General features: G+C 41.1%; 1 protein-coding gene across 1 annotated transcript; it reads right to left on the bottom strand.

Annotated features, from left to right (window-relative positions):
• Positions 1 to 4,102: 4,102 nt before the first annotated feature.
• On the bottom strand, positions 4,103 to 52,928 carry map2k5 (mitogen-activated protein kinase kinase 5). Its single transcript, XM_084476276.1, has 22 exons — positions 52,533 to 52,928; positions 52,265 to 52,313; positions 51,560 to 51,627; positions 46,030 to 46,099; positions 45,098 to 45,138; positions 43,772 to 43,839; positions 43,626 to 43,674; positions 41,528 to 41,592; positions 34,391 to 34,430; positions 33,975 to 34,043; positions 32,211 to 32,292; positions 31,349 to 31,410; positions 30,344 to 30,392; positions 30,134 to 30,207; positions 28,954 to 29,004; positions 28,722 to 28,793; positions 27,052 to 27,081; positions 21,695 to 21,721; positions 21,297 to 21,329; positions 14,962 to 15,023; positions 13,929 to 13,974; positions 4,103 to 6,224 (listed from the first exon to the last, which is right to left on the bottom strand). The coding sequence occupies exons 1-22, from the start codon at positions 52,662 to 52,664 to the stop codon at positions 6,114 to 6,116; spliced, it is 1,350 nt and encodes a 449-aa protein (XP_084332402.1). The 5' UTR covers positions 52,665 to 52,928; the 3' UTR covers positions 4,103 to 6,113.
• Positions 52,929 to 72,089: the final 19,161 nt, after the last annotated feature.

Here is a 72,089-nt window from a genome sequence, read left to right on the forward strand (position 1 = left end):
TTTTATACTGTAATTATTCTTTTCCTTTTAATTATTTAGACCACCGACTGAAAGCGCCATTGTCACCGCTTATTCCAGAGAAACGCGAGCTCACGTGGCTGGCGACGTGCTCATTAAAGCGGGAGTTCGGCGCGCATCTTGTGCACGAGAGCAGCGCAGTACGAGTTTTTAATTAGACATTTCAGCGGTAATTTTAGGCGAGCCCTTTATTAGGCTACTGTTGGATACACATCAATGAGGTCTTTTTTCAAGGGGCAAATTACCTTAGCCTCATTTATATGCATTCAACGGTTTACACAAACGCGTCCTAAAATATTAATGTCTTTGGGTTTAAGTCATTAGAATTCCAAACTCACAAGTTGAACTCAGACTAATGAAATATTTAAGATGTGAGTATACTGACGTCCCATCCCATTGGCTATTATTAGGTTAAATAAACGTTTAATTGCAATTTGGAGGGGGAGGGTACTTCAGCCATATCTATTAGGCCTACGCGCCATTGTAGCTCTACCTTGAATATATAGCCTAGTAAGACGCGCTGACGTATCTTGGTAAGTTGACCTACAGGGCCAATCGTGGCAATGATTATTTTTCATAGTCGGTATAAATAAACAATGAACCCGTACGTCTTTACAGGGGTCTTATACTCCATGTTGAGTCAAGCATTTCGGTGGCTTGTAGCCCTGCAGCTGCTGTTTCTATTAGGCCAACTGCACATGTTTCTCGCAACAACCAGAATAACCATGCAGAATAACTCAGCTCAACTACGAATTTCACCACAAATGTCGCTATTCATTTTTAGCGATCTGGTTTATCAATCAGTGCGCCTGACCAAAGACACCCGAAACACAATTGTCATATGGCCTACTCGACAAAAAAAGGCAAGAACCATTAAAGGCCGTTTTAACTATAGCTCTCGGCTAGTTGCATTCTGTCATGGAAGATAAATCAAACCTGTCCGAATCAGAACAGCTTTAATAACAGCGGCAATTGAGCCACGAAATGTTTTATAATTAACAGTTGTATCAGCAGCACCCATAAACCATGACCCCGATAAATTCCCTTTTAGAGACCGATCAATCGTCTTCTTAGGCCACGGGCCTATTGATCACCAGTTGTTCGGCGTACTTAAACGCTTAGCCTACCCCGTGTCCATTTTTCTTTGGTCTCCGGTGAAAAGAGCATTTCGATTGCAACTTTTTTTTATTGGCATACGATTGGGAACGACCGAAAGGACGGGAGGGCCCTACTGGCTGGAAAATTAAACGGTGACATTTTAATTACAGGACATTGATAAAGAGATGTGGATAATGGCTGTGTACAGACGGGCCACTCATTGTCCCGGCTGATGTGCTAATCAACTTGGACCGCTCCGTGAAAAGGTCATCCGCGCGCACAATGTAAGAGCCCCCGTGGCGAGGGGGCGGGGTATGATTGTCCTGGACGGACTGAAATGAAGACGCATTTCAAAACAATGAGTGGTGGTCAATATCCCCGCGGAAAGATCCGAAAGATGAGATTGTGAATTGAAATCCCACTCAAGACTTAATGTCTCTATAGGTCACAGGTATAGGCATATAGCAGCAATATAGCATCCAGTATGATTTCATGTCTGCAGGAAACAACATATATAATATAGGCGACTTTACAAGTCCATCGCTTGATCTTCTTGGATTAGCAGTTGACAACCATACCTGAGTGTGGACATAGGCCTACAGAACATTGGCCATCATTAGCCACATCCATCGGCAGGACTTCAACGATGTGCTTCACCTTGTGTTTCTTACTAAACAGTGGGGCGACAATTAAAGCTGGTTCCCTGTAGGCTATACACGGCAAGGACTAGCGGACCTAACGTCACATTTCAGTCAAACTAGGCCATCATTAACCACAAGTCACCCCCTTTGTGTTTAGAACGGAACTATTGCATCCTAATACAAGTAGTCTATATTTAGACCATTTCCTACGTGACGAAATAAAAAGTGCAGCAATGTGTTGTATTACCTCCTGTCCCAAAAGACTAATCGGTGCGCCGACGGGACAAATATTCCATATCCGGGACGGGACGCCCAGACATGGGAAGGGCACCTCTCACACAAGGGCAAACAGGCATACTTACTACGCACGTTTGCTTGAAACGTTAAATAAAGCAATGAGACAAATTCAGCAGAATCACATTTTGTATCAGATGACATTGGAGCTTTGAAATTAAAGTATTTCAGCAATACAGTTATTCCCCCTATTTGATAGATGGCATTACATGTAATCAAATACACAGCACTAGATCCATTGATATTTGGCAAAGTTCCTGAGCGTCTATTAAAGACTGCGTAATATGAACCCATTAATGACATTTGTGCTGAAGCTTTAGTGTTGGGGAGGATATAACATTATGAATGCTCAACCTTCCTCCTATCTCATGCACTCAAAAATAAGCGCATGGATAGAGGAAATAAGGAAAGGAAATAATAAGGAAATAAGGAAAAAGTATCCCTCATCATAGACTACAAATTATGCAAAACTAAAGGGGAGAATAATTACTATATTATTAACCAGACTTTCTGATGACACTTTTCTCATCCTAAAAACAAAACAAGACTAATAAAACAGGAGGCAAGTTTATGAGCCTTTTGCCTTATGAATTAAGAGCTTTCCTGCTGATTGCCACTGATAAAATAAATGTTCTTGACAGAAATAATACTTAAATGATTCGAGTATAAGCAGGGTTTACCATTCCTAATGTTTAATATGTGTGTGTCAAAGTATAATGTACAAGTTGCTATGAATGAACATCATATTAGAAGCCAGAAAAATCACACCAGCCAGATATTGACCAAATATTGAGAAATTGTACTTTTTGCCCAGAAGACAACAGGCTGTATAGAAGCATTGGAACAAAAATATATATTATTTACATCAAACACATTTTCAAGTTTGGACACCCTGGACCCACAGCTGCTTTGTTGTTTTGTTTGAGAGAGGTGTGTCTTTAGAAGTCTCTCACTGCTTGTAAAGGGAGTAAAATCACCCTTCTGTGAGATTGGATTCATGTTGCACGACTTGCATTTAAACCGATGGGGATAGCATCATACAAGCCTCAGATATCTTAACACTATTGTGTCTCTTCATGACAACTACATCTCACCTGAGATCCTCTCTCTCACTACATGTAAGTGACTAAGTCCTGTTTATTTTAATTGTACATTTAGCACCATGTAGGTGTACGTGTAGGTGCTTTACAGAGCTTTATAAATAAGGACCATAATGTGTTCTTATCTTTTGTGTTGAATTTCCAAACCAGCTTCTAGTTATAATGCAAGTCACAGTAATCTGTGACAAAAGATTGCTGTGGTATCCTTTTAGAAACAAATTGATGCTGTTTCCTGTATGACTTATATGATCACTTAAAATAAATACAAAGTAACTATTGACTTCGGAGGTGAGAAAAGGTTTTCTTTGGGAAACCCTGGTCTCAATGCCAGGCAGTCAAGGCAATTACAACTGCAAATATGTATTCCGCATCACCCTTAAAGAGCTAAATGTTACTCAGAACCCATTGTCATAAATCTGCTCAGTGTAAGACTTGTTGTCTCACAACAGTTCAATGCAAAACAAAAATCAAAAGTTAAGACAGAAATAAAGATAAATTGGCAAATGTATATGTTGAACCATTTCTTCCATCGAAAAACACATTTGATATGAAACCAAACAGAGGAACCCCAGAACTTAATCCAGTGATGTGCCTCAAGCACTTACAAGTTGAACAGAAATGCTATCACATATAAAGTCGTGAGAGAAATTAACACTTTAATTTACTTTGAGAGCATATGCAACAGGTCAATAAACATGTAAAACCAGACTGGTAAGTTACATTTTTTTTGATATTGCACTTAATTATAATTTGGCCATGGCATATGGAAGAAAAAAATCTTGTTCTACAACCATTAACATATTCCTGTCATTTCACTGTAGAACATGCATGTGCATCTTTAGAAGGGGGCAATATTACTTACTAAAATGATTTTATTTGAACTATATAACAAAAAGTAAAACAATAAGGTCACTCAGAAACATAAAACGTTTTTTAATAATGAAAAAGCATTGTACATTAATACAAGTCAAACTTAAAGTTGACAAGAGTTTCACAGGAATAAAACAACACAGCTTCAGACATCAATCAATCTCACATTTAATCCAATGAAAGAGACGAAAACAAGTTAAACTTTTACCCCTTGCTGCTAATCAATGAACTTCCTGTCTGCTTGGTGCTGACCAAGTTCTGCTGTACTTTGAGTACAACACAAGTAATACTTTGTTCTGTTTAAGGCTAAAATAACTGTATAACTGTAAGAAGACTCAACCTACTGTTCCACAGAGCAAGTGACCAATGATCAACAAAGTCCAGATTGAATAATTTCAACCCGGTAATCTACATTTGAATGAGAATGATGTTTCTCATTCAAATGTAGAAAGTCAGTTCCAATTCAACCAGATGGCAATGGACATGGAGTACTTATAGCTTATAAGTGTTTCTCATAGAGATGTCCATGTAGCCCCGGGGACCAGCACGATCACATCCCTTTACGAGGAAAATTGCAGTTTTAAGCACAACAAACTCTTTATTTCTCTGATTCAGAACATTATTTCAGGTGTCTAGTGCAGTGGCCTAGCAAATACTGGCTTCTACCATTCAGAATGAGAACCAATCCCCACCACTTGTAACAGTACAAAAAATAAAATAAATACATACTGTACATGTATTTCCACTTGATGTCACTATGTCAAACCAGTTGCCTTTTAGGAAAACATGGGAGGATGGCGCTAGAAAACGCTACCAATAGTTCTTCATGCAAAATGTTTACAAGCCTTAGGTGTTGCGCTAGTGCTATGCAATTTCGTCTGAAATATTAAATTGGCAAAATATCAAATAATTTTACTAAATATGTTGATGAAAGGCTATCTTTACTTACCTATCTGGGTATATTGGTATCATGGCATTATGTATTTAAACATTTATTCAACATTTGTTGTCTTTGGCTTGCAAATGCACACTTTGGTATCCATAGAACTACATGGGCAAGTGTATATAATATACTCTCTACAACTGAAATATACTTAGAGATAGTTTACAGAACCAAAATATACTCATTACAATTAAGTATTTGTTAAAGGTGTAGCAGTCATATTTAAACCTATTTACTATGACTGGTATTAGAGATAGTTGACAGAACCAAAATATACTTATTACAATTAAGTATCTGTTCAAGTTGTAGTAGTCATATTAAAACCTATTTACTAAGACCAGTATAAGAGATAGTTGGCAATAATGTTGGAGGAACAGGGAAGTTATGGACCAAAACAAACTTGGGAGCTAAAACCAACAAGGTTTAAACAATTGGAATATCTTGTCACTTTAAAGATGTCCCGGGGATAAGTAATCTTATCTGAGTTTGTACTTCCTTTTATTTGACCTTTCCAATGATGTCTAAGGCCAGGAACATGAATAGTCTTCAGATCACATAAAACCCTTCGATAGAGGGTTGATGAATCAGATACAAACAGACGGGTTTACTCTGAACACCAGGCAGCTGCTGAAGATGGATGAGGATGATCTAATAAGAGGATCAATGCCAGGCAATTTTTTCTTCCACTGGCTGTTTAGGAATGTTCTGATGCCACTACATTAAACATAGATGCTTGTGGTTAGGGCTGGAGCCACCTTCTGCACATACAGACGCATTGGTGAAGGTTTCTAGAGCTGATTGGACTACAGAATATAGAGAGTGATAAGACAAAAGCTTAAAGGCTACATGTAGGGAGCTAATGCTAATTAAATGGGGTAAAAATGGCATACAGTTTAGTTTGGCGAGGTAATGAAATGTGGCACAAAAAACACACACACGCTAATAGATGGCAGTTTTTTGTTGGAACATTTGTTTGGAAAGCAACAGCATCATTTTGGATACATCTCTGAAATTACAAAATTATAAATATACAGTGGTTGCATACCTTTTTAAGTTATACAAGACAAAAATCCTTCCCCCCAAACAGGCCCAGGCACAGGTTAATATTTGGGGCTTGATTGAAAGTTACACCCTCACCACTGGCCCTGGTCACATGTGTCCCTGGCCCTGCTGGGTGTTCCTCTGCTCCAGACAGCCACACACCCACATGGACACCACCTCCGTGCTGCCGTCGTTGTACTGCACCATGAAGGAGTGATCCTGCATAAGATCATTACACAAGCGTCAAGTGATATTTATCGTTATCACAAAGCTCTCGTGGGTTTTGTCGTATTTTTAAATATATTGAATTGACACTGAAAATAATGATATACTGAACAAACAATAAAATGCTTCATAAAAAATTTGATTTGAAATAAAATCCTTTTTACTATTTAGTAAAATAGTTTATTTTCTAATCTCTAGTAGTGCTGTTAGTTATTGTAAGTTTGTGCTACTATCGTTAAAGTCCTCTTAAAGGCTTTGCACTCAAATTAAGTGGAATTGCCAGCCTTAGGCGAGTGCTTTTGGTAGCATGCAACATGAGAACGGGAACATCATTTGAGAAGACAAGATTTCCCTGCCATAAACTACACAGACGTTCCATTAATCACCATTCAGTCAAAGTGTCATGTTAATACACTGCCTGACATTACTGAAGTTGTCTCTCTCGGAAAACAACACGTTTTTTTTGTTGATGATGCAAGAAAGTAGCTCAAATTGGAGTAAGACCAAGTTTTTCTGTAATAAGGCTAGAAATGTATGAAAACAGATTAAAATATGTAATAAAACAATATCTTAATAATACAAGTCATTGTCAAGACAGACAATTGGTTGACCACAATCTCAATCCCCTGCAAGGAAAACCTGAATTAGGTCAACTTTACAACTATGCATGAGTCCATGCACCAAATCACCAACATATGTTCAGCTCTTGTTTCCATTCCACACAAGAGCAAGAACAAGGCAGTTGGACTTTAAACCAAGATGTCCAATGTTACCCAAAGCGGCTCAATAGCCGACCCGGGCAGTTTCCCCAGACCTAAATCTGTTCTCATCTGGTCAAAGATCAGGAGGTCAACGGGTGAAAGAGGCTATAAATGAGACACGTCAAACTGAGTCCGACCCATGAATTCCATTTGTCCCTCTTCTCCGGGAACAATTAGATAAACAGCGTTGCACCGGGGCCTCTGTGAATGGACTTGTCTGTACTGATTTTGATGACGAGTGCACATCATAATGAAGAGACAGCATCCTGGCACACAGCTCACAGGAGCTCACGCCAGACTAAAAGATTAAGTAGGAGAAGAAGACACCGCGGGCAGAGACACTTGGTCTCAGAGGCCTGTTCGGTCTGGGGCACATGGTCAGGTTGGCCAGTAACTCGTACTGAACATTACTGCATCAGTACATCCTCCTCATTTTCAAGACATTCATCTTAATTGCAGTGTTGTAGTTGTTGTCAGGATGACACATCTTATCCCAAGCCACAAGATGTTTGGATACTTTTGAATGGTACATTTTTCAGGAGGGTAGGGAAAATTGATTCTAGTCACAATGTACGTACAGGGTCATGATGGAAGGTGAGAACATATTTAACCAGAGGCAATAGGCAATAATTACGTACAACAAACAAAGCAGCAGACCGTCATAACATCTCAAAATTATCTGGTTAACACTGCATACGCCTATGGTGCTAATGCAGTATTTTGACAATGGATTTGCTTCTACAGTGTATAAGCTGCTCACAGTTAGCCGGCAGATGAGTTTTACATAGTTTAGTAGAGGATGCTAACACACTCCCCTGAGTTCTACTGCTGTCCAGACTGTGGACATGGTGAAGGACTGAGGGGAACCCCATCAATCCTAGTGTCCTTCTAATGTGCAGCTGGGGTTAACACAGTCTGAGGTTAATTACTCTCATATTAGTACGTGTGTGTGTGTGTGTGTGTGTGTGTGTGTGTGTGTGTGTGTGTGTGTGTGTGTGTGTGTCAGTCTAAGCGGGGTGGAGTGGACGCTCCTGGGTGCTGCAATGTGCTGGATACCCATCTCATCAATCATTCCCCCTTGCCTCCAACTGTGTGTGTGTGTGTGTGTGTGTGGTGGGGGGTAAAGAGGTGAGTCCAGAGTGATGTCTTCAATAACCAGCTCTACGGTGCGGCTCCAGAAACTAACCCTGACAGACTGAATGTGTCTGATGGCATTTGACCTGGTTAAGAGTGCGTGGCTTTGCTTTGTCCTCTTACCGGACACACACACACACACACACACACACACACACACACACACACACACACACACACACACACACACACACACACACACACACACACACACACACACACACACACACACACACAAACCTGTCCCCCGCGTACACACACACTTGTTATTTTTTTCCATGGTGCACGATACAGGAACACAGGCCTGCTGTGGTCACAAACAGTCAGTGGAGAGGGTGCGGATGAGACAGGAGGGGTCTCAGGTGGAGGGGGAACGGCTTCACCTCACACCGTTCTGATGAAAGTCGCTGTCGTCGCCACGGTGATGAGGGCGATGCCACGGTGGGGGGAGGATTTGTTTAAAGGTACGACTGCATTAATCACCAGTCCGGCCATATCAAAATGACATAATCACCTGAATGTAGAGCTTGAATAATAATCTATATATGAGAGAAAAAAAAAAAGGAGGCTCAAAACCCAGGGGAAATTCCACCCAACTCTTTAATTGTTTGGCGCTCTTGATGGGCCTTTTTAATCGAAGATTAATTCATGCAATTTTAAATAACTCTCCATATGATTAATAACCTGGGAAGAAATTAAGAGGACTTTGAGGCAATTACAACGGGAGAGTGGTCATCACCTCATTAGAGCAGCGTCGGACACAACACGCTTACCGGGCCAGCGTGTGAGAGGAGAGGATGAGGGAGGGAGAAAGAGACAGAGAGGGAGGTCAGTAGCCAAACTAGGCCCTTGACGTTGTGCGTGTTAATCAGTAGCGGCCATTAGAAACTAGGTAAGCATGCCTTAAGTCTTAAAGTAATAATACATGTTACAGACTTTACTACTTTATCTCGGCAAGGCAAACAGATGTTTTTCCTATTTTTCTATGCATATAGTGAGTTCTAAACACCAAATCCAAAGTCATACTGCATTATTAATATTGAGATTTGCATGGAAATATAGCGATGTTAGTTTTTTTGACAATCTTTCTATTGACTAAAGTCAACCTAAATATGTGTTGTCGTAATGTACAACTGTGAAATATTCTAGGCCATTACCAAATGATAAACGCTGTGCTGTTTAACGAGCAGGCTTTGTTGATGAAAATAACATTACTGACCTTTCCCTTTTTATTCTGTGGGGAACAGGTGAACTGCAAAAGCTCCATGCAAGAGTTTGTGGAAGAGAGGTCTCACACTCACCCCTTGATGGCAAACCACCTCCCAGGCAAAAGAAGACCATTAAACAGAAATAGTTAAGCAGGTCAGGGGTGCAATGCGGTTCTCTGTATTTTAAGCACAAAGTAACTTTTTACACATCCTCTCAGAATATCGCAGAATATGTGCTTGTGTCCAAAATGTGTATATTTCTGCTTACCCAGTTGTGTTGAGCCAGTGTATAGAACCAAAAATTACAACTTGTATGTATGATTTGGACAGTGTGATACAGACGACAAAAGATTTTGTGGTGCAACCGTTCAGGATTCCTCTCGGCAGTCACAATGCTCCCATCTGTGTATTGTGTGTAATGTGCACATGCATGTGTGTATATTGTGTGAATTGTGTGTGCCTGTGTGTATCATGTACAGAGTATGTGTGCATCATGAAATATGTGCACGTGTGTGTGTATCATGCGTTATGGGTGTGTGTATTATGTATTGTGGGCGTGCGTGTGCGTGTGTGTGTGTGTGTGTGCGTGTGTGCGCGTGCGTGCGTGCGTGCACGTGTGTATGTGTGTGGTGGCGTGAAGAGGTCGCAGCTAGACGCAGGATGAGCAGGGGGTTCTTTGTAAGAGGCAGAGGGACTCATCTGGTTCCTCTGGGGCTGGGGAGTGTGTGAATGTGTGTACGTGTGCATATGAATAGGAGTGGGGGGGGGAGGCGCTGCGTTAACAAAGGTGCTAAAAGGATGTGTTGAAGGCCGCTGGACGGGGGAATAGGGGACAGGCAGGGGGAGGGGGGGAGGAAACAGGACTGACATGTCCATCAAATCCCAATCACAAAATGGAAAATTTAGCACACACGCACACACACAGACACACACACACACGACACACCTATTCAATTAGGTAATGCACATAGTGCCATAACCCCGCTCGTTGGAAGCCATTTTGTCTCACGCTTCCACGAGGAGATGAAACATGACAGCCTGTCCCGAGTCAAACTCCAAGGCTCGGGTGGTGTGGATCAGCACACAGCGGCCAGCAGCCTGTGCGGCCCTGGGAGCAGGCCAATGGAAAGTCTCCCTCACAGACCAACGTCATGTTAGCCTCTGATGACAGGATAGGGTGTCCCCATGATGAAAGATGCATCAGAGTCACCGGCGGAAACAAACACACCGTCACTTTCATATGACACGGATCATCGCGCCGCTCTTTGAGAACAAGGAAAGACGGGAGAACGGGGGCGAGCAAGAAGGACGCCAGTGCTTTGTCCTGAGTGACACTGAGGGACGGACCCAGCCCACTGGGGTCTTTGTGCCTGTGGACTAGAGGCTGACGTCGTGCTCGGCATGTATCAGGAGTCACATCCAGTCATCCGCCATGCGGTCAAGGCTATGTAATGCCAGCTAGTGTGACGAAAGCCTCGTAGCCTCTACATCAGGACGACGTCAGTGTAATTCTGGCATGAAAACAGATAAAATAAGCCCTCCAGATACTTTTTTTCGTTGATCAACCAGTATAGAGCTTGCCCGGAGCAACGCCAACAGCCCAAATGGCTTACATTCTGTTGGCTAGGGGCAGTGTGTGGAACGCTTCCAAATCAAACTTTTTTAACCACTAATATACTCAAAATAGCACCAAACCTCTGCAGTAGCATGACTAGGGTCCCTACATATAAAACAAAGCATCAACAACTTAGTTAGCGTATGTAGTGTTGATTCTTAGTGTTGATTCTTCGTTTTATGTGTAGGGACCCTAGTCATGCTACTGCAGAGGTTTGTTAGCCTAGAAATCTAGACGCCCCTAGCGGCAGCCAATTTAATTTGCAGCCAGGGGAGTCTAGCAACTCGCCGTTAGCTCACAAGCTGGAAAAACCAAACTCTGGTCAGGCCAATCACATCGTGTATAGAGTCGGTGGGCGGGCTTAACATAACGACGACTGAGTTGCGACGGTTCCGTGTGAAGTCTGTGCGGTCCCTGCTACATGATTGATTGTAGCGCTATCCTATTGCGTGTAGAGGGAATTTGAAAGACAACCGTTTATCCTTTATCCCTGGGATTGAGCCGTGCCAATGGAGTGTTCCCAGGCTAGAGGTTTGGTGCTATTTTGAGCATTATTAGTGGTTAAAAAATGCCGTTTTGGAAGCGTTCCATGCACTGCCCCTAGCCAATGCAATGTAAGCCATGGGGTTGTTAACATTGCTCTGGGCAAGCTCTATACTGGTTGATCAACGAAAAAAAGGGTCTGGAGGGCTTATTTGATCTGTTTTCATGCCGAAAAAGACCCTGGGTTCTATTTTTGCTGGAATTACACTTTAATGTCTCAAAATGATCGCCTTTCTTCAAATGGTTGTTTTCAGTTCACAGAATATATATCTGCCACTTTTCAAATGCAGGAAAACTGACAAAGTTGTCACAGTCCACAACTTAGTTTTATATTAAAGATTTTGAATTTATTTGATTTGATACAGATCAGATGGAAGTTCCAGCAGACAAAGCACCCTATGCTCATACTTTCATGAATTAATCTGCTTTTCAGCACAAACCAAGAACCCCCCCCCCCCAAAAAAAATAGGCCCAAAGTTTTCCTTTATGTTGGTGTCATTGCATTTAGCTTAACCTGAGCCTGGTAAGCCATTTAAAACCAGATCTGAAAAGCCTTTAGCATCAGCTTGTAACCCTTATTGTGTCTCATGTCCGTGACGAAGCCCATCAACAGCAGACGAACAATACGATTGTCGTCGGGGTTCTCAGCGGACGCGGGAAGCGCGACTAATAGGATCAGAACCCAGATGACGATAACAACGGCAATAAAAAGGCGCACCAATGATTAGAGAAACCGCATGTTAAGAGCTGATGCGCAAACAAGGGCTTAGATATCGTGTGTTGAAGGTGAGGGGGGGGGGGGGTAGGCTCATAAAATAACATAATTTGCCCAATACCGAACATAAGCATGCGGTTTTTTTTTAAAGCATTGCTATTCAGGAGTAGGCAGATGAAAGAGAAAAAAAAAACTCACCATCAAATGGAGGCAATTCAGAAGCAGAGGGAGGAATGGGTGGGGGGGGGAGAGGTAGAGGGAGACTGAGACAGAGAGAGAGGTGTATATACACACTGTCTCCAGCTGTGTCTAGCTGCATTACCATACAGATAGAATAGGTACAGACTTTTAATATGTATACAAGATGCTGAAGAGGGAAGGAGGGAAGAGGGGGTGAAATGAAGAGAGGTGAGGAGGAGGAGAAGAAGAGGGAAAGACAATTGAGAGTCTGGAGTTGCAGAGACAGATACCCATGACCTTATCTCATCAACCCATCATGGAAAGAGAGGAAGAGGAGGACAAAGAGGAAAATAAGAGATTGTGGGCAGAAAGAGGAACAGAGCGGAGGAAGCTAATAGGGAAATACATTATTAAGAAGAAGGGTTATGAGGAAGGTAACAAAAGGAGAGAAAGACAAAACAATACCAATGGCATGAGCAGAGGAAAGGTCCTCAGGTGGAGAAGAGGTGGAGAGTGAAATGAGGAGGGAGAGAGAGAACGAAAACAATGGTTGAGGAGGAGGGGAGTGTGAAAAGCAGGAGGCTTTGAGCAGAGAGAGTGGAGAAGCAGAAGTGGATGAGAGGGACAATAACAGGGAGCAGCTGGTAAACCGGGAGACGCCCTTGCAGGTTACCTGGTCACACTTTGATCAGTTAATCGGTCCTATTGCTCTACCCATCCGTCCAACCCTTATTATGGCTTTCTAATCATTACAAAAAGGTCCAGTTCTCTTTACACAGGGTTTTGTACGCATCTGCATCTTTCTCTCACACACACACACACAGCCCTTGTCTCAGTCTCTCTGTGGAGTTAGCTGATGCTATCCGTGGTCCTGAAACACAAGCCAGAATGCGTCACAGCTCTTAAAAAGGTGGCCGGTGCAAATGACCATGACCTTGTGTGCCGAAGAGCCCCGTACACCAAAGCGAAGACGCAGCACAATGGGAAAGCCTGTGGGGCCACTCTGGTGGAAGCCTCGCTCATCTTACACAGGATATACCTTTGTAGTGCGATCGCACACATGCACACATGCGCACGGATCTGCCGTGTACGCACAAACAAACACTATCAACAACTATTTACCTATTGTTCTTACAATAGATTAAATTTGGAAAACTTTTGTTTGAGCAGAATAAATTTTTGGTGCTGGCCAGGCCTTGTTTAATTCAGATGGCCTTCTTTTGAATTTAATTCAATGAACCAGAGAGTTGAAGCAGGTCTCTTACCACAAGGTCTCTGTCAACACTCTACCAACGCTACCATTCATACTCACAGTGTTCTTTACTGTTGTCCCCATTAAAAATAAAAAAATAAAAACCTGCTACATCTTTCTTTCTGTACATATACAATTGCACGTACCGATATGGCACTGATATAATATAAATGAATGAAATCCTTAATGGAATGCATGATTATGATCACCCTGCTTTTACAGGGATTCAGAACCCTTCATTCTTCTGGGTTCCATTTGACGGTTTGAAAGGGAGACTGGATGGAACTTACCATGAGCTTATTGGGGGCGGGACGCTCTTTGGGGTTTCGCCTCATGCTGCGAGAGGAAAAAGAAAAAGACAGATACAAGCGCCATTGAAAAAAGGATCTGAAAAGGACAACAGGTCAGTTTCTTTTTACCAATGTTCATGTTAGTGAAACATGTTTTTTTTTTCAATAACACCGGAGGTATTTATTCGAGGAGTGGGGCTTGAGACAACCGTGCCCTTGAAAGCAGTGCAACTGAAGCAACAAGGCCTTGACCTCCAGTAACCTAAACACACCGTCTAGCAGGTTTTAAGTGTGTGTGTGTGTGTGTGTGTGTGTGTGTGTGTGTGTGTGTGTGTGTGTGTGTGTGTGTCAGTCTGTCCACGACGGTGTGTAAGTATATGTGGTCTCTCTGTCATAACGACCTACATATGGGGGACTATGAGGGATTAGCTGAAAGCCCTTCAGGAGCTAGTCATGTTACTGGGTGATGTATCACGGCATACTGGGGGGGCAGGTGGGCGGGGGGGGACTGTGGCCCACTAAGAATAGCTGGGGAGCCAGTTCCGACCGGGCCCCTGTGTGGAGCTGGGGCCAGGCCGCGGTGCGCTGGCGTACCTGCTCGGGCTGTCCTGAGAGAGAGGTGCCCTTCATGAGTAAATAAGGCGGCCATGTGAAATAAACAACAGCTGGCGCAGCCCGTGCCAAGCCATGCCCCCACCCACACCGTATACACATTCAATTCTGCGCACACACACACACACACAAACGATATGCTTGTGTATTTATTATTGTTTGTTTTACGGTGTAGGTCACTTGGGACTAACCATTCAAAGCAAAAAGGTGGATAAAACATTGCCTTTGTTCTGTCGAACTAAAGAAAACAGTTCACACTGAATAGCTTTTATATCCATTTTGACCAGCACTGAATATTACAGCCATCATAAAAGCATACGATCGCAAACCACAGGGCCATTAACACACAATAGTCAAACACACACACACACGCACACACACACACACACACGGGCACACGCACACAGTACAGCATACGCACCACTGAGTGATATAGTGTACAAACTCCTCGCTGAACTGGTCCACAGGCAGCACCGGAGGATCCTGAAGTTCAGAACAGGAGAGCAGAAGAACAACACAAGAAGGTCAGAAAGTGTCTTCAGAAAGACTTAAACAACCCATGGTAGCACTGTCGACCCCAGTTAACCCCAGTATTGAAAAAAATCACTATATGTTGACATAAAAAAAAATCGAACAAATAATTTCACTCATGCCTTCATTATTTTAGACTGAGCTTCATAAGTGGATTAAAAACATGCAAAATAGCATTGTAGCACCTCCTTGGTTAAGGAAATGCACCTGAACCTATTGTTGAGGACACAACGGGACAGGACTAAATAATTACTATTTCAACGTGGACATACAAGGAGGGTGGTAGGGGGGGTATGGAAGGGACTGAAAGTGAGTTGTTTGGCCATCGCAGTTCCCAGAAGGATAGATACAAAATGTAACGATTGAGTGTATTTGTCAATGGAAAAAAATAAATAGCCTTGGGTTTTATTTGCAGCATTAACCGTTTTTGTCAGGTCATTTAAAAAAAGACCAGAATAAACCAGAGCTTTCACCAGAGCTCCTTCTTTCATTCTCATTTCAGAGGTTGGGGATGAAGGTTTATTGTTATTTATGGCCATCAAGTTTAAAAAAAATCACAAAAGGATACAGAAAACCATTTAAGATACACATGATATTATCCAACGATAGTTATTAGGCCATGCACACAATGCAATGCAAAAATAAACTCAGTTTTGGCCTTCCATCCACACTAAGGAGGCCTTTTCTTCAACCAAAAACAGAGGTTTTCAGTGATGCTGACATGACTGCATGGCATAGAGAAAAAAAACACTGAATTTTGATTGTGACGTTGTTCAGAAATCGCCAGTCAGCTCAAGTGGTCAGGGCTTGCGAAAAGTCATGGCAAGAAATGGTGAAGAGGCCATTTTCGTGTGGATGGAGAGTTTGAAAATAATCATCTATTGTGGTGTGGAACTCCAAGTCTGGTCCTTGACATAATTTAGAGCCACTAAAAGCCTTGGCTCTCTAGACTGAAAAACAGCACAACATGCACCTGGGGACATGTGATTCTGTTTAGTACAGATACACTAAGAGACAAGATGGTTGACATTGCACTTTTAAAAGCAGGTGACATGCCAGCTTTCTGAATTTGACTGACAGTTCTTTGACTGCTGCAATCAGTTTACAATATAAATCCCTTATTCACCTTTGTCTGATGTCATGAACATATGGCCTAAATAAATGGACAGATTTTCACACTATAAAAGGTAAGAAAACCAGCTATGAGCACCAATTAGGTAACACATTAAAAAAAGAGACAGTGGGAAGCCTGAAGACCTGGTTCAACCTGTCACCTTATTACAAGGCTACACATTCTATGGCTCTGAATAAAGGCTCTGAATTTAACATCCAATAGAATTCACATTCCATCTACATCAGGGGTGGGAAAAATAATCGATTCTTCAATGCATCGCAAATCTCTCTAGAACGATTCTGTCTCGATGCAGAAAGATTAATAATCTGAAACAAATTAAATAAAAAAAATGTTTTTTTAATTTTATTAAAATTGTTTGCCTACTGCAGAGCACTACAGAAAACTACTTTCTGCCTGCGGGTTCTCAGCACAGACTTAACATAACATATTAAGTAAGGTAATTCATCTGTTGATTGTCTTTAATGATCATCACACAAGTATGAAGTGATTAGCAAACTCAGATGTATATATATATTTTTTTAAATCCTGCATGGAAATGTACATAAAAAAAAATGTTGCATCGAGATGCATCAATAATTGTTTTAGAATTGAATTGTGAGGTGCCAAGAGATTCCCACCCCTAATTTACATTGGAACCTGCAATCTAAGCCATTTCAATTTGGGGACTTTATTCCAATGGGATGAGGAGGAAAAATATGTTCTTTTGACAAGGTCTCCCAGGAACTTTTTATTGACTTGGGAACCGCTGTCATAAATAAAATCAGATGACAATGTGTACAATGCCAGTTCAATGGGGACATTGATGTGAAAATCCTGGATTCCCAAGGACACGTTACATTCAGTTTTTTTTTGTTGCAGCAGCAGTCCCCCGTCTAAAGGCAACGCCGTGGAGTGGTAATCGACAGCCAACATGACCTCCGATGCCTCTGCTAACGGCTTGAATTCTGTCTCCTTGGGTCAAGACGTCTAGTGATTCCAAAGGGAAGTAAACAGAAGGGAAACGGCTATAGACTCAAAAGGTACGCCCAACAAAAGGTGCTGCTGCAAACCACTCAGCCTCTGCAACTATGCAGAAAGCCAATTAGCAAAAGGAAAACTCAAGGAGAGATCTGTGAGAAGTTATCACCGTCTTTCGGTCCACCAGCGGTAATGGAAGGAGTCTATTGTGCTACAGCTGCGCGTAAAAAAGTTCCACAGGTCTTTTAAAAAGTTTCTGCATGAATAGTGGCGCCGAGCCAAAGAGTCAAAAAAGAGTGTGTTTTGAGATATTGTGCAGAAGGCTACCGATATATCCTATTAAATATATATCCTAGCTGGATGTGTATGTCAGCACATACACTGTGTGTGTGTGTGTTTCGGTAAACTTAAAAAAAAATTGTTTGCACATTATGGGCACGTAAGACCTCTTACAAAAAAAACAGAGAGGGTAGTCTGTGAGTACAAAGAGGAGAAGTTAAATGTGTGTTTTATTGCTGACGCTGGTGCATCTAATGGTAAGGTCTCCATGGCCAACTGTACCACTCTGTGTTTGGGTAAAGGTGTGGTCATATGTGAGTGGTGTGTGGCATTGGCTGCTTGAATACATTGTGTGCCATTGCCCCAGAGCACACCCACCTTAACCAGCTACTCTCTTCCTTTGTCCTCTATCCATTCATGGATCCTGCTTTCTCTTAAACATTCTATTACTCCTGTTTTCTCTGCTCAGGTCCTCATCAGACTGACAAATATAAATGTTTGAGATATAATATGTATTATTTCCAACTAAATGCAATCTGCTGGATGAAATCAAACAAATAAGGGTTGTCTTTCTGGTACAATGGCCGCAGAACCATTGAACAGTCGCACAAAATGTATTAACTTTTGTGATTTGAGATTTGAAAAAAGTAAGGTAAGTTGAAGGAAAAGTGGAATCCAGTGATCCGGAATGATGGCGAGGACAATTTAAATTGTTGAAAGGATTTTTGGGAGGTGTTTCTTTGCTGCCTTACCAACAGGAGGCGTGTGATGAATGCATATATGAATAATGATATGTAATAAAATGCAATAATTATCTATATATATATAAATTTATAAATTTATAAATCTACATATATATGGAAATTGCTAAAAACACAATTGTTTTTACATAGACCACATGCTTGTGCACACAGGTGGTAATGCATCCAATGAAAATGTGAAAATAGAGAAACAGGCACTTTAAAAGACACGGGCACAATGGCTTGAGATCAGCAGCACAGTGAAACCGAAAGCGTAGTGCCGGGGTTTACAAGCTCTTTACATTACCAGCCCTGCTGAGCTATTAAAAACACCTCTGGGCAATGTTTCCCGTTCCTTAATGCTCCGATCAGTGGGCGCCGGCAAAGCGTGATGCATGCACCTATTTAAATTAACAAAGGAATGGGCTCCTTCTAATCTAGCTGTGCTTCAGAAGGCCCTCTCTAGATTAGCAATATATCATAGCGCAAGCACAGGCGCCTCTGTACCACACATGCAAACACTCAGAATCACCCTCCAGCGCTATGAGCTGCATGCATCACTGTACACGCCGTTTAGAGGGAGAGCACCAAACAATTTCCACCCAGTGGGATATGGTAAATGTGCATGCACACCCGCACGCATGAACACACACACACACACACGGTTGGAATCATCAGCTAAGGGGGTCAATTCAGACAGTATTCTTCAAGCACATGGAATATTTGCAGACATTTAGTTAGAACCAGGGTTTGCACACGCACACGCACACACACACGTATTCATATCTCCAGCTGAGCTAAACACCAGTGCTGCTTTGATGTGGCGGCGGGCGGCTGAGCAAAGAGGAGCGTGGCGGATGAAAGCCTCCCGTCAATGGCCTCCATTTTGAGACCTGTGTGTCGAGGCTACAAGTAAATATACATGTCATTGGCACAGGGCAATTATTAGGCTAAATTAGATCAGTAATTACAGGCTTGAAATTGAAGCAGGAGTTCCTTATCAGAAGGGCCAATTGGTATGCAACAAGTAGAGGAGAGTGGTCCACTAATGGGGACGGACACAAGGCATGCGGCAGGATCAACCCTAGAAGAGACGTCCTGTTCTAAGCCAATTGTTGTGTTTAACATGTACGTGCATGTGTGTGTGCACCATTGTGTTTGTGCTCCTCTGTAGGTAAACATGTTTGTACGGTCCATTTGTGCCATCATTGGTTTCAGACAGATCTAAGGGCTTCTACGTTTTTATTTATCTCAAGATCCCCAAGATCTTATATTCCTGTATGCGCTTGTTGGAGTGTGTCTCTCGCACACACTCACAAACACACTAACTTGGATGATACTACTGATCCATAACATGGTTTATAACACACACCACTGAAAAAAAATAATTTTACTCAGCACTATATTCAAAGTACAGCCCATTTGTATTTGATCACATTTTAGAAGGGCAACAACTGATTTTCTCAATAAATGCAACCCAAGATGTCATTAGAAAGTTAGTCCACTGGGTCAACGGTAGCCACAAACCCTTCAAGTTATTCAAAGACCCAAAGCAAGCCCACCCCCTCCACCGGAGCAGCGATTGTGTGTGGACAGCCTTTTGCACGTGTTATCCTTGGATTAAGAGCATGAGAGGACCCTTGCCAATGCAGTTTGGGAACTGCAGTGCGCTGTTTAAAATGAAGAAGGTCAGACATCCTATTAGCCTATTGTTGCTGAAACCAATGAGGCAAGGTGAAGAATTACTGTGCATAATAGCACCAATGGAATATTAGGGCCGGCAGTATTACTACTAGACCCAGGGCAGATGTGTGTGCAGTTCTGTTTGCCTTAAAAAATTAATAAAGTGGCCGTTGTGATCGGAGCACTGAAATGTGCTGTCGATCACAGCAATCCTTTTTTGTGCTTTTCTTTTTCTCTGGTTCTCGTTGCGGAACATTGACCCTGCAGACTGGTTTGGATAGAATTATGTAAATAAAAAACGTCAATAAATAAATATATATATTTATATATCTATATACATAGATACATAAATCTCTCTAAGACTGAGTGTTCTAAAGAGATTTTCGTCCATCTAAACAATTGATGCTCTCTCCTGTTCTGCCTTCATCCTCTCCCGGAGTTGAGGTTTCTGGTCTGGTATGGGGTAGAGGGGAGTGGCTCTGGGAGATGGTGGTTGGGGGGGGGGTAGAGGCCAGGCTAGGTCCTGGCCGATGGAGGCCGCCTCTCTCTTGCCTCAGGGGGAGACGGCAGCAAAGGGCGAAGGAACATTTTTTGAGGGATGCCTCTGCACCACTGACTAATGAACAGATCAGCCCAGGTCAACCCATTACAAGCAAAGGCGTTTAATTATTAATTATGGCCAATCTATAGGCACTTAGGGCCACGTGACATGCTATGTTTACTCTGCTGGTGCTCTAGGTGGGGTTATGGGCATGTTGTGGCATTCCTCTATTAGACTGTCAGTAGCAAAGACAGGTTCAGGGAAGGGGACCGTTCCGTAAGCATCAACAGCAGCTAGAGAAACACACCCTGTGTGGTTCCCGCAAGCTAGAAAACAGGGATAGGACCAGAAGGGGAGCAGAAAGGTGTTACTGTTAACTTAAAACAAGGCTGAATAATTATTCCTCATTAATCTATCAATAATTATTGCCATAAGGGTAGAACTTATGTTCCTATTAAGGTATTTTTACAATTTGTGAATGTGTGTTAAAAAAATCACTGTTAATCCCCAATATAGCTTTGAATGACATTGTGTTCATGCATGTTTGGGTGTTTGCATGTGTGGGTGTTTGCGTGTGTGGGTGTTTGTGTGTGTGGGTGTTTGCGTGCATGTGTGTGTGTGTGTGTGTGTGTGTGTGTGTGTGTGTGTGTGTGTGTGTGTGTGTGTGTGTGTGTGTGTGTGTGTGTGTCAGCCGTGCTCAGTGTAGCCTGCAGAGTGATGTGCAGGTGCATGCGTATATAGCTGCAGGCAGATGCACGGGGCGGAGGGTGGCAGGAGCGTGCGGGGAGCAAAGCCACCGGAGTGGCTTGCTTCATTAGGAAACAAAATATAAGCTTTCCGGGCCATTAGGAGCGACTTTAGATGCAGAAGCACATAAGACGGCGACTCACCTCATCAACGATGCATTGCAGTAACTGGAGAGGCTAGGAGACGGAAGAATGATAGAGGGAGGGATGGGGAGAGATGGAGTATTAGCTTACATGCGACATCTTGGAAATAGTGGGAAAATAGTGTAATAAAAAACACCATCTCTACTTAGATTAATCAAATGCAGCGAGCTGTGGCAGAGCCATCATTCAGCTACTGAATGTTTTTATTATTCCATAATGGCACTTAATGTAATACCAGCACTTAAAGCCCGCTCTAATATTTCATTTCAAAGAGGCAATTTGAGGGGTTTTCGAATGAGAGAGCCAATCAAGAGTGAAACACTATTGGGTGTAAAGGAGGGAGTGTAGGGGACTCTATTTTACACTCCCCTTTTCTTCTATGCCATAAAGAGCCATACCATTAAAGAGCCTTGGTTCTTCTGAATCTGTAAAGAAGACACGGAGACAGACAGCAGACAGAGGAGATGAAGGAAAATGTAATTAGTGTGTCATAATCACAACGATGCACTTGGACACATTATGATCACTGGGGGAAAATTATTGCATTCCTAGTGGCAATTTGTGCTTGTGTTCGCACCATTTACATAATGAAAACTTACAAATGCTAATAGCCTTGGTCTCATTTGTAGTGAGTAGGGGAGTGAAATAACCTAATAATGCCAAATTTTAGAGCAGCGTTTAATCTGCGCCTTCCAGGTTATACAGAAATGCTGGGATGTTAACTTATCCCTGGGATGTGCATGTGAAGGCCTTTTTGCCCTAACACAAGTGCACAGTACACTGAAGTGAATTGAAATGCCTTGGGAAGCTTCCTAGTAGAAGTGACACCCTATTGACACCCAATAAGGCTTGCATACATGCAAGCAAACATGCAAGCAAACCAACAACTAACTGGGTGTATATATAAATGTATATCTTTGACTGTGATTGATGCTTCTGCTATTTGAAGACTTCTTACTATTAGATACAGACTGCTTGTTGTAGAGATGCCACTTTGTCGACTTGAGGAAACAAGTGTCCCTTAATCAAATCGGTCTCATGGATTGTAAAATAAAAGTGTGCGCACATATCCTTCTTCAAACACCAGCAAGCGTGCTTCAATCTGCAAAAATAACTTTTGATAAATGATTTGTCTTTATGACCACATATTTTCTTGAAGTTAGTTAGGAGACCTGCTATATCTCTGAATAGGAAACACCAGACATCTGTGCACAACTATACAAAGCCCTCATCTCACCCCACTAATGAATGCTGAGCATTTTAGCTGTGAAAATGCTCTTCTGAATCTGCCGCTACAGTGTTAACATATAAATGATTTTGCTGTAAAATTAACTGAAGGAAACCAAAGGTCATTTGCCTGTTTGAAGTGTGTGTGCAAGGTCTCATCTCAGCCCGGCTAAAGCAAATGCTCAATTTGACTGGATATAATATTAGACAATGTATAAATTAAATACAGGTTTTCAGACTCTTTAAATAACCAGATTTCCCAACGATCAAAGTGGCATGCAACTGGAGAGTGGAACGGAGGAGAGGTGAGGGACATTTATTGAGAGTGTCAGAGCACCTTGTTCACGTGAGTTTGACCACATATTAATTGGAACATTAGTGTTGTGTCCTTTTCGATGCGGTACAGACTCTGAACACCGTGGGCTGATTGGCTGATTATTGTATTGCTACATGCATGTTTGTCCTGAGGGCGAACATTGTGGACCGATGACGATCAAAGTGTAATAAGACTTCCTTTAAAGGGAAACTGACGCACTTGACTGTGCTCTAATATAAGAGAGTATGCCGCCTCATACGTATGTTGAAAAAGATCACTGTCCGCCTCATCCACTCAGTTTCTGCAAATAACTTGAAGAAAGGTCGGACCATTGATGTCCTTTTGGCAAATCGGACCAACGGAGGATGCAGATCACGGACCAACATTTCTGCATTTATTTATACTTGGAAACAGAGTTAGCATTGCACTCTGAGATATTTCGCAATATACGTATAAAGTAGTACGCTGTTATATTAGAAAATAGAAAATGTGACGGTTACCCTTTATGGAGATAATGGGTACACTGGATATAGAGACCAAGTATGTTCCACTGGTTTGTGGCACCAATGTCCTTCTACCCAACAACTTCTGAAAAATGATGTGTACTGCATGAATGCCCTTTCATCAGATAGTCCTCCAAGCCTCTTGGTGGCATTGACAATTCAACTATAATGAACATCAAGGAGTGGAGCGATCAATTTAGGTTGAAGCTTCAGTGCAACAGCCAACCATTCAATTTAATGAATACCACATAAAGATAACTTGATTAATAATGTTATGTTAAACCGATAAACAATAACTTTTGTAAAGGGAGGTAAAACTAAGCACAGAGTACTGATTATTGTAAATTAAATAATCTCCCAGCTTTCCAAGATAAAGATGGAAACGATTAATCTCTTTTAAACATTATCATGAAGAGGCTGGGTAGTACATGTGGGCTGATTATAAAAGGCTTTATTATAAAGGGATGCGCTTACTTCAAAAGTCGATCGTCACTTGAAGACCACCGATTTTCAAATACATGTAATACGAAGGTTAAGAAAGGGAGTTCCTTGTTAGATCAAATCCTTTGAAAACCTCTGTTTCAAAGGCCTTCTGTGCTTGCAGGCAAGGGCAGCCCCTGTCTGTCACCACAAAGACATGAACACATGTTGGAGGAACATGGCCAGAAGGTTGTGGTTGTTATTCCATTTTTCCTCTCCTCAAGGTTTTGCTAACAAGCAAAATATATAAGCCATTTGTCAGACATGTGTGGTTGATGGCCGGTGGCGGGTTTGAGGTTCTATGGAGGTTCTTACTGTTTATATGGTGAGTGCGATGTTACACTGCAATGCGTTTTGCAGATTTAACCTCATTGGAAGTGAGGTTAGCCATTGCGAGTCAAATGTGAGCATATGTTATGTGTTTTAGGCAACTTTTTTTTTAAAGTATGTATGCATCATCAATATATGACTGTATCCCTTATCTGTTCAAATCACGGAAACTAAATCACAAAAATAAATAAAATAGGAACATGAATTCTGTCAATTCAAGAGATAAAAGAAAGAAGAAACCAATCAAAGAGAAGGCAGAACAACAGTGCCAGGAGCAGCATGTTGTTTGATTGACACTGCAGTGGAATGGAACATATCCAAAGAAACACAACTCAAAACTAGGATTTAATTAACATGAAACTACTGGCATGTTTTTCCCTCCATCCATCTACATTTAGGTAAATTACAAAAAAAAAAAAAAAAAAAAAAAGAATAGCGAGAAAAGAAAGCGGGCAACAAATCAATCAGCAGCAGAAACCGCTGGCGGCTGTGTAAACACACCACATCAGCTTTGGTGTCTTCAAAGACTTTCAGAGCGAGCCAGGCAAAAACTCCATTAACTCCCGACAAAGAATGCAAATAAGTTATGCTGGTGTGTGTAGCGAAGCGATATTCCAGAAGAAACTGCCTCTTCCCACTGACAAATAAAAGATGATGACTAGACACACACAAAGCGAAGATAAAAAAAATTATGTGCCAGACAATTCTGTGAGTGGCCTCCATAAAAGAAGGAAGAATGAGATTGAGGCTTTTAGATTTAGGATGTAAGACTAACAAACATTTTCTAAATCCTCCATTTCACACTTTCGGATATGCTTATCTAAGACCAATCTGTGATGTAAACAACCTTCTCTTCTGGGTTCAGTTTGTTGACTGGTTCCCTACATTATTCTGCCCTTTGGCCCCAGAAAGTGTTCCGCGTTAGGTGAAGCAGGGGGGTTGATGCAGACAGCTGTGCCAGTAGTCTGCGGGAATGACAGCCAAGGCCCGGGGACTGGGGCCGGCTGCGCCCGGCGAGCTGGATCTGATCGCTACAGCGAAACGCCGCTCTGACACAGCCCCGCAGGTGAACTGTCTGAAGCACCATATGGAGGCAGGAGGAAATGGGAACGCCAGGACTCAAGAGAGAGCTATGGTGAGGAGAGAGGAAGCCCTCCCAAGTCTGTCTCCCGTTCTCTCTCTCCCTTCAAAAGTACACTGTGTCAAAATTGTTCTGCTGCAAGAACAAATAAATAAAAAATTAAATGACACATGAAAATACCTTAGAACTAAACCGACAAAGTAGGGGCTAATACCATCATACTACAAACAAAAGCGCTGTGTGAACTGTTCATTTGGGGGGAAAAGGAAAAATGGCAGGTATGGAAGTGAGCCAGGGTGAAAAAGATTGAACGCAAATGTGAGAAAACACAGGTGCAAAATGTTGAAGGTTCCCTGTATGGTTGAATTCTTAGTTCATTCATAAATAGAATGCTTGTGGTTTTTTTTTTACAATGCTATTGTCCCCTGGTATGTTGGCATATTTCTAATATGATTCAATCTTTAATATTGGTTAGGGTAAAAGTGTTCTAAATTTTATTTGCATAATTTTTGTCAAAATACAAATAACAAAAATAATAATAACTAAAAAGTGATTGAAGAATCTTAGTGATGAAATAATGAAAAACTAATTAAGTCCCTTAGGAAGTTTCAGGTTTCTGAAATATTTTTTTATCAGCTTTGCACTATGATTCAAGTCACAAGATAATGTATATAACAATATTTGGTACACGTGACATTTATTTTTTCTAAATATCACAGAACCATCATGAGGGTCTGTGAATAACAACAATGTTGATGTAAACAGTTGCAACTATTGAACAGTTTAACTCAATGTCCTTAGGGCAGCAGTCTGATAGCAGGAGGCCAGGAGGTAAACAGAGGAAACTAGATTAGTGTTGCTCAGTCAGGGATGAGCCAGATAAATCCATCTTAAAGGCTTAATTAAGAGTTGATAGGATTGAGGAAGTCACTTTTGTAGTCGGCAATTACATATGAGCAGGGTTTTAACTGGAAAAAATAAATAGGTAAGTACTGGCAGACGGAGAAGGAATATTACCAGCATGGTAAATCTGTTTAACGACTTAAAAGGAATCGTGTCCTTGATCGGCGATTGCTCAAATATATAGTTCAGCAGAGATTCCAACTTTGTTTTGAACTTGTGCTTTGAATGTGCTCAGGCTGAAATGTTATAAATGTGTTTACTATATATATTTATTAGTGCTGTCAAACGATTAAAATATTTAATCGCGATTAATCGCATTAATGTCAGTTAACTCACGATTAATCGCAATTAATCACACATTTTTATCTATTCTTAATGTCCCTTGATTTCTTTTTGTCCCATTATTTTTTCTCATTTTAATGCTCTTATCAACATGGAAAAGTGGATCGGCTTGCTTTGTGCAAATGTTTTGTTATTGAAAACAACATTGCCATATACTGTAGTGTTCAATTTCACAATAACATTCTCACTTGGAGCAGTCATTCACACTTGGAGCAAATCAGACTTGGACCCCTCAGACAATGTAACATTGTCCATCAATAAAAAGGTAAAAAAAAATAAATAAAATAAATGTAAAAAAAAACAAACCTTAATCTCACGATGAAAAAATTGACGCCATTAAAATGGGTTTGCTAACCCTAACCCTAACGGGGTTAGGGTTAGCAAACCCATTTTAATGGCGTCATATAATGGCGTCATATTATATATATATATATATATATATATATATATATACACATAATTATTAGTGTTCTTAATAAAAAAATGTGTTGATTGGTTAGTGTTGTGTCGGATCAGAACTAAACCAACAGTCTACACAGCCTACATAAACACACAACATAGAAAGCAGCTCACCTGTGGATAGGGGAACATGCCAAGTGCCAGCTGTGGACATAAAGGAAACAGGACATAAAGGTTATTGCTGACGGTAAGCCCCTGGTGTGATGAACAAGGAATGAGGAATATTCCTTCCCAAGGAATAAACCTTACCTACCTTATTATTCCTTCCACAAGGTTATCTTAAATCAACTGCACTTTGGATAAGACTGATGCTTAAGTTATGAATATATTATTGTCCACTACATCCCTCTACAACAGGGGACGTCTGTTCCTCTTTAAAACCATGCAACAGCGTTCTACAGGGCACAGTATACAATATATTCTACCTGTTCTCATTTTGACACAATGTGTGCACATTTATAGCCTTTTTATAATTCTAGCATGCTGTATAATGAAGATATGAATAACGATAGGTCATAAACGTAGTATAGTTTGATACATTTATAATATTTTTGATTGGACACAACAAATTAATAAAATTTACAATAGAAGGGACTTCAGTTGTAGGGATGCAAGCACAATCTCTGCACACCCCTGAGGAAAAGGGGTGGGGGGGCAGAACATGAGCTATTAGTTAATAATAGCCCCCCCAAGAATGCCCCCCAACTAGCACTTAATTTGAGGGATAAACAGATAAAAGGGAGACTTGTGTTACAATTACCGAAAACGCATGTGTGTGTGTGTGCATACGTGCTTGTGTGTTCACTCATGCATGTATGTGTGGGCTGGATGTGGTTAGGGCTTGGCTGATGGCCTTCCCCTGACATTTGGAGGTGTGATTCTTTCATCTTGATCAAGGGCAGCTTATTGGCAGGATTACATTATGAAAATGTCAACATGTTCACGGTGCCTTCTTGAACAGAAAACAGAGGATCTTGCCGGCCGTGGATTAGTCCAAATTAGGCAGGATTTAGAGACATATCATTTAGCGTAATGTGTTCCCCGATGGATGGAGGAGGAGAAGGAAAAACAGGGGTGGACATGGGCGTGCGTCCATCTTTATCGCACAAAGATCGTGTCGATAATTGTGACGGGTCCATTTTTATTCCATGATCCACTTATTATTGTTAGAAATGTCACCGTATTCAAGCCCTTATTGATGCGGGGCGGTTGATGGCAGAAGCCTCCACCATTAGTCTGCCTCTGAAAAGGGGGGAAGGTGTGGTCAGGAGAACAGATGGGGAATCAATGGTGGCAAGTGGGAGGGGGGAAGAGTGTGTGTGTGTGTGTGTGTGTGTGTGTGTGTGTGTGTGTGTGTGTGTGGCGGGGGTCAACAAGAGACCTGGCGAGTGTAACACTGAAATTAAAATGTTATCTGAAAATGTAAGCTGTCAGCGGGCCACTCTATCTAGTCCCTGGGGAGAATGGCACAGAGGAGGGGCTGAGGTGTGCACGCACACAAACACACGTATACACAGACATGCATGCGCACACACACTTTCTGTGACACATCTAAAGCCCTATTTGAGACAGAGAAGATAAGACCCATCGATGTTGTCATTTATTGTTAAATATGAATGTATGTGTTCAGTCTGTCTGAACACATACATTGTGTTCAGACAATGTTATGTTAATGTCTCGGTGTCTAGCCGCGTAGTGAGCGTCTACAGAGCAATTTGTCTTGTGTCTGTGGTTCTTGAAAATGGTCTGCTGCAAAACAAATAAGTGATAAACATGTGCTGTACCTCCATAAAAGAAATTCCCACACTCCAGACATCTGCATGAATACCGTACTGCTCCCCGGATAACCTCTCTGGCTGTGAGACAACGCAAAAACGCAAACAGAAAAACACACACACACACACACACACACACACACACCAAGCAAAGTCAATGCCATCCTAACAAATCACAACTGCACACTTGAACTTAATTACTTGATGAATTGAATGACTTAATTAAACATGGGTCACTCACCGCCATGTAGACATTTGTCCCCACGTACGTTTTGGCAATAGAATTCACCAACTGTAAACACACACAATGCAAAGAGCAGATGAGCCACTACCGTGAGGCGAGTTTCCGTATGCGAGCAGATTGTTTAACTGCCAGAGATAAATAATGAGGGCCCTGAGAGGGAGGGTGTGCATGCACGCTTGTGTGTGTGTTCTGTCCTACTTTGGGCATATTCTCAGTATTTTGTCCTTCCCTAACTTACATTCCCTCAAATCTATTGGAATGTCACTGTGTTATTTTGAGCTCAACCCTCACACAGGGGAAACAGCAGGGAGGACTGGTGTGTGTGTGTGTGTGTGTGTGTGTGTGTGTGTGTGTGTGTGAGATAAAGCGACACACAATGCCATCAATGACAGTGCTGTGATAATGAGTGTCTGCTCCCTCATGGCCATCTTGTGTTTGTGTATATTTTAGTATTTTTGTTAAGGTAAGGAAGCCCTGCGGAGCAGCGTTTGACAGTGGGTATGTCAGGGAGCAGTTTTCTATTTAAATCTCAGACACAGAGTGAAATAAAAAGGAGAGAAAGAGAGATACATGAGTGAGAGAACGTGAAATACTTTCAAGGAAGCCACTCTGCCCCATAACCCCACCCAAACATAAATGTTGAGGCTATTTTGTGTGCACATGTATATATGTGTGTGTGGAGTGCACATGTTTATGTGCGTGTGTGCGTGCATGTGTGTGTGTGTGTCTCACAATTTTCCCTAAAATACATATCAATGAGGCTGTGGCTGTGCGAGTCATAATTATAGCATTTTCTTTTGAGGCTGAGTAACAATGCATGTGAGATGGCCAATGATAATGCGAAAGCCCCTCTGTCCCTGAGGACAGAGGGGCTCTGTTGTCCTGAGGTGGACAGTTGAAAACCACCGCGAGACCGACAGCTTGGCCACATGCACACAGACGTTCACAACAGAAACACACACAATTGCACGTGCCACACATCCCACTAGGGGTAAATAACCCCCCCCCCCACACACACACACACACACACACACACACACACACACACACACACACACACACACACACACACACACACACACACACACACACACACACACACACACACACACACACACACACACACACACTCTTGAGCCCCACTCTCACTCTCTTGCACGCATGCGCGGCTTTGTACCTGCGTGCTGACTCCAAAGTCGCAGAGCTTGACTTGTCCTCGAGTGTTTACCAGCATATTGGAGGGCTTGACATCTGTGGAGACAGAACGGTTGGGAGAAGTGCGATGTCAGCAAGCACGCGGCTCGTCTTCATCATCTTTGCCGCACTGTTGTGGTTGCCCTTTTTATTTATTTTTTATAAACGGCCGCCGGAACAGCCCCTCGTTTACCTCGATGAAGTATCTTCAAGCTCCACAGATAGGTCAGCCCTTTGACGACCTGCAGCCACAGCACATGGATGACAGGAAAGAACAGATTCAGATTGAGGTTACTAAATGTTAGGTAAGGATAACACGCAGTCATACTCTACGCCCTCCATGCAAATGTGTGAACATGCACATCTTACAGGGTATGAGGACATGGTGTGTATTTGTCATTTGGCAAAAAAAAACTCAATTATATATATTCACATTTTGTCATTTGATTCTGTCTTCCTGTGTGTGACCAGAAGTGCATTGTATCAAACCACACCCATTGTGTGCATGAAAACGTAAAATAAAAAGATATCTGCACTCCGAATATGTCAGGGAAAATGTCAACGGCCTGGGGAAGAACACGCCATCAGTCTCTCTCTCTAGGGCGCTTTCCCCTCTGTGATAATTAACACCGGCGACAGTTGAATTAAAAACGAAGGAAAGCTGCGAATTGGAATTAACGCCGCAGAGTAAATAGCTGTCAATGTTTGATTACGGACAAAGTGAGACGGCGGGAGACAAAGAGACAGGGAAGGACGTCGGCTGGACAGGAGGGGGACGGGGGACAGGGGGGGGTGGTAATGAGGGTCAAAAGAAAAGCAGCCGTTTCTCAAAACCAAGGCCAGCTCCATCAAACCAGCAGGGGTGTGAACCAGGGACAAGCAGGAGAGACTCTCCATCACTTTTTCCCCAGTGGAGGCTAATTGAAAGAGTCACACCAGGACCTTCTCTTGTTATTCATTCTGTTGTTTTGATTTGTTTTCCTAGAGACCTGTCTGCTTCTACCCAACTAACTAACAGGTCAAAGCCAAAAGGGAGATGTAGAAAGACATGTGTTAATAATTACATCAGAATACACAGATGCAGTGAGAAACTTTTATTGAAGGCCAGACAGAAAAAATACTAATTACAATATGCCGGTTTTGAATGGTACATGCTAGCTACACACATGGTCAACGTTTGATAGTTGAATCAACTCACCGACACTGCAATCCGGCCCAGTACATTCTCTGGAATATTTCTATATACGTCTAGCGAACCACCTGTATGGACAAATTGTTGTTTTTGTCAATAAAAATGATATATTTTTTAAATAATATTATTTAGTTTTAGCTAGATGTTATAGTGTTGAATTTATGGACATTTTAAAAGGTCATAAATCTATATGAGAACACACGATTGATTTGCTTGTCATTAGAATTGGCATGTAGTGGCCATTCAAATACGGATGAACTCAATCCAATAACATGTAGATTACTAGACATTTTTGCACAGAAATGTACTTCTCAAAAAATATGTTAGTACTTGAGTTACTACTACTAGAGTTGCCAGTTTAGAGATAGCCAGAAAGCCTTTTTCTAAGGCTTTCAGTTCAGTGGCTTTTGGAACATAGCAGCCCCAAAGTTAGCATTAGGTTTTGGGCTTGACCCAAATGAGTTCCCCACAGTGATGAGTGTTGAAAAGTTTGACCGATCCTGATGACATGTTGACTGGACTGTGAAACCGTGGAATCTCTCACACACACACACACACACACACACACACACACACACACACACACACACACACACACACACACACACACACACACACACACACACACACACACACACACACACACACACACACACACACTTACAGATTTGTCACACGCTTGTAGCTTTTAGCACATCGACATGCTAACCAGTCCACAGAGGAGGGACACTCCATTGCTCTGGAGAAATGTTAATGGGTTTAAGCTGAAAGACCAGAGAACAGCTTCCCCAGGTCTCCCCTTTTAAACGTTGCTAGATATATGTCATGTCTATATAGTACACTAGTGCTTAGCCATACTCAAACTTACCGTCCATGAATTCGGTACATATGGATATCCGGTTCTCCACAAAGAAGGCGGTGTAGAATGTAATGATGTAAGGAGAGTCACACTGGAACGGGAACAAAGAGATAAAGTTTCAGGGGAGAAAATATCATGTTAAGATATGTAGTACAATACAAAGTGTTTAAAATGTGTTGCTTATATACACCATACAAAATTATATTTTTCTTATGTTGGGCGAGTCCATGGCAAGTGGCACAAATTGGCATTAGCCAGTGTCAATCTTTAACAGTGGCTGATTGTCTTTCTGTTTTAACAAACAAAATGTCGAGGAAATCTCAGCTATAATTGTCTCATAAATCTTAAAAAACAAACAAAAAGTAGAGGATTTCATATTCTATAAAACACAGTAGTACACATTTATAGCCTTTAGCAGTTCTCCTTTTTTATTCTTTTTTCAACTTCAGTGAACATTTCGACTGATATTCTTACTTATACTATTCTTGGATTTAAAAAGGTGCAGTGTGTCATCTACGAGAAATTGAGTAGTCAAGCCAGGTGATGAGGTTCCTTGAGAGATTTATAAATTGAATTAGGTTATTAGCTTGTTAAACCATGGGTCATAATCGACAAGAAAATTAGCAATTATGATAAGAAATTGAAAACGTGCTGCTTTTGCGAGTTGCTTGCCGTTCTGGAATACAGTAGATACATGGCCGTGCAACACAGCAGGCTCCATGGAAGAGGACCCGCCCCCTATGTAGGTTTAAAGGGCTCATTCTAAGGTTACGAAAATTTGAATGGGATTATACACCAATTAATATACGTTCTGCAAAATGCCACTCAATTCGACACACTGCACCGTTACTGCACTGTTAACACATTAATAGATCCCATTTCTTAACATAAGTATTTACACTGTTTGAAGGATTTTTAGATTACTATTATTATTTTGTTATATATATTATAATATAATGCACAGATTACAAACTTCATATTTTCATATTATAATTGTTCTATGCCTATGTATATTAATATTCTAGAATAAGAGCAACTTTACCGTTACCCAATTTCCTGCCTGGGATCATCAATATATTTCTGATTCTGATAATAAAAAAGGTAATGTACTATAGTGATTAGTTTTGTCTTGTTACACATCAAATAAACACCACTTGCTTAAACAATTTTGACCAGGTGTCCTGTTCTCCTTCTTGTATTTTGTGGAATGTGTTCCCACATTCATTCCGTCTATTATACTTGTGCAAATAAACACACTAAATCAGTTGATTATGATAAATAGAATGAATCATACACGACAACGTTTCATGTCTTCAAGTTGTCAACCCCCCCCTAACAATAAAATAAAATGACAAACTATAAAATTAAAAAGTCATACATCTTGAATGCCCTAGTTTTACACTGCATCATAATTGAACGCCTAAAGCATGAGATCCACAAACACCATTCACTTTTAGTTATTTTTCCAGCTAATCCATCATTAAAGGGTGACTCATCAGAAAGGGCTTTGCTGGGCGTTTCTGCTGCGTGTCAGAGTGCAGTCTTCCTTGCAGAGAAAGGAGTAGTTAACTTAAGTGCGTCGGCGTGTCAGCGATGTCACCGATCCCTTGCTCAACACAGAGGAAGGGAGAGGATAAACGGCAGCTCATTAGATGAACCTATAGCACACTTACTGGAGCAAGGCAGATGTGATAAGATAGCGACGCTCCACAGATGAAAATGGTTTATTTAGCACTCAGAGAAGGGAAGAACTTCCCACGAGTCCACGCAAACCTTGTAGAGAATCTCCAGCTCTGACATGATCTGTCTCTGCAGCTCCTCTGTGATGTCCAGTGGAATGACCTGTAAATGAAACAGCCGGTGTGGTCAGAATTAAATCAAACTACATGTTAGGTACATAACACATAAAACCATGGAGGGGGGCTATAATGGCATGGTATGATACAACCATTCTTCATAGGGCTATCATAGTGCCTGATAGAAACATGAAACGTCATCTTTGAGATATTCCTGTCTCACAAAGCATTTTTTCTGTAACGGTGGCCAAGGTCACAAAATGTGACCTTGGCCACATTTATATATTGAACACCAACACCAACACAAGCGACACTTCAAACTAAGATAAGATAATTATTTTGTAGCGTAAAAAAATAGACAAGTGGGGCAGCCATGCTGAATGTTGTTCTCACCTTGACTGCCAAAACCCTCTTGCCAAGAACATGGTATGCCCTGTTAATAGAAATAAAAAATGTCAAGAACACTACAGCAGTAAGGTTAAATCAATCTACATTTTGAAGATCTTGAAGACAGTATTTCAATGAGGAGCATTTAAGCTGGTAAATGATGAATACAAATTAAAGTGGAAAAAATAGCTTGGTGAGCAGCCAAGGGCCATAGAGAAAAAAAATTATCAGAAAGAGAAAGAGAAAATGCCTTCACCGGTTCATCCAAAGGTTATAGTTCACCACTGAAAACTATCCCAGTCCACCTCATCCCTAGTCCTCCCAGACAGGGTTTAGAGTTGCAGGTAAAACCGATGCCACAGACAGACCAGGCCTGTAATGATTAAATTATAAAACCCAACTAATGCCAAACATCGGCTTTAGTTACAGCGCATGAAGGTTAGTTTTCGGCGCCGATTACAACAACTTGTGACTTCTGAGTATTCAATCCCCAAGGACGGAGACTGTCCAACAGCTGTCGGCAATGGCGAAGGTCAGCGTTGACGTGGCGTGAGCCCTGGATTTCACTTGCAAGCGGGCCTGCTAAACACGATACGTCGCATCTCAGCTGTCAGCCGGTCTCTCCGATCGACAGAGAAGTGTGTATAGTGCGAGGTGTGATTAACGTGTCTTAGATTGGGGTATCGCCTTCCTTCCGAGCCAGACGCCTCCACACTGGCCAGGGACAGTAATTAATGACACCTCTTAGCGTCTGGGATCTGTTGCCCGCAGGAGAAGATATCCAGCGCTAACCTGCGGCTAAGTGTGCACAGTAGCTAAAGTTTTGGCATCTTCTAATCTAGGTAAACAAACATTCTGGCGATGGAATTCACTTAAGGTCACCTACAATGACTCATCGCAAAGGCTTTATCATGCCGCTATAGCAGTTAAAGGCTCTACTTGCAATGACAATAACGTTTAGTCTAATCAGAAAATCTAATATAATGTCAATGCTATTCTAAAACGAACACAAACATTTTGGATGTTTTCTTTGTATTTTCTTTTCATCTTCAGCTTTTTTTAAACACACTAACTAGATAAGCTTGGCCTAAATCAATTTTTTGCACTTATATCATCTTGTTAGCGACTGTCGTATTCATGTACCTTGACCTAAACAAATTCCTGTATATTTTGTCATGGCAATAAAATAAATAATAAAAATTTTCAGATTCTGAAGTGCAGCGATCATTGGATTTAGTATGTTATAACTTCTTTAGTGTTTCAGGGTACATCTTTGGCTGCAAAAAAAAGAGACACGGCTCAGTAAAATAAATGAAAAAAAACACAGCTCAGTGCACATATAGCTTATGGTCTTGTTTCTGTTTGGCTCTGTCTTCCTTTAAGCCACAATCAATATCAGATAAGCATGACTGCTTCTGCTAAATTAAGATCAGATGAAGATAATAATTACGACAATCGCACAGACATGTTAAATACTGAATGGACAGTCTCATCTACTTCGTACAATCTGTAGCTCATAATGAGAGACATGTTCACCCTATAGCTAGTTGTATCACCACATATAACATCCCTGTAAAACATGATCGTCACAGGAAGCTGAGTGCTTGTCTTTATGTTAAGTCATGTGTGCATATGGATATGTGCATTTCATTATGGTTTGGGTAGTCTCATAGAGCAGACTTTAGATGTTCATCTAAAGTAGAGCACAAATCTGGGTGAACGTGGCATCTGCCATGGAAGCATTTTATAGCACATGTTTGTACGCGCATGTGACAAATAAAACTTTGAATCCTGAATCTTTGAACGATTAAATACCCATTCTGCAAAACAAGACTGTGGACATTAGACAACATTATTGAATCAAAAAAATTTAAGACAGAGCTATTGTATAGAGATAGTTCAACCATCCATGTTTCAAATGACTGAAGTATGAGAGAATCGTGAGAGCACTGCGTATGTCAGGACGTTTGAATGTGGAAAATAAGGATAATGGAAATGTAAAAGGACGTTGTTTATAGAATATATGTATCCATACACAATATAAGGTCATGCAAACAGGGCTGGAAATGAAGGGGGGGAGGGGGGGTCACTGCTCTTTTGCAGAAGCTTAATTCTCAGGCTGTCCTTGACCATCTTAGGGCTGAGCTTCCTCCTATGAGTTACGGCCACATGCCCCAAGATGGCAGGGACAAGGGGTACAAGGTTACACATTAAACCCCCCCCACCCCACCCCAACAACCCCCCGGCATACACTTCCCCCCGATCTGACCCCAGTAAACGTGCCCCATTGCCTGGCTCTTATTTACACTCCAGTTTGTGCTGTAATGAAAGCTCCATCATGCAGTATTCATAGGGCCTCTCTGGATGGCCCCAGTGCTGGGCCGTGTTTGTGTGTACGTGTACGTGTGTGTGTGTGTACGTGTGTACGTGTGTGTGTGTGTGTGTGTGTGTGTGTGTGTGTGTGTGTGTGTGTGTGTTTTAAAGAGATGATGGCCAGCTCGCTCGCGGTACCCAGGTCTCGGTTTACAGCACCACGTGGGCAGCCAGCTGATTCTCTCCCTCTCCCTGACACTCTCACTCAGTGATGGCTTTGCTGACTGACTGGCATGGTGCGTGTATAGGTAGAGGTGAGGCAGAGACACACTAGAGGGCCCCGGAGCCGCTGGAGCACAGAGAACAGGGTCCAGGTCGGGTAAATATACCATCTGACAACTAGGAGGGTTGAGAGACGGTGGAATCTATGATTAATGATCTCAGCATTGTACTTGATTACGGTCAACATAGGCCAACAGTGTAGTGGTAGTGATACTTTTTATTACATGCTCCATGGACATCTTGTTTAGTAACACTCTCTCTGATGACTATAAGACTATAAGGATAATGACATTGTAAAATCTGTGAATTAAAATATTTTTAACAAATCCAATTGCATGTATATTTTTTGAAAGTTAAAAGGAATCATTGTTTATTGTTCTGCCGTCTGTATTGTTATTAAAGTAGTTGTCGTTTAAAAGGCAAACTGGCAACTAATTTTATGATAAAAAACTGTTGGTATCTGTAATAGTTACAGGTCTACATTTACAAATGTCTACAAATTAAAACATTTCAAACAGCTTACACTGTATCATTCACCCAAAAAAAACCCATGATCTTTATACTTAAAGAACAAATTATCCAATGTTTTACGGCCAGGAGGGATCTGAATACCATTGTGAATGCACAGAGACTTGGATACAGTATGGAGGCTGCATGAGGCTCCCGCTTCTTGATCACATCCATTCATCCAGGCCTATGTACGTGTGAATCTAACTACCTGGGTTGTCGCAGAGTCTTCAAGGTCAAAACTGACATGTATTTACAAAGAGCTGTAGCAAATATAATGGACAGGGCCAAGGACAGGTGAGGGCTAATGCTACACGTCTGGTGCTATGTCTACGGCACCACAGATGAACATCCTGTTCATCTTACCAATTATGAATCCTGTAGCTTAAGCCATTCTCAACGCAGCCAGCCACAATTGAGTTATCAAACGATTGTAGAATAATTCACTTTATTCAATCAAAGATTTGGTATTATTTAAAAGGCCCCAAAACGTTGGTTTAAAAATAAATATGCCTGATCATGTAGTAGCTATTTGTTATGTTTAACTAATGCCCTGTTAACAACCCACTGGTTTTAATTTTATTATAGTTATTACCAAACTCATTTGTCAATACCTTAAGTAACATACAGCAAAATCAATGAATGAGCAAAGAATGAGAAAGAAAAAAATCAATGGAGAGAAAAGGAATAGAAGGAATAGCCAACGGCTGGATTTAAACTGAGCCAGCCTCCCATGTAAATGTGCTCGTTTCTAATTGCACCGCAGGATCCGCAAGGTGCATGATAGCTTTTGTGTCCTTGTTAAGGCCTTTATAAGCTGTGGAGTCACCGGGGCCAGCGGACGAGATGGGCCTGAGCGAAGGGGAGTGAGTAATAAAAACCAAAAGCCAGACAGTGATGGATGGCTGGGTCAGCGGGTGGCTATGGAGAGCTGAAGTGTTGGTAACATCCAATTGAGTCTAAATGGCTCTGGGTCATAAAAAGGTGCGAGAGGTTAAAGGCAGGGAGGGGAGAGGAGGCCAGGGGAGAGGGGGGTTTCATGGAGCTATTCACTGTGGATAAACCCTGTCGGAAGCAGGGGTGCAGGAGAGGACAGAGAATGGGGATCACAGGCTCAACGAATTAGAACACAATGAAAGATTCCAATAGTGGCACGGGATGAGAACGGGCCACCAAACATGGTGTTAAGGCTTTGCTTCTGTTGTGTTAAACAGGGAGAAAACACTATTTTTGGTGGGTGTGTACAAACATATGCCTGTGTTTGCTTGTGTGTGCTTCCGTGTGTGCGTACGTGCGTGCGTGTGTGTGGTCGTACCTGTGTTCATGTGTGTGCATTATGTATGTCATTGGGTTATCAACTCCTCAGACTGTGGCATATTATATTAACAAGAAAGGGTGGAAAAGCCCAACAGAGGAACGGACTGAATTACCTTTTTTTAAGAAAGCAATTTATTGGAATACCCAAGGTGCCTTGATCGGCAGTGAAGTAAAAACCTTTCTGTGCATGTTTCATGGTCACAGGGGCGTGTGTTTAACATTTTCCAAAAACAATTTAGACGAGGGGGTTAGGGAGGACGAAGGGAAAAAGGACAACTATGTGGAAGGTGAGCGCCATATCTCCATTTCCCGTCAATGCAGACTTTCTGTATACGTGTCTCCTTACAAATAATGGCCTACAACCTGAATAACACACATTCCTGCATGTAAATACAGATCTTCTAAGACAGAGGACAGCGAATGTAATTCTCATCAAAAATACATCATCCACTTGATCAAATATAACAGCAAAACAACAAAACTGCACAGGGGACACAACTTTCTATAATTGCCTCTACACGATTTAACAAGTTTGCTGAATACATGAACATTTTGTGAATCCTTTTTTCCTCGTGCTATCTAGGTCCCTAATAATACCTCTTCAGCTTATAAAAATAAGATTTGATTGGTATCTTGAAAGTCGTTAGGTTTCTATAGGCCCATATATTTTTTATGCAGTAAGCTCACAACCTGACCGAGGACAACACACATCAATGATCATCACCACTGTACTGTTTTTAAATATTCTTTATTTCTCTATATTAGATTGTTTTGATATGAAATGTGACATCAATGAAAAGAGGACGGCTACAAACCACCTGGGCATTTAGTAGAACTTGGGCAGCTAAATGATGCTCTGGATGACTATCTAACACTCTTAACAATCTTAACAATCTTCTCCATGTGGTAAACCAGGTTGGGGTCGGCATTGATGCCAGGTAGACTTAGGTGACCTGGCCTCCATGAAATGTTTACAAGATGAGATCAGCTTCCTGCACTGACCTTTTAGGCGCTACACCATCACAACATGACTACTGTTAAGACATCTGAACTGGGTAAGCTCAGGGCAAGGTAAAGGAGGCAAGCCAATTCGTACAAACTTGTAAGATATGGCATTTTTAAGCATTTGATTCCTCTTATGAAACTATTCACTTATGAACTTGAAGTATGTTAAAAGCAACAGAAATAGAGAAATTAAAGGTTTTTTTGATTGCTTCATAACTAAGCTACATTAATTCTATATTTAAATGTATAAACTACTAAAACCACTTTTAAAACCAAATAATGAAAACAATTAACAGTCAATAAATTCAATCCTTCAAAATATACATTTGTCTTTCCTTACGTTTGCTCCAAATTAGAGTTAAACTCAGCAAATAGAAAGAGCCCAAGCACCATTTTCTTCAAGGCATAAAGCGTATAGGACCAAAACAGACACAGGAATAATAATTGTGTAGCAGAGACATAACAAAAAAAAAAAGAAAATTCCATCTTCTTCCAACCATATAAAAAATCACCACAAAAGCATATGGATTTTCTGCTGAGCTCAATTGACTGAGAAGTTGTTGGACTAGCAATATTGGCCTTCCCTAGTGCAGTGGAACCATTCCCAGCGCCCACCAAATCACCAATCTCTCTCTCTCACTCACTCCCTCTACTGTGAGAGATATAGGCTGTTAATGAAAACAACCTCATTGTAGCAACAATAAAACAGGGTAAGGAGAGAGAGGGAGAGGGAGAGAGAGCGAGAGAGAGCGAGAGAGAGAGAGAGAGAGAGAGAGAGAGAGAAAAGGATCAGGCTCTCAAAAGAATAAAAGTGGATTTAATGGGTGAAGAATTTACTGGGGAGGGTGGAGTAGAGCTGCTTCGAAACAGAGACAGACCCCTCTGTCAAGTCAAGGTTAGTCTGAACAGTGATCAATACTTCAATCTCAATAAAACAGCTCAATGGTTGTAGATTGACGAGAGTGGGGGGGAGGGGGATAAAGTGGGGAACTTGTATGCCAACCTTGTCATAATGTTCGCAAGGTAGCAATACATCAGTCTAGCCAGAGATCAGGGAATAACTCTTCTCTAGCTGCCTCTCTTTATATATACATTGTTGGTAACGCATGGTACTGTACACCAATTGCTGACATACCTTACGGCCCCAAATCAATACCATACACGCTGGCAACCTTCATCTCGGAAAACATGAATAAAGGCCAATCCCAATATTGGCATAAAACAAAGGATGGATGACACCACAAACTACATGGGAATGGTGGTCGAGTTGGCAGAACAGCTAGGAGGAAGTGAAAGGAATCCTTAACAGCCTAAAACAGCTCAATCGCAGGATGACCAAGGCAACTATAATCTCTAGCAGACCCCCAACATAATGGAAAACAAATCCCTGTGCGGGATATGTGTGTATAGGCCATTTTCCTTACATTAAAATAGTATGTTGGACTTTGTTGTGGAATAAACAGATTGAATCATAGTTATTTGTAATTTAATCAGTGGGACTAAAGCCCATATTTCAGATGGCATGAGACCATTAAATCTTGCGATATGAGCTTCAGTGTCCCGGATGGAAATAGAAACAGTAAAAAAATATAAATACAATACCAAACCCACATTGGAGCAATGGGCAGACAGTTACAAACACCAGAACACACTAAGGAAGTGAGAACACAGTAAACTAAGTAGCCATGGATTTGAGAATGTAAGAGAGACAACACTCACTTGTACACAGTGCCTCCATTCCCATGGCCAAGCTGCTCCTGGCAGTGGATATCCTGGGCATTCATCTACAGAGAGACAAACCCAGTATAGCATTAGATACAGAGTATCATTTACAGAGAAGGCTCAGATAGAGTTCATGTACAATTAGAGCACATGCTAGTATCAATAGAGGTACATATACAGAACATATATACATATAAAGCATGGGTATACATAGAGTTCCAGACAGCACATTTATCTTTTGTTTAAATAGGCCAAAGAAGAGGACATAAGAGTCAGTGGAGGCCACGTGCCACACTGTTGGCTACTGTATGTTCTTGTCAGGAAGTAAACACTAAGAGTAACAGAGAACCACAGACACAGAGAGGGGAGGGGGTGGATGTAACTGGAGGCTATAAACAAGACAGGTCATTTCAAGTTCAGCAACCAAGGAAGAGAGGGAGAGGGATGGAGAGGCCCAGGAGGAGGAGATCAATACAACATTTGTTGTCCAATTTATAAAAGGGACATTGTGCCGGGGTGACGGTGGAAGCTGAGCGATGTAGAGTTTAATGACGATTTGTTTGCTGTCGTCGTTCCATTCCACTTTGATAAAAGGTGTCAGAAGGGGGTAATATACACCGTGCCCCGGCTGACGTGAGGTGAGTTGGGGAGGGCTGATGGGCGGCTGGGGAGGGCCTCCTATTCCCATCACTGGACCTATGCATTTTTTGTTTCCCTTCCAGAAATGTAAGCAAAAATTATAATATATAAAGTCGACAAGTCCTCTGAGGCAATATTTTGTTTGCTTGTTAAAAACATGAAAGCCTTTAACCCAAAAGAGCATCTCACATGATGTGGCATGATAGAATTGCATAGCATAAAGCTAAGTTTCAGATGTTACAATATCCATCACTGTCAATGTCAAGAGTGATAAGGTAAATAATCAACTTACACACACACACACACACACACACACACACACACACACACACACACACACACACACACACACACACACACACACACACACACACACACACACACACACACACGGGATGGAAGGCAATGGCCGGCCAGTAGTGCTGACACAATGAAAGCAGCAGGAGGTTGAGTGTAAGGGAGGGAGCCTTAGATAAAGTTGAGTGCATCAGACAAGACATTCACCGGTATGGGAGCAAACAGTATCCTTCACACTGCAAGTCAAGTCACGGCCATAGTCACAGCAGAAATATGCTCTAGTGCTCCTTCTCCTCCAACCATGGGACTCATAAATTTGTGGAAAACTTTCCATTAGATCTGCAGGGATGTCCAGGTGTTTATTTATTCATTTTGGACAAAACCTTAACCTATGTTTAGCTCTATTCTTCTTTCATATTATTTGTCGATGTGCTTTTCACAGCCTTCAGAATCCTTTCTGAATGGCTGAACAGTTTCCACCAGGAGTTGGGACTACACTGGGCACAACCGGATGGTTGGCAAGTGTATGTTTGTGTGATGGTTGTGGCGCCATGCTTGTACTTCCGGTGTTGTATCCAATTAAATCACACACACACACACACACAACACACAGACACACACACAGACACACACCTCGATTGATTGGATTACATTGTGGGAGGCGGCAGGGCTAACAGAGATGAGAGTGGACAGATAGGAGAATGGAGAGAGAGAGTGATCCAACAGCTCTATTAGCCCTCCGTATACACACACAGACGCAACCAGTCCCCCACTTAAATGTCTTTCTGACATGCGCTCCCTGCCTGTGTGAGAGTGAGTGTTTGTGTGTGTGATTGCTGAAAGTTGCTTATGAAACATATAGATAGGAAGCTCCTTAACTGGGTGCACTGTGACTAGATGAAGGACATGCAAGTTGGACATTCAAAATTAATTCAAGTAGACTAGATATAGAAATAGGAATATTTGTATCCCTTTTTTTGGACTTAAACCCAAAGCACATGGCCACGTCGGGACAGACACAAATAAATTTGTGCGTATTTTAGCAAACGGCTTCGTTAAACCTCAGAAAATAGGAAAATTAGGATCCTTAGCACCCATAGATAAGAGCAACAAAGGCTAAGGTAAGAAAAACTGCTGAAGAAGAGAAAGAAGACCTCACCTGTCCATTGGTCAGGATCTTCTTCAGCTCGGCAGAAGACTTCTTTAGGCTGTTAACACGTAAAAACAAACATTAACATTGGTTTATGAGCAGCTTGCATTACAAGTGTTCATATTACCAAAGCATGAGCGTCTTGTGCTGCTCACCTGCTAGTGGTTACAGGGTCTGGGGTGGCCTGGGAGCAATCATGTGCTGAGCTGGGTCTCGTATTCACCTGATGAAGTCGGCACATACGAAAAAGGTAGAAATATATTCAGATGGACAGATTGGGAAAGAGAAAGACAGGGCCTCAGGACAGACAGACAACAGGAGGCGTTCCAGAGGAGAGACCAAATATTTGTATGCCCCAATGGTTCCAACAATACGGACATTGACTGATGGTCTAAAGACTCAAGGAAGATCAACTTTGAAGAACATCAATAAAAAGTAATTTACACATTTTACTATTGTTTTTCTTCTGCGTGTCTGGACATGTTTACGGCAACATCTTGGCTCAACCCAGATATAAAACAAAGGAGTGGAGCATAGACACTTAAAGAGGAGGCTAAAAATAGCACTTTTAATTGAGGTCATAGGGCTGGTGTGTTGGGTCCACTAAAGGCACAGGGATCCTCTCTTTAATTAGTGCCCAAGAAGACCTCATTTAAACAGATAGCACAGACTCCCCTCAGCCAATTACTTTTATATTGAAATAAAAGAAAACAGGGGCAAACATGCTTAAAGGGCTTGGGGAAAAAAAACATCATCTTCACCAAAACAGACCTCTGGCCTCTGAAGATAAAAGACGGAACCCCTCAGAGCATACATCGAAAATAATACACTTTCAGTATCAGATCTTTATGATTGGCAATGGTGGCAACTTAAAAAATGGATTACCTTGAAAAAAAAGAAAGAAAAAAAAAGGTGCCAGACCACTTAACCCGTTGTAATTAGCGGGCTGCTTTGAACACAACATATGCCCAACGCAGAGTGAGAGGGCTCTGGGGAGGGTAACTATGGAGGAGTGGGTGGGGCTGGGGGCTTGTAATGACAATTTCATGGCTGAGCTGAACAACATATCCACGCCCCAGACTGAAGTTTGGAGAAACTGACCCGGCGATTCTCTGCTGATCCGACATAAGGAATGAGACGGCGGAAATACTATGGAGGGATAGTTGTCGGTTTATCGCTGCTGTTGTGCATGGCTATCCTAGTTTAACCATGTCGATACGGATGGAGGGCGATAGGGAGAGAGAGATAAGGTACTGGGTGCAGAGCTGCCCATCTAAATACATAAATATAGACAAGGGGAACGGTGGAATGAAGTAAAGCAAAGCCTTGACTTCAATTGACATTTCAATAAGTGGAACACACCATTAAAGATCCACTTGCCTTCACTTTATTTTTTTTCTCCATCCCCTCTTTTTCACTTGCTCCCTCTCCCTCTCTCTACCACTCTAGGAGGCAGCTGAAACAATTACTGAGATACGTACCTTGAGGCCATGTATGTTCCGTATCCCTGGGGTCTTGCCGGCTGAAACAGTAATTGACTAGATTGTAGAACACATCACTGTGCCACTTACAAAATGTACTGGAAAAGAATCTCTTTAGTAGAGAATGAGAGAGCGAGGGAAAAATAACTGAAATGAAATGAAATGAGGGTGACTGAAATTAGTTGCAGAGGAGAAAGTGATTGAGATGTAGGGCTCTTGAGACCACAGGGGAAGGAGGGGAGAGAGAGAAAGAGAAATATGTACTTGTCTCGCTCTTGGCCAAAGTACCAAAGTAGGTATGCTCAAGCTTATTACAAATAAGTAGATAAAATAAGTATAAGTAGAGAAAATATACAGCATTGCTCTTCAAATGCATATCAAAGCTTCGTCTGTACCAGCATTTGTAATATAAGTGCGCTTGGAGATGTCATTACATTTTACCAAAGCAATATGTCAAGGGTCCTGTCATGTTTGATAAAGGTTGGTTATCCAATAAGTCTTATGTTTCACTTGTTCCCATCTCATCTGAGCTTCACACAGTTTAATTCCTGACAGCAAAAATTGGACTGGCTGACCTCACCATTCTTTGTTCATTAACAGCCAATTAACATATGTTTTGATCTTAACGGTTGTAAATATAACCTTTTGGTTTTGGCCTCCAGGCTTTATGTTAAAGGAGTTCACTACTATGAACCCCTTTAACATAAAGGGGTTCATGAGTTTTAATGGACAAAAGTATATTCATGAGTTAAAAGGGACACATCCGAGGTATAGGGACAATTAACAGTCCGGTTCTGTAATACACTGTTGATGTGTTGCTGCAGAAAACCGTTGAGTCAGTACCCTGGAACTAATTCAACAATGAAATGAAACGTTGTCCAATTGCTACATTTATACTATTTATACGCCTTTTTCGTTGGGAAAACACTGACCTCTTGGAAATATTTGCAGAGGCTCTGGCAGCAGTCCATTGATCCGCTGCTCATTCATTGTGTTGCAGTACTGAAAGCAGAAGTGGAGAAAAGGATGGATTCAGTTGAATGGGGTCCAGAAAAATACTTAGAAAAAATAAAAATCACTGGGCCCCACAAATAGGATATTAACACACCTTTAAATCTGAAAATATAAAAATGCCCATATCAGTACTCAGGGAATCTACTTTGAAACCAAAACCAAACTGTGGTTACAAACAAACAGTGGTTCACAAACAAATCCAGGATGCCTTTCTAACATCTCATGCATACACAAATAGACAAATATATAATATGAGCAAATGGAGTGAGTGCAGTGTTGAAATCTGTTGCCGTCGAAGACGGATGCCCCGTGGGTCTGTTCGGGGAGAATGTAGCATTAACCCTTATTCCTCCAGGTCAACAATTTACCAAGCGTCCATACCCTGAAGGGCTAACATGCACACGCCTGCCAAGGCAACATAACAATTGATGTTTCAGTTAAGCAAGCCATCTGTTAAAGTGTGTGTGTGTGTGTGTGTGTGTGTGTGTGTGTGTGTGTGTGTGTGTGTGTGTGTGTGTGTGTGTGTGTGTGTGTGTGTGTGTGTGTGTGTGTGTACACATAGTCCCTGATGTTAGCTAGAGAGCCCCAGTCGCAGATGGGCAAGACCAAACAGTGTGTGTGTTTATATATATATATATATATATATATATATATATATATATATATATATATATATATACATACATACATAATATGTATAGTGGCTTGTAAGTTCATGTGTATGTGCATTTGGTCTAGCTTCTTGACCCTTGCTATCTGGGATCTGGAACGCTTACAGCACGCAACCAGATCACGCCAACATAACCTAATAACATGTAACATATGTTATTATTACATATTAACTGGATCGCCACATAGTGATGGCGGGGTTTGGTCAGGGTTTAAAGGCAGACAAAACAGAGTGACACAGCTGCCTCTAAAAGGACCTATTTATCACTGTCACCTCCTTCCTTGCTCCTAGCATTCTGCTTTCACCCTGCCACGCTCTCAAGGGACTCATGTATGAACAATAGGGCCAAATAAAACACCCGCCCCTATCCCCACCTCACAAAATCGGGTCGTTCTATGTTTGGGGGCATCGGGCGGTGGGCGGAGGAGGGGCGACAAGACATAACTTAAATTTTCTGCTCAGCTAACTTATTGATTAAGCTCACAATTACCACCTAATCGGTCGAGGGTGTAGCATTCAAAGACATTCTCCTTTGTTGGCCAATAACTAAACAGTCTGCGATGCCAAATACCATCACTCAGCCTTAAGGGACAAGAGAGGGTGAGCGGGCAGGAGGAAGGAGGGGTGGGGGTGGCGGTGGTGGTGGCGGCGGTGGGGGTGGGCCTCATCATCATTAGCAGACTAAGGAGAGCTGGGGAGTGAGGATGGTGGAATTAGGAGCGCTGCCTCCAGGGGGAGCTGAGTGAGAGATGAATGAGGCCACTGCTCTTCTCCTGTCGTCTTCGTCGTCTTGCTTCGCTTTTTCCCATTTTAGCACGCTGACGCGGGGCTGCGCTGTAACTTTCAGCAGCGCCCGGCTGTCTTTCAAGGGTGTCGACCAATGATTAGAGACGGCTGGCGGAGCGCTGGGTCTCACAGGAGCATGTAACAATCAACGTTCTGTGAGGAGGACTGGGGAGGGCGGTGGGGGTGTTACAGTTAGGGGCTCTCTGCAGATGGATGTTAATTAAGTGAATTATTTGACCATTAATTGTGCTCTGCAATATGTAGCCTGCAACTTTTACTGGGTAATATAAAAAAGAACTTAGCTTAAATTAATTAGACTGGAAAAGAAGAAATAAAAAAAGTGTGATTATCAACGTGGTTATCTGCTCCTTATCCCTCACAAACATAGACTAAATACACACACAGTTTTCTGAAGCAATATGCATCTGTTTGCATTAACGCTGGCAATTACAACGGGTGTGCGGGCTGAATTTAGGGTAGTTTGGTGGAATTCTCACTACTCCAATCTCAGCATGGACGCCATGATGGACACAGACGCACACACACACACACACACACACACACACACACACACACACACACACACACACACACACACACACACACACACACACACACACACACACACACACACACACACACACACACACACTCTTAGTTACCATTGGAAAGCCTAATTAATAGTCCTTATTCTGCCTAACATGCTGCTAATACCAAATTCCTCTTACTTGTACATAATAGCTGTCTACTCAACATGAAATGGAATTAAAGAAAAAAATTATCACTCCTGCTTTACTGGAGTGGCCTAATTGTGATTGCCAACAGACCAACAAAAATATGAATATAAATGGATGCAGAGCATATGCACCATTTGAGGAGCAGCTATTAGTACACATGGATGGGACCGGTCTTACTTTTCCCAATGTCCTTACAGAGCCCATGCATAGCTCCATTAAAGACTGATAGAATACTCAATAGGCAAAGTATTGGCCAAAGTAGAGAGTGGGAGGCGTTACATTGAAATTTACTAAATTACAAAAATAAACCGCAGCAAATACTTTCACAAAATTACACAATCATCACAATTATTACATTACAATGGACAAGCTATAATGTTCACAAATGTATCGTCATTGCATGCATAAAAGGCAGTCATTGAAATAGGGCAATGCATTGCCTTCAATGGATTCAATCTGTATTGCATTTGAAACGCATTATCGTACACATTAGCTATTGATATGATACTTATATAACAATGTAATTCATTAAACACAATGTCAGCCCCTCTATGATCCCACTGAGAATACTGAAACAAGGAGCTTGAAAACTTATTTTACAATTTAAAAAAAATTAAATATTCTACAGAAAGTGATTTAACCTAACCTCTATTTATTAGCATCCTTAATTAATTAGTAAATTATTTCTTCATAACATTTGAAACAGTTGTCTCAAATGCAGCATGTGTGACAAGAAATTTTGTGAAAATGTCAGCATACATGGAAAGGTGTAAGAGGTAGCACTGCGTCCGCAGCACTGCCTCAACAGTGTGTGCTTCTATCAGGGCAGACACTGCAAGAGCCAGTGTAATGTAATTATTACCAGAGCGTGTCTGTAATCCAAGTCCTGTCAAAAACTGCCAAGTCAGTATCATTCATGGGACCAAATATGCCTGTACCATTAAAAAGAAAAGTACATACTTTCACTTTCAAATAATATGTGAGCTGGAAATGAATGACTGCAAAGTAAGCATGTATCTGGAAAAGCCCACTGGGGCCTCTGTGAATTCTCCTAGTGATTCTCATTTCAATGTAAATACACATCAGGAAAAACAAGTGTCATTAACGCACCTCTCTGAAAACTTTACCAGTGTGAGAAAAAATAAAAAACATTAGAGGTTAGGTTCAAAGTCTCTCTTGCTTCTTTGCACTAGATTGTTTTCCTTCTCTTTCTTCTCTCACACACACACTTTACAACAAAACAAGGGCAGCAAATTTTGCCTGATGGGGGGTAAAAGACAGAAGAAGATCTCAAAACGCGGCCCGAGGGGAGCCTCATCTCTAATGAGGCAAAACTTTAAGTACTGAATAATAAATAATAAAAATTGACAGTTCATTTAGCCATCATGGTACTTCGCAAAACCCATTACCGTAACTATGCGAATATAGTCTGCATCGTACATAAGCCCCACATGCTAACAACTAAGTCTTGAAAAAAACAAACCTCTATATATGCCGCACCAGTGTAAAGGCTGCAGTAACAAATGCACAATGGATTACATGCAGGACTCAAGACTGGGATCAAAATGGTTGCATTTGCAAGTTTATTTTAACTGCAATATCACGCAGGTGCTGTGTGAAGGACGTCTGTGTCTTTCGGATCCATTCTTGATCTGAGTCCGACTGTTTTACGGCAGAGCTTCAATATAAAGCCGGTCGGACACCAGACGAGCCGCTGAGTGCAATGTCGGGCAGCGTCCCGTAGTAAAAAGGAAAACATGTCGGAGGATTCGATGGTCTTGTTCTGTGTTTAATATAATGAGTGGTATTGATAGTGATTGATGCGATGTGGACCAAAGTTTTGAACAATGGTGGAAGTTAAAATGCAGCTGTATAGCAGCACTGTTTTGAGTGCTCTCAAAACTGTAAAACGGTTTGGAAAGACGACCCACCTAAATTCCAATAAAGACAAACTGCTTTGATTGTAAATCTAAAAAAAGGTATAGTGCAAAGTTTCAATGAAATTGCACCGTAGCACTAGTGCTATTTAAGAGCATGCAAATTAATAAATGCACTATTCTTGATGCCGTATCACAAGAAAATAAAGAAAAATCAGAACTGGAGTATATTACCCAAATAGCAGCCTGTTATTATTAGTAGGTTACTTGTTCAACCTGTTTGTGCCAGTCGGGTATAACCATTCATTGTGGCAGACTGATTTTGGTCATACACCTTTTTATATAGGGTGCATTGGTATATAGGCTGCACAACCGTCATTTGTCTGAAAATGTGTACATGGGCCGTGGTCTATATTTGTGTAATTATTATACTCTTTGTGCATTGGGCGTGAACATTAAGTATAGGGGAATGTGCCCCCACATCTCATTGCAGAGACAATCCCTAGAGAAAGGTAGAGAAAGTGCAGAAGGGAATCGGATAAAAGTAATGGGCAAGCACTGAAAGCTCACCACTTGACTCTGCTTACTGCTAGATACACGGACAATATACTACCAAAACAGCATATGGGTTACAAAGGCGCCTGTGATAATCTGCTATATCTCTTATAAAACAATAGCGTGAAGGGACTTCATTGACTATTTTGGAGATTCTAAAACAACTTAGGCATCTATGAACTATGCATTAGACAGAGGGACAAGGAAGGTGAAATTTATATCAGAAAGGATGAAGGATAAAGTCTAACATTGTCATTTACTCTTTGTTGAGAAATCTTGGGTCCAATATTTTCATTAATTTTCGATTCACAGGATAACAAGTAATAACAACAAATTGAGTGCCAAAGTGGAGTAGCCACTAGACAGTCAGACAATAGACTAAACAGTCAGACAATAGACAATGCAGTTGACAACTGAACTTTTTTACATAAGCTTTTGAGGCACAATATTTGCATCTCTAAATTCAAAGATATGTCTGTGTGGGTTCAACAATGGCCAAGTTGCAAATAGACAATGCTTAATGCAAGATATTAGAAAAAAATATTATTAACTTTTGTACCTCAACAAAAGACCAGCTTGACTCTTCTGGTACATAAACTGAGCTGACTGAAGAATGTAATAATATATTATGATATTAAGAATTATTAAACGATAGTATTAATGATTACCTGATGTATAAAGTTATTTGAATGTTTTCTAGTATTGACTGATGGTGGAGCACCACCTTAACAAGCACTGTCTGTCGCCCATAGCATAATACTAATTTTTGCCAAACAAATTGTTGACAATGATATACATTGCGGTACTGATTGGTTATACTCACATAAGATAACATGGCTTTAAGTTCTTCGTCACTTCTTACAGTAATTCTATCCCCCACCTCATCTTCATCTGAAAAACCGAGAATACATATCTTTAAAGACACATAGAAAAGAAAAAATCGAACGAGGCAAAGAAAAAAAGCATGCATATAAGTTATATTTGTATGCACAACATTTGACTGAGAACTTTGTCTATTACAGTCAACCTTCTACAGCACCAACAGGACATGAAAAGCATTAAATGTAGCACAGGAGCAGAGGACAGTTAATCAATGGTGTATTTGTTCAATCTGCTTTCAAGGTGATTATTGAGAATGGTATCTTTCACATTAGGTGAGGTAGTATTTTATAATACCCATCTCCTAACTCTATAGTTGATAGTGTGCTAGGGTTTTCAACAGCCAATCACTGACATAAGGGGTGATAGCAACAATTTCTGACCAAAAGTAGAATCTAATAAAAAGTAAAAATATAAAAGGCTGCAGTACATTTAGATTTAAAAAGTAGCAACAGTATACTCAATGGTTAAGTCCCATTCACAGCGGTATCTGAATTATCGTCCATCTGTCTTTAATAATAATGTATCTGGATTTAACATAAGTTGTTATTTTAGTCGTAAACAATATACTTTTTTATTGATTCGAAATCGAGATACAAAATAAAACATACGGATATGTGAGGAGAGCAGACGTTAGAAAATAACTTACATTCAAATGCAGTGACTGTGGCTTCTGGCATCACATCTCTGATGGCGACCTGGAAATGGTTCAGTGTTGAAACTGTCAAATTAGCAGTTTGTAATAACAAGAAACTGGACCTACAATAGTTAAATCTTTCAAATGATATGCTTCGATGCTAGGAATTAAAGGTATTAAAAACCGTGCGCTGTTGTAGGTGGAACCCGACTACTAGGGGAACAAGTATGGCAAAATACCTTCAGAAAAAAAGTATTGGTAAATAATTTCAACAGCTCACCAGCAAGTCATTGAAGTTTAGAAGGGATGGACAGTCGACGGATGAGTCCATGTCTCCACTGGGTGTTTTTATGCGGATTACTATTCCTTCGGTGTCCATTGTGTAAATGTTATTCAAAACAAGTAAAAGCATAACAGAGAAATAGGACACATCATAGTCCACCTCGAAAGCTGTCAGCTAAGAGGCTAATTTCCAGGAGTAGCTTGCTAGCGGTAGTCGCTGCATCCTGTTTTATTGCAGCACATGATGAAAACGTGTATAGTGAGTACTTCAGAAGAAAACATTAACAATTTTCTTTAAAAATTAGTCCAATGTTTGGATGAACTTATGACACATTGATTTAAGGCAGATATTTAGACTGCGTGCAGCTGAAATTAAGACAACACATTTGACCAGCATTTCCGAATCAACATCCGTGAAGTGCTTTTCAAAGTAAAGGTAATTTCAGTATAAAAGCGTTTTTGCAGGTTTAAAGACCGTAGCAGACAAGTGAGTAGATAGTTACATTTTGAACTATTTTGTGACTATAAATATTAAGAATGTATTGTATTTTTGGTTTAAAATATGAATAATATTAAATATTAAGAAAATTATTTTAAAAATATATATTTATACAACAGCTTAAAGTTAATTGGCATTAGTTATATTTCATGCTTTATTAATATTTATGAACCCTCTCGATTTGAATAATCTCAATTTGAAAATGTTTTGCGGCTAAATGAAACAAGGGTGGGCGTGTCCATTTGGTTGTTTCGCCGTGTATATTAATGTAATTAATGATACAATTTGATACAATTTTGTATCAAAAGTTTCACAGACTTTCACTGATAAATAGCGTCGGCCACGGATTACTACGGATACATAATGAATTATTGTCCAAAAATCTGTTGTTTTAGGGGCGGGGCTTGCCACACATTTTTGCATCGAGGATTTCCTCTGTAGGATGGCCTCTATTACCACTGTCTCTCTTGTGACAACTTCATTTTATAAGAGGCAGCTGAAACCACAATCGTCATATTTCAAATGTTTTCTGATGGTACTTCACCTCAGAATGTACACATGTAGTAGAAAACCTGTGTCTATGTGGATTTGTGTGGCAAGAACCTTTACAGAGCTTTAATAAACTACAAGTCTAAAGAAAATTCCAATCTTACACCAAGGCAACCAGATAATTATTGTACAACTTCCTATTATACTGAATTACATGTATTCAACTCTTTCTCAAAATAAGTTATGTAATTGCCTTGGAATTATGCTTTGTTATACATGAATGGACCAGGTAATATTGATGTGATGAAAGGTTATTGAATCCATCCAAGGTGTTTTTTCAAAGGTCTTGAGATACTTAGTTTAAACTTTACCGTACATTACCGGAGCTCAATCAATACTTGTAAGAGTGTTCAGGAACAGAGACGGCATGACAAGTATTGAAAAGACTTCCCTACAGCCTTGATGATCCATTTATAAAAGCAGAATAGGAGCTGGCTTACGATGTGCCCACAAGACCACGAATTATGAGGACTTCAAGGACTGTTCTCTCCCTTTCATTTTTTTGTTGGGTTTCTGTGCCATAGATTAACACAACATTGGTGTTTAAAGATTTCCACTAGACAGGAGACATGAGTCATTAGTGTGTAATTAAATGTACAACAGAGAACATTTAAAACTTGTTGTTCATTACCGCCTTATCTTTGAGGAGAGCGTAAATCACTCCCTCTCTCTCTTCCGCACCAAAAAGAGCTCTGATTGCAGTTCTTAGAAACAAGACATTGATCCCTTGGTGGAGTGAAGTCTTATTTTCTGTTAATTTACAGCCCTGTGTTCACCGAGACGATACCTAAGTCTGTTGACCGGGGTTATGTGTAATGTTAAGCAGCTGTTAAAGCTCCTTCTATCTCCCTGTTGTTGCCCAGACCTGGCAAGACAAGCAGCACTGGAAAACAATAGCAATGAAATGCTTTTGTGTTGGCTGTGCTGTGCTGGCTATTGCTTAAGATTGGGTTTCATTGGCTCCCATCCCTCGGCCAACTAAAACAAAAGTCTATGCCCATGACTGCCCTGAGGCGGAACTTCTTTATCATTGGCTATAGTTTTTTTTTTTTTTAAGCAATGGGTTGTATTCATTCTACCCCTGCCTCAAATGCATTAAAGGTTACTGGGCAAATACAAATTTCAATGTCTCTATAAATGTCCTATCCTAACTAAATCAACATTGGGTGAAAGCTTAAATAGGGACAAGTTAAATTGTATTGTGAGGTACAGCTAGCCCCAAAGAGTGCCTGTTGCCATTGCCCCAACAAAGGACAGGATTATGGTCATTGAGCAAAAATAATAATCAGTGAAATAATGAGAGGTTTATTAAAGACACAAAGTAGGAAGCAGGTCTTTCTCTCTTTGATCAGTGTAACCTATTACATTTTCAAAATGGATATGGTTGGATGCACCTGCATAATTTACACCATCCTCCAAGCCCATTGCATTGATCCATATTAAACCTTTTGTCATCGCTTAAAGCTATACCAGCGGCTGGAGGGGAAAGGACCTATTGATTTCCATGTAATGCTTGAAATTATTACCTTGTGTAATTGTTACAGGAGAGTAAAGGTGAAAACAAAGCAAGGCTATCAGGCACTCTGATTAGTGCGGTGGCCAGCATTGCCCCCCTGATGAAAAATAGGAGATCTATATGGCATTTTGTCAAACATGCTCTCCGAGGACTTGACGTTAGGGCCTTCTGCTTAAGGGGGGCAACTCGGACGAAGCAAAGTCAGCAATCCACATTATCAGAAATCAAACACCTGACATGGCGAAAAGGGGGAGAGTGGGCAGAGAAGTCCAGCATCTACTGTCTGGTAATTAAAGGCCATTTCATCAGGCCTCCTCTTTCCATGCTTCCGTTCTCGCTATTGACAAGCTGCTTAGTGCCAACTGAGCTCAGTTTGACTCTAAATATATGAGGCACACTTATTTAACTTTCAAGGCAAACAGGGTAAACAAGTAAATAAGGTCTCAACCAGATCTATCAGGACAAGATACAATAAATAATAAGAATAATCCCTTCCTTGCCAGGTGCTGTTGCGGGGGTTTCTTATTACACATATATAACTTTTTATATATATTATTAATGAGAAATATTGCAAAGATAATACAATCATTGTTTTAACTTGAAGTATTACTACAACTATTGATTTCTTGTTATTATCAATTTTGCTGTTTTGTTGCTGTTACTGACAATACTGGAAAAATTACAAAATAAAATCATAGATTTATATTTGCATTATTCATTGTCATACATAGATCATTTTCAGATATTATATAGCTATACATTTTCATATACATACTGTAATAGCTATGGTCAGGACCATACTGACTAAGCAATACTGATATTGCAAGGTATTTGTTGCTCCTTATACAAAGCAAGACAACCTCTTTCCTTGACAATGTTCATAATTAAATGTCAGTAGCTGTTCACTGTCCACCGATCAGCCACTTTTAATGGAATTTCCTAAGACTAAAGTAAGACTAAAGGAACCTGCTAGTCTTCGCTATAGACCTGTGCATGTACTGTATATGTGTGTTTTTGGTTCCCAGCAGGCATTTAGAGGCAGGTTACAACTCAGGTGTCTGGATAAGAAGCCTGAAGCTGAAATAGAGACGTGTCTTCTCGGCCTTGAAGCCTGAAGCCTATTGTTTATTGATGCTGCCAAAAACCCTACTCAGATCAATACGATCGTTGTCACACGGGGCCTTCAACACACAGGCTCCAAATTGAGGTCAGGATAAGTAGAATAACTGCTGGTCGGCATGACGTGAATTGCCTCAGTAGCTATTGTTTGTGATACCTTTCCTTCATCAAGTTAATCTTGGAGTTAACCTGCGATGAGAAATATGGTTGAGTTGAGTGAGTTGGCGGTGTGAGAATGATGGGAAAAAGCAGTGGTATTTGGTTAATAGATAAACAGGGTGAGTGACATTGCTAGCCTAACTTCAAATCTCCCTTCTTTTGCTGTAACCCATGTCATACTTTCACTCCGAAGGGAGAGTTGTCCCACAGTATTGTACACTTCCTGTTCCTACTTAAGAAGGAAATGCTGCTTGTGCTGTAGTCAGTGACTTGAATAGCTGATGTGGCCAATGAAGACAGGAGAGAGTTAACAGTTTGATGCACCGAGCAGAAAGAGCTCAAGAAGCTTCCATGAGACAATAATTGGTGGGGACAGAAGTAGATGCTTTTGCCATTCATTTCAGTACAGACAACTCTATGAAAAATATTTGATAAAGACAATACAAACAATAAAAAATTAATAAAAAATTAACATCTCGTAATGTATGAATGTAGGATACAAATTAAAACAAACGCAATGTCCGAAAATGAAAAACTACATTCATTTTTTCAAAACATCCTTCTTGCTATGATTAATGTTCATAGCCGTCTTACATTATCGTTACATAATTGGAATTACAAATGAAAAATTATCATCTGATGATCTCCATAATGAAAAAACAAAACAATCTCAATGACATTATCGCAATTCTGTAATATAAACACTATATAAATACAATGAAAGCAATATAAAACTAGATATTAGCAGCAGCAGCAACAACATCAACATCGTAACATTATATACACGTGCTTGCATATGTGCACGAGTCTGACCTCTCTCTAACCACACAGTGCTTTGGTGCACAGTGTCAGGTGGCCTGTTTGTCAGCTAAAATATTCATCAAATAGATCAGCGGAAAGTCTGGCTTTCTATTCAGCTGACAACTGCAGGTCAATAATTGATACAGAATAGGGCCATAGTAAATGAATGTGTGCAATGGTCCTTCTTGTTCCGTAGGCAATGTCTATAGGTCCTGTGGTACAGAAATACATTGAGATGGATGGGGTACACATTTCTAAGATTAATATTGATGTATATGTGATGATTGATTTCTATTTTTGTCATATCTCATTATAATGTTGCTATAGTTTGGACATATGGTCAAGGCGAATAACTTAAATAACTAAAAAATGTAATAAAATAAGAAATAATAACAGTATTTAATTATAACACACTTTTGATGAATGTTCATTTATACAAACGAACACACACACAGACACACACACACACACACACACACACACACATACAGACACACACACACACACACACACACACACACACACACACACACACACACACACACACACACACACACACACACACACACAAACACACACACACACACACACACACACAAATCAGAACAGTGGCATTTTATTGATTATAGGAGTGATAGGTCTGAATAGGTCACCTGGAGGGCTACTAAACTAACTTCAACCATCATTGTTAAAATACAAAATGTTCCAATTCAAAATGTAGACAGGCAATCACTTTGTTCAGAACCTCACCTTTCAAACATTCATGTAAAAAAATGGAATATGTACATTCCCCTTTTTATTATTTTACTTTGTATTGTTTATAAAAAAAAACATTTCAAATCGTTTGTAAAGAGAATTACTAATAATTGCATTAGAATAGAAGTGTGTCTCTTCTAGTGGTAGTGATTTTTCAGTACAGTAAACTGTTGAGTTAGCAATGCTTTTCGGTCACTTCTTTGTACTGTCTAATCTCTGATATATACTCAAAATAATCAAAACATTCAAAATAACCATATTCTTAGTGAAAACTGAATAATCATATTAAACCACTTGCCTTATCTGCTGCTGAAATAAACAAATATCATAATATCATCATATGTCAGATAGTCTGCTGACATAAAAAAAGAACTAACATACATAACATAACATACTGGGTAATAAAAACGTATTAAACGTAAAAATTAATTAAAATGTAGGGTCAACTGAATGGAATGGATCTAAATTCCGTCTTGACATGACAACACACAAACACACACGCACGCTGCATGCACACACACACACACACACACACACACACACACACACACACACACACACAATATGCTTCTGTCAAATGCTTCTGTCGCTTTGCAGCTTGTGATGACATGGAACAAGTCTTAAACATTACAATGCATAAAAAAAATATACATTGTAAAAATTGTTCTCACAATTATACTTCTGCTATGCTTCCACACATGTTCCTTTGCACAGATGGAATTTCAGCTTTGCAAGAGGGTTTTGAGATGCCAGCTTGCTCTCTCACCACCACTCAACATATTTTTGGGAACTATCAAAGCCACATCCATCACCACATCACACAGGTCTTTATTGCAAATAAATCTGAAATATTCATTTGGTATTTAGTATTCCTTCCCTCTGTATCTGTGTGCATGTGTGCGCACAAATGTGTGTCTGTATGTGTATGCATTTGTGTGTGTGTGTGTGTGTGTGTGTGTGTGTGTGTGTGTGTGTGTGTGTCCACTTCCTTATTGTGGGGACATAACAAAGCCCTCTGAAATACAAGCTCCAGGGTTCTTACCTGGATATTTCGGCCCCCCACATTTTCATTAAAAATGACAATCCAGCAGCTGGGGCTCGGTTACACCACAATGTGCTGGCGATATACAAGGGCAAACATATGCGACCTAGGCCCAGCCCCTCCAAATACACCCAGAAGATAGATCTTTTTATCCTCAGTCTTTTACAACAGGTTTGACTGCAAATAGATCTGGGCCATGTGCAAAGAATGCTGTCCTTCTGTGTCCGATGCTGAGGATGTGGTTGCCTTTCTTTGGCGTTTTCCTATGAACCAGAAGTTGCAGGCCTGCTGTTTATGCCCTTCATATATACATATATATATGTTCTGTGCTATGTTTCACATTGTCTTTTTTGGAAAAATTTGGCTTGTATGCCTCTCTAGCGGTGCATAGTTATTGTTATTATATTTCTTGTCTGCTCATTTCCCATGCATCATTTAACATATCCATGACGATAAACAAGTGAAATTAAAACAATGAAATACACTATTTCTATTAACTATCTACCTAATCTTATACATTATGAAATAGCGTTATGTATAACATCTATGTCCTCAATGTCCCTAGGAAATGGCCTTTCACTTGAGGTGAAATATGGCACCTATCCATTCCCATGGATATGATTTTTATTCTGTCCAAGCAGCTCCGGTGAGAGGCAAGAGTAAAGTAGCAATGTAATTACAGGTCATAAGTTCACCACCTTAGAACCACAGCAGGTGCACCGAGAGCTGTACTTGTCAAGCACTCGGATAGGTATACACCACTGCACATAGAGGTGAGTGTGTGTGTGTGTGTGTGTGTGTGTGTGTGTGTGTGTGTGTGTGTGTGTGTGTGTGTGTGTGTGTGTGTGTGTGTGTGTGTGTGTGTGTGTGTGTGTGTGTGTGTGTGTGTGTGTGTGTGTGTGTGTGTGTGTGTGTGTGCATACACAAAACCTAGGAACATAGTACACATATGCACATGCACGAGAATAATGTTGCACTCAGGTATATCCATGTCTTACTGCCCCCTAGTGGTAGATTAGAAAGCAGGAACCTGCCAGAAAAAATACTTAAAATGTCTGGTGCATTAATCACTCTGGAAGGCTGCAGTTGAGAATTGAATTAGATTATATTGCCATAGGAAACAAAAATTTGGTCTGTATTCTTCATTTGCCCACACACATTTAATTGGGGGTAAACCCTAGACATGTAAATAAACTATTGGCACAATGTGTTAAGGCAATAATAATTACAAGAATAATCACAAAGAAACGTGATCATCATAGTATACATAAATCATTTATACGTGTAACAGGGTTGTGAAAAACTTAAAAATATACAATTTTACAATAATTAAGTCTGTGAGAAAGTTACAATTATTAATATACCACATGGGCTTGGACAAAATGGAAATGGTCTTTTACCTAAACCTAAAATTCCAAAATGTTCTTTGATTAAATTTAATTTGTAATTTACTTTAATGGTCTGTTTTGTATGCAATGACTTTGTATCTCTCAATATATATGTTTGTCTCCTCTGAGGTGAGGGGTCATGTTTAAAAGGGGGATTACTTCATCCAACCCAGTAAGAGAGGACAGTCTATATGTGTTAGCATCACTTCACCATCCTTCAGCAAGCCCCGCCCTTCTTCTCTTCCGCCTCCCAACGATTGGTCCCAGGGGACCACTTGTCCGTATTGTGTGTGCTGTGTATGTTGGGGGAGAGCATGGTGCACGTGGGCTTGCATTTGTGTGTAGGGTGTCCTGTACATTTGTGTTCCTGTGTTTGTGAATGAGACACTGTGACACTGAGGTTGTTAGGTTGCACTTTTGTGTGGGTGTGTGTGTGTGGTGTGTGTGTGAGTGTGTGTGTGTGTCCAGTCCTGTCCAGTGTTCAATACATACATAAAATGAAGATGTTGTTCCATCGGATTGAAAAGACAAGTTATTTGTGTCCGTCTGTGTCCACGGTTGTGTGTGTGTGTGTGTATGTGTATCTGGTGTGCGTGTGTGAGTGTGTCTTTGTGTGTGTATATGTGTGTGTTTGTATGTATCTGGTGCATATGTGTGTGTGTGTGTGTGTGTGTGTGTGTGTGTGTGTGTGTGTGTGTGTGTGTGTGTGTGTGTGCGTGTGTGTGCATGTCAGTCTGAGCAAGGGGCAGAGTGAGGAGGGGAGTGATTGACACTATACGAGTGTCTCTAACCCAGGGGGACCGGGGAGGGAACAGCCATTCAGTGTGGCTGCTCATTATCAGTGTGTCACGCGGCATTGTGTCATCCTCTACCTCTGAGACAAAACACACACCTGTCATGCACACACAGCCACACAGCAACTCCCCCCCCCCCCCCCCCCCCCCCCACACACACACACACGCACACACACACACACACACACAAACACACACAAGCACACACACATTCAGACCCTTTACCTAGTCATTGACAAATGCCTATCTAAGACAATCAATTGAACAATCAATTGCAGGCCAACTGGCAATCCTCCTGCAATCAATACGGCCCTAGTTGCCTGGCTCTGGGAGTGCCACAATGGCTGCGGCACTTAATTAAGTTGTTAATTGCTGTGTTAAGCTTTCTCATGTACCTTCCCTAGACAGTAATTGAGAGTGGCCGGACAATTCGCCGATCGGCAGTACTATGCTAAATTTAATCACAAATCCAAGTAATGACAACAGCCTTAATACAACATGCAAAGAAAATCACTGCGGTGTCTGTTGAGTGGGTGGGAAATAGCAAGCACTTGTTCTAGCATCAGTGCGAGAGCCGGGCATAATTCAATCTCTCTCCTACTGAGAGAGATTAATGGCTGTAATTTACAGTAATAGCCAGACCTGCAGAAAACTTCAATGGGATTTGTTCATTAAACATTTTTCTGCTGCCCATGGATGATGTCATGCAGACAAAGTCAATTGGACACTAATCAGCATTTTTACTTATGTTGAATATGTGTTGCACCTCCTCTTACACTACTCCTAGTTGAATCAATATTTATGAAAATTGCATATATTACATATATCAATGGAGTACAAAGTTGTTATTGAGCTAGTATGAGCATTGGCATTTTTACAGTCGTACATTTGATTGCATGTTATCTCAGAACCCAAACAGACTTTAAGTTTCAAATGTCACACTTTTTTCTCACAACGATGAACAAGAAAGAGGCAAAGTTAAGTTGCCAAATAATCATCTCAACCGTGGGTGGCAGAACTTGAAAACACAGTGTGGGCCCAATATTGAAGTGGTGGAGGTTTTAAAGTTCTAGTGTTAATTCTCTGTGCGCTTTTGTCACTGGTGGGAAAGTTCTCCACTCTCAGTGATGCAGCATGGCTCCCCTGATTTTCGGAGCCATATGCACTGTGACTACCCCTGGAAAAAAAACTGGGTTTGACTCCCATAATGTGGGTCACTCACTGTCCCATCCATCTAAGCTGAATAGATTTGAGGTTGTGCTACAGTCCCTATTTAACGATAACATGTGTGTTTTCTGCAGAGGTGTGTGTTCCAGCCGTAACGCATTGTACCTTGAAAAACCCTTAAAGTAGGACGATTCTAAATGGGCATAGCAATAGGTTAAAGAATGTCTTGGGTCCAAGAGAGGGATAGTCATGGTTCATTTATTATGCATCTTATCATCATTTATAAATATACCTACATGGCATAAATGGACTCAAGGGAGAGGTGAATGCTTTCCCTTAAGGCATCCTTACATTAAAAAAAGTGCTGGAGCAAAGAGATAAAAAGAAAGAGTTCAGTAAATTGGAAACCCTTCTTATCCTGCTAAATGGAACGTGAAAGGATGAAGACTAGAAAGTAGGGTCTCAAATATAGCTTATACAGTGAGGAACCTCTCAATGTAGGGGGCACTATTATTATTTTATGTTCTTTGTTTCTATTCATAATTGAAAAGTTGTAAGAATATGGATTTATTTACAATATCCAGACAAAAAGCAGGATACCACCCTCATGAATACATTCATCGAAGTAGTGGTCTTCACAGTAGAGAGTGTTAGGGGGGTGTCATATGCCTGGAAAGCCCTTTGAGACAGTAACTGTGATTAAGGGCAATTTGCTTAGCTTGGTTGACTGCGTTACAAGCTGATATATTAAAACATTGGATATCTGGCTTGATAATTGAACCTTACTTAAAAAACATGTTTATTCTGGTTGTTTTTAGTGTGGAAACGTCTTAACCACAAAGTTAACCTGCAGGATAAGCACCGCTGGTTATGACAAGCCAAAGGATTGTCCCTTTAGCGACAAGCGATTGCAATCATATTAAGATGAGAGACAGTGATAAAGAACAAAGCTTTCTGAATCACTGATAGACAAACTCGCATAACTAACTTGATTGGTTGCTTTCATTATTAACCTGATTTGAGTCAACTGGGTTTCACAGCACAGGTAGGCTACTAGAATGTTTCTTCAATATGAGATTAATTTGAACAGAAAGCTTCTCATTCTTGACTCAAGTATGGGCTCATATGTAAGCAGTCATGTATAAACAATACTTCAACCATTTGATCAAATACAAACAAAAACATATTATAGTACGGTAACTCCGGTGGCCACGAAACAGGGACAACACTCGAGATTTAAGCGCAAGCATTAGCGCCATCCTGTTGTTCTGCTCAGGTGTGAGCAACGCAATCAACAGTTAAACACAATTATACCAGTTGATTCCTTGTGTGTTTCAAAAATGAAAAGAAAAGTCAAATTAACCGAATTATCAAGGTTCCTGGAGGAGTCTTTGTGATCAAATCAAACACACAGCTTCCTCCTCCTGCGCCGCCGCGCTCCTTAGCGCGCAGGGCGCGGAGGCGGCGCGCTTATCAAACTGCAGACCGCCTTACCACTGGAAACCAAATCAGACCGCAGCTGGCTAATGCTGCTGTTATGATGTCATTAAGACGGGCCTTGATGTCTCCACTCCAACCATCTTCCCTGATCCCATTACTGCCAGCGCTCCGCTGGAACTCAGATTGGAGTAGGGCCTATTGCTGAAGTCCCAGGTTGATGTTTTTTTCTCTCCCTCATCCTTTCAAGAAACTATTCAAAACACAGAAGGGGGTGAACTATAGTATCAACAATCGTTGCAGGGAAAATTATAAGTATACAAGCAGGAGTGCTACAATTTGGCGAATGCAAATTGCGACCGAGGAAATCACCGTTTCGACGAGATCACGTGATGGAGCTCACGCGAAGGGGGCAGCAGCGTCTTCCTCCACCCGCTTCCCGCGGCCTCGCTGGCGCGACGCGGCTCTTTGGAGACCTGATAAGAATGGGGTTGGTGTAGTGGAGCAGGGAAAGTGGAGAAGGAGCCACAGCGGGACAGTGAGGAACAACTTGCGCTGCTCTAGGCTCTGTGAGCAGGCTTGCCATTGATTAAAACAGCAAGGTGTGCAATAAAGTGCAAGCCAAAGTGCTGCTTTCCATATGGACTCGCACCCTTAGGCTCTGACCACCAATTGGGCCCCTCTGCCTTTTTCAGTGTTTCGCTGTTCTCCTTTCAGCTTCGTTTTCCCCCTCCCTCCCCCCCTCTCTCCGGGTCCCCAGATGGTGGAAACCATTTCAAGCCTCTCTCTCTTTTTGCACTCTGGTCAGATGGTGAAAACCATTTCCAACATCACACTCTCTCTCTCCCCCCTGCTAGTCTGCAGCCACAAAGGGCCTTGGCCATGGTACAACCATTTACTCCAGTAATTAACGGCACCCATAGCACAACAATTACTACCATTGGGTAGTAGCCTCTTTGCTTAGAGGACACACATGCATATAAACACATGTACCCCAAGCGCACACGCACACACACACACACACACACACACACACACACGCAAACGCGCGCGCGCGCGCGCGCGCACACACGCACGCACACACACACACACACACACACACACACACACACACACACACACACACACACACACACACACACACACACACACACACACACACACACTGTAGCTTGAATTAGAAGAGAAGCTAATGTCCAGGAGCGGTAAAATAAAATGGAAATAACTATCAACAAATTACAGCAATGATTACCTGATAATTAGAAGACACAAAGCTCTCCCCCTATCTAGTGGCAAAACACAGTAATTACCGCCATGACAGAAAATCAAAGGCTACTTTGTAAGCGGCAGGAAAATTAACATTTTGGACCCCCGAAGCTGTAGGCTATGTCCTGTTTAGAAAAATATTAAATCAATGCATCGCTAACCGACGGGCATAAATACATCCGCGTCTGAAGGCGCTCTTAATATCGAGAGAGAAAAAAGGTGGGTTTCAATGTCGCTATAATGTGGCATGTCTAATAGTATCATTTTATGCTAAATGTCGGCTCCACCCCTTTTGTCAAAGAGTGGTGCAATTAAAGGCACGCTTATTTTTGAAAAAAATTCAAGGGTTTTAGAGCGAAGATCAAAGCTTGTTTTACATAGAGCATTGTTGCAGGACAGCCATTGTTTATTATAGTTTCGACCTAGGGCTATTTTAAACTAAATGTTTTGGCTACTGGGAAGGACGTACACTAATTAAGGTAAACCTAATGCACGTTGATGTTAATTGATATTGGGTAGGTCTAATGCAGTTGAATAGCCTCCTCTACTGTAATTTGGTGAAGGCTGCGTAATATTTATTTATTCATTGTTAAACTAGGCCTATTAATAATAACCTATTAACATATTAATACAACCGTCTGCAATCTTATGAAGTCGCCAACATTGTTTTGTGTAGCCTATTCGAAAAATTGGTTTTATCGATCGTTTGGTTTAGTCTGATGGTTTATGCGCTCTAATGATGTTGTGTAGGCCTATTCTTATTTTCAGCTTGACAAAGTTTGTCTTAATGTCCCAGAAGTGGAATTATTTATGCAGCTTTTCCATAGATGCATCCAAAAGAAGAGATGGCCTATAGCCTACTTAAACTGCATCACGACACAAACGATCAATTTATGAGCCTAATAATGTGGACATTCATTTTACTGTATTTGTTATTTCACTTGAACAATGACTCGTTAAAAAAATCGGCTTTGACCCACTTTCATGAAATGTATGAAAATCTGCCAGAGCGGAACAACCCGCCAATTTCTCTCATCTTTAACATGCCGACAATGTCTTTCTTGGGAATAGGCCTACATATAATTATATATAATTACTTCACATCTGTATTTATTTGATCCGCGTGGAATCCTTCCTTCTGTCACCACCAGCACCGAGCTATGCCAGCTTGGACTAACAGTGATTTATCTCAGTGACACTTCTGGCGCAATTTCACATTGAAGCGGTTCAAAAATCAATAGGGGAAACATGGGGGAAACGCAGGGAGGAGTAACGCTTTCCCGCCCTCAGCAGAACTGTCGTGCATAAAGCATAACATAAAGTACGACTAGGCTCACAGGTTTGCTAAATCAGCATGTGTATGGGGAAATATACAAGCTGTTTTATAATTGTAGATAAAAGGAATATTTTCTGGAGCCAGGGAGGATCCAATCCAGATTACTGACATGCCAATACTTCTGTCGTAGGCCTATCTGGTAATTTAAAGACATAACATCAGCTTCTACTGACCTCTGTTGTAAATTAAAGGAACTGTAGAGAGATTGGTATGTGTGTGTGTGCGTGCGGGAGAGAGTGTGTGTGTGTGCGTGCCTGCGTGTGTCTGTCTAAACCTTAGGATTTTGAACCAAAACTTCATAATTCACTTCAATGACAGAATTGAAGAATAATTTATTGTTTACTTTGCTATGTCTTTGCAATTTGATTTGACACGTTTATAGGCCTAATGTTTCGTGTCACTTTTTTCTTGATGAAAAGATGCATCAGAGGAAGGATATCATGAAGACAATTTGATGTGCAGATACAAATTAATAGACGGCATGTGTGAAAACCACACTATTAAATATTTACCCTTAAAGATATGTTTTAATGTTCTTCCTGGAGCACTTCCTACTGTCACGTTAACTCAATGACATCATCTCCACAGTCTCCCAAAGGCAACGTACATGGGGTGGGGTGGGGAGAAGTAAATCAAGGTCTTCATAAATGATATTTCATAAGTAATCCCTGAGCTGAAATGCCTAAAGGTGATAGCTGTTATTTGTAAAGCATGCATATAATTATATAGTTAAATTAAAACAAATTTACATGATATTGTCGGTTATTTAAACACAACTTGAGAAAAAAACAAGACCACAACTTCTTAATTATTCTTGTTCACACTGCATTTCCCATGCTCTCTGTCGCCTTAAGTGCAAATACACACTCCCATCTGTTTGTAATTAGAACAAAATAATTTCAGTTGTTGTAGCTAATCATTTCCACTGCACATTTGATTAAAACTAGTGCAGCAGTTGAGCAAGTTTGATTTTCCCTGTGATGCCTATCAGGTTTTATAAAAAAATGATAATAAAAAAACAGCAAAGCTCGGGCAACTGTTCAAGCCAAGCTGGTGAAGGGAAATTAAAAATATAAGAGCCTATATAGACCAATTGGCCTATAACCAATTCCCTAATAGGCTATTCCCCATGAAGGGTTGTAATTAAAGCATTTCCCAGCTATCATTTCTATCTATCTATCTTTTATTTTTATGCCTGATCACATTATTTAATTACATTTGGCTTGAAAAGATAACCAAACATGAGATTGAATTCTATCCTTGCAGCATGTTCGGTCGCCAGAGTCCCTAATGGGCCTGTCAAGCTTATTGAGATCCATCCACAATACTGTGCTCAACCCCAAAGCCTAAACTCTATGTAAATTGATTGGGTCAATTCTGTGGCTGATGCACTCTGATCTACCATATAAATACAGTATGTTATCGGTACTACACTTGCCTGGGGTTATGTTCAACATGGACTAGATCTGTGATCCCTCTAATATCATGTGTGTTTGTACAGCACAGTATCCACTAAGTCACTCAAAACATGCATGTTGAATGACGGCAGGCCAATTAGAGGAGCTGAGACATGTCATGTGACGTGATGCGACTGCCTCTCTATGTAGCAGTGTTCTAGAAGGTAACAACAGCACCAGCATAGGCGTTGATTTTGCTAGGGACGCTGGGGACAAGTACCTACCAGTTTTCATCAAGATTCATTTTGTACCCACCACTTAAAAAAAAGAAAAAAAAAAGAAGTTGAATTCAGCAAAAAAAAGTTCATAGCAGATACAATTCTTGAGACAGATGCCAACAAATCCACAACAAGTCTACAGCACACAGCCGTACTGCTACTACGTAGCCTAGGGGTACACAATTCTCTGTTAACAATTTGCAACAATTGTATCATTGGGATAAGTTCTAGGATAGGGGAGGGGTGGGTGTCAAGCTTTCTTCATAAAACGTGTCAGACATCACAGTTTTTTGTATACATTTTATTCATTAGTAAGCTACATTGATATGCCGTCTTTCAGAACCTTTCATTACCTGCACCCTCATTGTACCCAGCACTTCTGAAAATGCACTTCCGAATGCGTCATTGTCCCCAGGACATTTCAAACCAAACTGACGCCCATGAGCACCAAGCTCGGGGCAGTGCATGGACTAACAAGGAGAGCATGCTGATCATGCAATAATACAGTGTAACAATAGCACCCTGTTTCCAGCGGATCACCACATTTCTAACATATCAAACTGATCGGTGATAAAAAGAAATACGTGATTTGTTAGAAAAATAAAATAAACTTACGGTTTTCTGTTCAATATGAAATCAACAAAACATTTTTATTTTAATCAATGATACATTAAAATGAAGTCAGTTTAAGGTGCTGTTGATAAGATTTGAGAATTGTGTAGAGAGCAGAAGATTGCTAGATTTTAAAATGAACCAACCCCAACAACATCCCCTCCCTCTCTTCCTATGTTTCCACACCATAGAGAAGTGTTACATTTCCCACACAGGCAAGATGGATTCCTTGAACCAATCACGGAACAGATGCCCTGATTGGCCAGAAACGAGCCGGGAGCGGCTCGTTTCGATTTGTAAAATCGAAATAGTACCATAGAGGCTAAGGCAGGTGCAGTCAACTCGAAACAGATATTCTCACAGCGCATTTCGCTCGCCAAAGGCTGACCCCCTGACGGGGGTTTCTAACAAAAATAATAGCTCTTAAATCGTACCTAAAGCACAAGTTTGATTGTTGTTTGATTAAGTGTGAATCGTAGGCATACAATGTAAAACCCTCCAACACACAAACAGGGACTCAGCATCCTGAGTGTTATGGAAGTACCAAGTGCCAAGACTCAAGAGATAACAAATGGCTGTGTGGCTCACTCCAATCATGAAGCAAGCTCAACAATCCTGAAATACAATCTTTCATCTCCCATCTGCACAGTCTGGCTTATCTTTCAACCTATAAACCTATAAACAGACTCTGTATTTTCCTTCATCTCAAAACAAACAAAACCAATTGACCATTTCTGCTCATTTGTTTGATTGTGTGAGCCGTTTAGACCAGGAAGAACATGTGACTTGTCAAACTGATTTCCTGTCACACAAAGGACGACAACCAAGTGACGGGGCCTCACTCAATAAACACAAAACGAGCAATTAACCCGAGCACCACCCCGTGGTCGTGGGTTGAATACGGAGATGCTAGCTGGCCGTCGCATCTGCCTATAGCATTGAGCGCACATCCTCGTTTGGCAGCAATCTTTTGGAGGCAAAACATGAAACATCTGGTGGAAGCAGACAGGGGCCTGGTGCTGCATGATAGGAGAACAAGTGCCTGAGAGCTTCATTATATCCCAGCTGTTGAGCGAGCTGTTGCCCTCAGCACAGAAAAACACCCCACAACAACAATGAAACAAGTGAGGCAGGATGATTTGCGGGGCAACAACGTTTGACAAATGGAGGCAGGGTGTTGTGATCATGGTTGTTCCCTGAGTGGTAGTCCCTTAAGTCAAGAGGAATTGAGTAATATTAAGAATAATATGTATGTATATATGTTGTTCTCTGGTTTTGACATTGAACAGGTAAGCATAACACAACAAAAAGCCTTGGTCCACACACACATACGAGTCTACTGAATCAGTCAGAAAAAGATTGTCCGTAATAACACACCGATTGGTTTCAGAAGTGCATGCTGGGATCTATCTAGAACTCTCCTCCCATGTACCCTTTCCCTTTGCCCAGACTCCTGCCACATAAACCGGCAGCAGCCGGAACCAAGCTACTGAGTTGGACAGCTTGTTCAAGTCGAATTGCTATTAGTTCTGGGTGGGTGCCTGGGCTTTCTCTACACCCCGACAACACCTTTTCGCCGGGCAGGAACACCACCCTCCATTAATCAGAGTGGTGACAGCGCATGGACGTCAGTAAATATGTTTCCTTGGCTGCCTCCTTCCCATAACGGTATTACTTTTTCCATCTCACTCACTTTTCAAATGCGTTTCTTTTTCCTCCACACCTGCTTTGTGAGCTTTCATTGTTTTTGTTTTTGACTGACTTTTTCATATTCAACACACATTTCCCATTTTTGAACAACGCCTAATTTGTATAAGTAAGAGTGCAGAGACACAAAAAAGATCTGCCAAACATCCCTGACCAAAAGCACCATTGTCACTCTCCAGGTTTATGAAGCCATCTCTCATGCATGTTCTGCATATAGTTGAAATGCACAATGGTGGCACTTGTATTTGGCCAGGTGTTGGCTTATGCTGCTCCAAAGAGGTGGATGCTTCCTTTATGGGAGACAGTAGGAAGGACGGTGCGGCAGAGCGTGGCTATCAGGCCTGTCAACCGGTGGACAGGCGCTGGCCGGTTCTGTGGCCATGTGGACGGGTTGACACACAGGCACATGGCCAGCAAGAGCCAGTCTGGGGGAAAGTAGATACTCATCTTGGCTGGCACAGAGCTAGCGCTATAGCATCCCCACCCCCTGCTTCTTCCATCCCTGTGGACGGCTGCAGTGTAGCCACCCGTGTCAGTGCGGCAGAGTTGTCAGTCGCCATACACCGGATGCTGCGACGGCTGCAATCTGTGCCTCTTTTTGCTCCCCACTTTCTTCTGGAAGGCTGGCAGACGGCAGGTGTACCAAACTAGTGACAGGGGTACCTTATGGAAATAAACTCCCAGTGAAGATACAAAATAAAGAAGAGAAATGCAGAGGGGGGGGGGGGGGGGGGGGAGGCTCGAGGAGGGAGGCGTGGGAGAATGCCACGTAAACTAATAGTGACCTTTGCAAAGATGGATTTGTTTTCCGACTAAATCTTTGCTGTCAACACCTGCACAAGAATGACCTTCATGCGGAGACAGGAGATGACTGATGCACTCATCTCTTCCTCATTGGTATCACTCATCTACACTCCCCATGTCTTTGGTCCACGGCCGCCTTTATGCACGGGCTTACCTGGGCTGAAGCCCCAGGGCCTACGATGATCAGGGGCCTATTATGAGCCGCAGTATGAAAAAAAAAAAAAAAGATAGGCCCCTACTAAGATCGTGGGGCCTATCATGAGCCGCAGTATTGAGAAAATGGCCTTAATTTGTAAAATTAAGGCCAAGTTAAATAGGTTGTTGTGAATCTTCTGTGGCTTATTTCACTGCAGGACCAGTTGCCTTTCAAGCTAGAGCACTGCAGGGCTGTGAAGTGCTAACTTCCTGTTCTTACCTGATTCAAAATAAAAGTCAACTCATGTTTGGCTATTAACAGACTTTTAATGTGAAGGCACACAGGAAATATACTGTTTGCACATGCGGTAACTTAACTGCGTTAATAGCCCTGACTGATGAAGGAGAACATGTGTTGTATGTTTTGTATTGCGATGGCTGCATGTGTATTGTGAAGCCCATTCATCTGAATCAAAGTTTCCTGATTTAAAATAAGAAGTAATATGTATGTTGGAGTGTACAGTGAGCCACCTGTTCTTATTTTCTGTGACTGTATTTCGATCCGAATGTATTTATAGATTCTTAATTATTTGTTTACCTGCAACATTTCTTCTTTATCTTTATCAGTTGTAATCCTGTTAAGAAAACTCATAGAGCAATGAAAAACGAAAACAAAAATGTCTTGTAAACAAAATATTGTTTATATTGTGTCTGTATGTGTTGTTAACAACATGAACTATGTTAAATGTTAAATACATTTCCTTTGTTTTTATCACTCGTGTAACATATTGAC

This window comes from Micromesistius poutassou, assembly GCF_964030765.1.
Source record: "Micromesistius poutassou genome assembly, chromosome: 12".
Lineage (NCBI taxonomy): Eukaryota > Metazoa > Chordata > Actinopteri > Gadiformes > Gadidae > Micromesistius > Micromesistius poutassou.

Bases quoted from the DNA above. Each gene is read 5' to 3' on its own strand.
- map2k5 (XM_084476276.1), bottom strand. From the start codon at position 52,664: ATGCTTTTACTTGTTTTGAATAACATTTACACAATGGACACCGAAGGA. The intron at 43,675-43,771 runs GTGAGCAGCACA...ACGTGTTAACAG, and splicing joins GACCCTGTAACCACTAGCAG to CCTAAAGAAGTCTTCTGCCG. The intron at 34,044-34,390 runs GTGAGAACAACA...TTTCATTTACAG, and splicing joins AGAGGGTTTTGGCAGTCAAG to GTCATTCCACTGGACATCAC.